General features: G+C 45.5%; 3 protein-coding genes across 3 annotated transcripts in view; 1 reads left to right on the plus strand and 2 right to left on the minus strand.

Annotated features, from left to right (window-relative positions):
• Nucleotides 1-13,713: 13,713 nt before the first annotated feature.
• Nucleotides 13,714-28,745, minus strand: MTG2 (mitochondrial ribosome associated GTPase 2). The gene is made up of 7 exons (XM_040329844.1): nt 28,644-28,745; nt 25,929-26,144; nt 24,966-25,113; nt 23,475-23,590; nt 20,261-20,479; nt 18,581-18,719; nt 13,714-14,416 (listed from the first exon to the last, which is right to left on the minus strand). The coding sequence occupies exons 1-7, from the start codon at nt 28,686-28,688 to the stop codon at nt 14,025-14,027; spliced, it is 1,275 nt and encodes a 424-aa protein (XP_040185778.1). The 5' UTR covers nt 28,689-28,745; the 3' UTR covers nt 13,714-14,024.
• An 83-nt stretch (nt 28,746-28,828) lies between these two features.
• Nucleotides 28,829-29,848, plus strand: LENG1 (leukocyte receptor cluster member 1). Its single transcript, XM_040329845.1, has one exon. It carries the CDS (start codon nt 28,958-28,960, stop codon nt 29,738-29,740), a length of 783 nt encoding a protein of 260 aa, XP_040185779.1. The 5' UTR covers nt 28,829-28,957; the 3' UTR covers nt 29,741-29,848.
• A 15,879-nt stretch (nt 29,849-45,727) lies between these two features.
• SS18L1 (SS18L1 subunit of BAF chromatin remodeling complex) overlaps nt 45,728-72,089 on the minus strand; it is a 34,682-nt gene continuing 8,320 nt past the window's right edge. Inside the window, exons 4-11 of the mRNA XM_040331592.1 lie at nt 69,055-69,199; nt 66,109-66,306; nt 64,221-64,385; nt 61,994-62,095; nt 61,783-61,875; nt 58,397-58,525; nt 55,566-55,693; nt 45,728-46,319 (exon numbers count right to left, since the gene is read on the minus strand). Coding sequence (XP_040187526.1) covers nt 46,293-46,319; nt 55,566-55,693; nt 58,397-58,525; nt 61,783-61,875; nt 61,994-62,095; nt 64,221-64,385; nt 66,109-66,306; nt 69,055-69,199 — 987 coding nt within the window. The 3' untranslated portion in view covers nt 45,728-46,292. The remainder of the gene's footprint in view (nt 46,320-55,565; nt 55,694-58,396; nt 58,526-61,782; nt 61,876-61,993; nt 62,096-64,220; nt 64,386-66,108; nt 66,307-69,054; nt 69,200-72,089) is intronic.

Genomic DNA, 72,089 nt, shown 5'->3' on the forward strand with positions numbered 1-72,089 from the left:
TGAATAAATATTGGGGCAGGTGTTTTCTAACCAAACCACAAACAGCCAGTTAAGTATCTAAAGGCCGTACACACGATCGGATATTCCGACAACAATTGTCCGACGGACGTGTTTTGTCGGATAATCTGACTGTCTGTATGCTCCATCAGACAATTGTTGTTGGAATTTCTGACAACAAATGCTGTCTGTGCATGTTTTCAAAATGTCCGACAACCAATGTGTTACATCGGATCATCTGATCGTGTGTACACAAATCCGTCGGAATAAAATTCAAAGTACAAATACGCATGCTCGGAAGCAATGGTAACCATAAGACAACATTAGCAGAAGTTGCCCAAACGGTGGCGTTTATTACGTCACTAGGTTCGTATTTGTTGACTGAAAATTTTCTGCCGTGTGTATGCATACGAAGTTCACGGACAACCCCCTTCGGACAAAAATCCACAGATTTGTCTGATGGATATCCGATCTTTAGACTACTGATATCCACATATTTGTTCTGTGTTAGGTTAGTTAACTCCACTCCAGGACTGCCCAATCACTCTGAATCTCATGTGCCAAAAGTCCAAATATGGCTTGGGTGGTCTTACTAGCTATACTGCCAGAGTCAACTAAATGTATCAAGAAAGGCCTTCTACGTAGTTGTCTGACAGCAGCCAGGGTCGTTATCCCATGCCATTGGCGGTCGACACAAGTTCCCTCTCCTTGAATGGGTCACAGAGGAGGACCATATTAAGTGCATGGAGTCACTTCTGGCAACAGAGTTAGCCACAAATGAGCAATGCCGTATGAAGAAACGCGTAAGAAGGGACTTACTTGGTACGCAACATGTCACTTCCGGTTTCGTCTAGTGCGGTCCGTGGAACGCACGCCGGGACTACGGAACTGCTAACTTTGTTTGCATGTCAGCTGGAGCATTGGAGCTCCCTCTTTTTTAACTAACTTATTTTATAATATATTTTTTACAATAAACACCCATATGCTTAGCGGATTTACGTTATGAGGGTTCATTCTTTACATTAACTTTAAGTGGAGACCTGACCGTTTGAAAACTGCACCAGGGAGGTGGAAGGAAAACAATGTTTTCATTACATCTTGGCACTCATGGAAGGGGTCAGACTCTCCCTGAGATACCTGAATGTTTGGATTAAATCAAGGAAGAGGAGGATATCCTGGTAAGGGGGACACCGGGATTTGCAGTGTATTTCAACTACAGCGCGCTCTATCCCTGCAGGGGTAAGGCACTCTGGTGGGGAACACAGAAAAAGGTGGGGAGCACAGAAAAGGGTGGGGAGCACAGAAAAGTCACCTAAATTGTGTAGCACGGAATCACCTTGAAGACTGTCACTTTTGGATTAAGCACATGTCACTTTTTGGATTATGGACATTTATTAATTTATATGTTTATCAGTGATGAATTTATGCATACAGTATATTCTAAAGTATATATATATATATATATATGTATGTACACTTTTTCAGTTTTTTGCTTGCATACGTCACTTCAGACGAGTTTAATCATTTGCACTTTATTAGAGCCTTCATACAGCTCAGTGTTTGTTAATTATTTATCACTCACATTTTACACATGGTCATAATTAATTAGAGTGGATCATTGTTTAATTTATTCATTTATCACCACAGTAGGGGTTACCCCATTACTCTTTAACAGCGCCACTTTCCCTTTCTTTGAGTTTTATATTTTTATAAGTCAAACTGCACGCTTCTTTTAGTCCCTCTGTAAAGTCCCAAAAGAACCCATTGACCCTGCCAGTGAAGTCCACTTAAGGCAACTTCCTGTGATGGACTGACAACGATGCTGCATTGCTCCTGAATTCAGAGCAGAGTTTCCATTCTCATGTAGGTGGTGCCTTGTTACACTACGGTGGGATGAGAAGCTTGTTAATCAGTACCTGTCCACTGCTTTGGCATTAGGCATGTGCAAAAGGGAAAAATTTGTTTAGTTTCGTTTTAATTCGTTATTTAATTAATTTCGTTAAGTTAGATTCGTTACATGTGTTAAATGCGTTTTCGAAATTCGTTCGTTTTCGACCAAATTTCGAAAAATCCGGTCGAATTCGAAAATATTTAGAACAGATTCGATAATATTTCAATCGGATTCGAAAACAATTTGATTCGAAAACAAATTTGAATGAAAATTGAAAGCAAATTTGAATCAAAATCTAAAAAGTATAAATCGATTTCTAAAAAAGAATACTATAAAATAGAATACAAAATAATAAAATAATAGAATGAAAATCAAAGAATAGTAAAGAACAGAATGGAATGTAATCAAATACAATAGAATATGACCTGGCTTCTTCTATCTATCTTCTATCTATCTTCCATTTTCTGAAATTCGAAATTCATATAGAATGAACTCAAATTCGAATAGAAAAATATTAGAAGAGTAGAATAATAAAATATATATATATAAATATATTTTATTCTACTCTATTCTAATATTTTTCTATTCGAATTTGAGTTCATTCTATATGAATTTCGAATTTCAGAAGATGGTTATATATATAAATGTAATTATATATATATATATATATATATATATATATATATATATATATATATATATATATATATATTTATATATATAACCATCTTCTGAAATTCGAACCATGCATCCGAATGTCCGAATAATAAAAAATTTGTCCGAATTTCGATTCGGAACGAAACTAAATGCACATGCCTATTTGGTATCACTGGGGTCGATTCAGGTACCGCTGCGCACTTCTTACGGAGGCGCAGCGTACCGTTTTTACCCTGCGCCTACGCAAATTATCTGCGCTACGCTTCATTCATGAAGCAGTAGCTACGTAATTTGCGCGGGCGCTCCTTAAAACTGCCCGGCGTAAGGGCGCGTAATTTAAATGATCCCATAGGGGGCGTGGATCATTTAAATTAGGCGCGTTCTCGCGCCGAACATAGTGCGCATGCTCCGTCGGGAAACTTTCCCGACGTGCATTGCGGCAAATGACGTCGCAAGGACGTCATTTGCTTCAAAGTGAACGTAAATGGCGTCCAGCGCCATTCACGATTCACTTACGCAAACGACGTTAAATTTTAAATTCGCGACGCGGGAACGACGGGTATACGTAGCATTGGCTGCCCCTGCTAATAGCAGGAGCAGCCTTACGCGGAACCCGACGAACGGAAACAACGTAAACTGCGTACGCAGGGCTCGCATAGGGTTGTGAATCGGCGTTAGTATGCAATTTGCATACTATACGCTGACCACTACGGGAACGCCACCTAGCGGCCAGCGTAAGAATGCAGCCTACGATACGACGGCATAAGGAGCCTTATGCCAGTCATATCTTAGGCTGCAGTCGGCGTAACGAGGTTCCTGAATCAGGAGCATTCGAAACGCCGGCGCAAGTAAGCAATTGCGCTGCGTAACTATGGTTACGCAGACGCAATTGCTACCTGAATCTACCCCACTGTTTCTTTTGCCAAAACCCTCCCTATGTGAGCTACAGTGTCTGGGATAGGGAGGTATGCAAGACACAAATGAAGGAAGATTTTTCTTAGGTAATATGAAGTCAGTTTTTGTTTACTATATGAGGTTTGTACATCACATTTGGGACCTGTTTGGTCTAGCATCTAAATTTACTTTTAAAAAGAGCTGTGGCCTAAATTAAAAAAATGTTCTTTTGTTTCTGAAGATTGCTTTAGGTTCTCGTTGCCCATAGAAATGAGCTTATTTGATTCATTTTTAAAAATGGGCTGAAAGAGTGATGGGTAGAATACAGATCAGTTACCGTGGGCAACAAGAAACTGTATCTTTGGAACACTTTTCATAAATTACATCCAAAAGGAGCAAAAATCTCTAGAGACCATTGTTATTACTTTGGCATCCAAAGAGTCAATAGACCTGCATACAATCATATTATCTAGTACGCTAAACGATTCAAGGATTCCAACAATTGCTCAGGATTCCGTCTACAATAACATCCAGCATGAGGATCGGAAAAGTCAATCAGCTTCTCATACATTTTTCCTTCTCTCACCCTATGATCAAAAATGCACCATCGTGAGCAAGTGAATTGCTCACCAGATAAACTTCCTTAAAAGGAGAAATATCATCAAAAAACAATTTCTTTTTAGAGCTACAGCACAAAGAAAATAAATATAATAGAGCAATTCAATTTACTCAAAATAGTGTGGGTTTTATGTTTGGTGGGGACTGCTTTAGGTAGAACAAGTCTATCACGTACCTATATGAGGAGCCCGAGATGACAAGGGTGGCCGCTTCCACAATTTCCGGTCTGAGCGCCCCAGAAAGCGAAGATGGGGCGATGGAAAGGACTGTTGGGATCAGATGTGCAGAAGTACAGCTAGTAATAAAGTGAGGATACACAAAGTAGATACTGGCAGATTCTGAGTCACAAGCCGGAGTCAGTAACAGATGAGCAGCAAAGCATCAAATCATAAGCAGAATTATGGTTGGAAACAGGCCGAGGTCAGCAACATGTGGCCAGGGACATACAAAGTCAGCAAGCAGATTCCTAATCAGAAGTTAGGGCCGAAGTTAGCAACCATTGGCAGAACCCGAGTCAGAGAGTTGAAAGGCTATTTATCACCGAGCCAAGCGGTAGGGCCGTCTTAAAGCGGAGCTCCACCCTAAAGTGGAACTCCTGCTGATCGGAACCCTCCCCCCCTCCGGTGTCACATTTGACACCTTTCAGGGGGGAGGGGGGTGCAGATACCTGTCTAAAGACAGGTATTTGCACCCACTTCCGGCCACAGTCTGCGGGAAGACTGCGGGCAGGACGTCACCTCCCGCCCTCCCCCTGTTGTGCTCTGGGAACACTCGGCTCCCAGAGCACAGCTGGAGCCAATCAGCAGGCGCAGCGCAACTCGCGCATGCACCATAGGGATCCGGGCAGTGAAGCCGGAGCGCTTCACTTCCTGGTTCCCTCACCAAGTATGGCGGGGGGCAGCAGAGTGACACTCTGCTGCGGACGGCGCTGGACTCCAGGACAGGTAAGTGTGTCAATATTAAAAGTCAGCAGTTGCAGTATTTGTAGCTGCGGACATCCTCTTTATTAGCATCATGGGCCCCTGGGCAAAGTAATGCACTGGGGCCCCTACCAGCCTATCCCAATTTACACACCTGCTCTCAAGAATTAAAGCATAAATATCTGATAGAATTAAACATGATAAAATAGATTTTAAACAATAAGAAAACATGCCACAAATCAAAGACTAATCAACACAAAGGGCACAGTACAGGGGGAGTCAGGAGGGCAGAATACTGGGATCAGTTCATGGGACACTGGCTGGGACATGGCCATCTTGGGGCAGCTTAGTTGAAAGCATAACTGTCCCAGCAAATCCGGGACAGTTGGCAAGTATGATATAATGTAAGGTTATCATGGGGCCCCTGGGCAGTGCCCATGCATTAAGACAGCCCTGCCAAGCGGGACTCCACAGGCTTGGCACCAATGTCCATGTGCATTTGCCTATTTGGCTAGGCTTCTATGCACAGAAACCTGCACGCTGACGCACACAAATCTAATGGCTGGTACAATGTTCCTGACAAAATCAAACAGTGAAAAATCTCTTTGAACAGAGAGTGTCTGTGAACAGCAATTATTGCCATAGATTCTCAATTAGATTTAGGTCTGGACTTTGACTGGGCCATTCTAACACATGAATATGTTTTGATCTAAACAATTCCATTGTAGCTCTGGCTATATGTTTAGGGTCGTTGTCCTGCTAGAAGGTGAACCCCCCCCGCCCCAGTCTCAAGTCTTTTGCAGACTCTAACAGGTTTTCTTCTAAGATTGCCCTGTATTTGGCTCCATCCATCTTCCCATCAACTCTGACCAGCTTCCCTGTCCCTGCTAAAGAAAAGCATCCCCACAACATGATGCTGCCACCACCATGTTTCACGGTGGGGATGGTGTGTTCAGGGTGATGTGCAGTGTTAGTTTTCCGCCACACATAGCATTTTGTTCTCATCTGACCAGAGCACCTTCTTCCACATGTTTGCTATGTCCTTTCCCCCACATGGCTGCTCACAAACTGCAAACAGGACTTCTTTTAGCTTTCTTTCAACAATGTCTTTCTCCTTGCCACTCTTCCATAAAAGGCAGATTTGTGGAGTGCACAACTAATAGTTGTCCTGTGGATAGATTCTCCCACCTGAGCTGTGGATCTCTGCAGCTATACTAGAGTTACCATGGGCCTCTTGGCTGCTTCTCTGATGAATGCTCTCCATGCCCAGCCTGTCAGTTTAGGTGGACTGCCATGTCTTGGTAGGTTTGTAGTTGTGCCATTCTCTTTCCATTTTTGGATGATGGATTGAACAGAGCTCCGTGAGATGTTCAAAGCTTGGGATATTTTTTTTATAACCTAACTCGACTTTAAACTTCTCCACAACTTTATCCCTGACCGGTCCGGAGTGTTCCTTGGCCTTCATGATGCTCGTTCTTCACTAGGGTTCTCTAACAAACCTCTGAGGACTTCACAGAACAGCTGCATTTATACTGAGATTAAATGACACACAGGTGGACTCTATTTACTAATTAGGTGACTTCTGAAGGGAATTGGTCCCACTAGATTTTAGTTAGGGGTATCGGAGTAAAGAGGGCTGAATACAAAAGCCCTCCACCATATTCAGATATTTGTAGAACATTTTGAAAACCATTTATCATTTTCCTTCCACTTCACAATTATGTGCCACTGTGTTGATCTATCACATAAAATCCCAATAAAAATACATTTACCTTTCTGGTTGTAACATGACAAAACCTGAAAAATTTCAAGGGGAGTGAATACTTTTTCAAGGCAGTTTATGCAGGCCATACATGGGTCGAATTCCCCATAAAAATGATTGAAAAAATCAGAAATTTGGTGTGTTTTGTGATCCAATGGTGCCGTCAATGTAACCTCATGTTGCTACAGAAAATAATTTTCGTAGCCGGGAATCTTTTCCTTCCGGGAATTTTCTTTCCTTTCCGTGAACTTTCTTTTCTTGTGCTCATGCACATTTCTTTTTCAATTAGTACGATTCTCCCATCATCGATTCGAAAATCAATTGTTTTTCCAAAAAAATGTCATCATGCCCGATGGCCGTACAAAATCGTCCGCGGCTGCGTCCCGCTAATGGTGCAAATTCGAACGGAAATTCCTAGATTTTTGAAAGAATAATTTTTAGGAATTCGGCCCCTTTCACACAAGGGGTCTGATTAGGTCCACCAGTCAGTTTTTCAGATGGACCAGATTGGACGGTCTATTCACCCCTAAGGACCAACGGGTGTAAACAGACTTGTGTCTGTTTACACCCGGCTGTCTTTGACTAAATCCAGTCTGCTAAAAATAAAAGAGAAGGGGATCCGTCCCCCTAGGTGAGAGTGGGCTCTGTCAGTGTCTGCTGTCTGTTCTGAGCGGGCACGGACCTGTCATCCACCAGCTCTGCTCTAAACAGCATGAGATCAGCGGGCAGAACCCTTGCTGATCAAAACGGTGTCCGCCTTGTGTGAAAGGGGCCTTAGGCCTTGTACACGCGGTCGAACATGTCCGCTGAAACTGGTCCGCCGCATTTTCCGCGGACATGTCCGACCGTGTGTACGGCCTAGCGGATAGGTTTCCGGCCTAGCGGACAGGTTTCCAGCAGACAAAAGTTTCTTAGCATGCTAAGAAACTTGTCCGCTGGAAACATGTCCGTCGGTTAGTACACCTAATCGGACATGTCCGCTGGTTATGACGTATAACCAGCGTCCCGAAACCCCGTGCATGCGTCGAATTGATTCGACGCATGCGTGGAAGCATTGCACTTCCGTGTTTTTGAGAACGTTGGTGTCTACTACGTCACCGCGTTCTCTGTCCGCGGGGATTTTGGTCTGATGGTGTGTACACACATCAGACCAACGGACAATTCAGCCTTGTCCGCTGGAAACGGTCCGTCGGACATGTTCGGTCGTGTGTACAAGGCCTTAGAGATGCTTACACATGCATCAAGGGAACCTGTACCAGACCTCCTAAAAAAAAAAAAAAAAGACACCTACCTAACAGAAGGAAACTAGCATTCTTAAAAAGAAAGGCCAACAATGGCAGCCTATATAAGATAAGTAGTGTTGTACACACATCTAGGGATAGCTTAATAATGAACTTTATTGACAACCAGTATATTGACACTGTCAACAGGCGCCAGCACTCAATCAATGCACCTCACAATTTTAATGAGGTCAACTACAGAAGCCATATAGAAAAAAAGCAAAGTCAATAACAAATGCCAACAAAGTTTTAAGGTCCTTTGTGGCCCCCGATACCTCAGTGGTATTTGTTATTGTCTTTGCTTTTTGTACATGGCTTCTGCAGCTGACCTCATTAAAATTGTGAGGTGCATTGACTGCATGCTGGCATCTTTATTGAAGGGTTTAACCCTTCTCTACGCTATCCAAATAAAAAAGAAAATTGGTTGGAGTTGGATTTAAAAACGGTTGTTTTTACTTATGCTACATCGATTTTTTTTAAATCAAAACCAAAGCTGTGCTATAAGGCTCTGTTCACACCATGCAGGTGCGAAGGAGCATTTGTACAATTTTTGCATGTATAGGGAAGCCCAATCATTTCAATGGGCGTGGGAAAGATAGTCCTGCACTGAACCGCATAGTTTGGCACGCGTAGTGTGGGGTGCCATTAACCACTTAAGACCCGGACCTTTAGGCAGCTAAAGGACCTGGCCAGTTTTTGCGATTCGGCACTGCGACGCTTTAACTGACAATTGCGCGGTCGTGCGACGTGGCTCCCAAACAAAATTGGCGTCCTTTTTTTCCCACAAATAGAGCTTTTTTTGGTGGTATTTGATCACCTCTGCGGTTTTTATTTTTTGCGCTATAAACAAAAAATAGAGCGACAATTTTGAAAAAAAAATCATAATTTTTTACTTTTTGCTATAATAAATATCCCCCAAAAATATATAAAAAAAATGCTACGTATTCTTCTACCTATTTTTGGTAAAAAATAATCGCAATAAGCGTTTATCGATTGGTTTGTGCAAAATTTATAGCGTTTACAAAATAGGGGATAGTTTTATTGCATTTTTATTAATTTTTTTTTTTTTTACTACTAATGACTACTCAGCGATTTTTTTCGTGACTGCGACATTACGGTGGACACTTCGGACAATTTTGACACATTTTTGGGACCATTGTCATTTTCACAGCAAAAAAATGCATTAAAAATGCATTGTTTACTGTGAAAATGAGAATTGCAGTTTGGGAGTTAACCACAAGGGGGCGCTGGAGGCGTTAAGTGTGACCTCACCTGTGTTTCTAACTGTAGGGGGTGTGGCTGTAGGTGTGGGTCATTGATTGGGTTTCCCTATATTATCAATGACGGTGCCACAGTGAAGAACGGGGAAGCTGTGTTTACACACAGCTCCTCCTGTTCTTCAGCTCTGGGGACCGATCGCGGGACTCCAGCGGCGATCGGGTCAGCGGGTCCCGCGGTCACGGAGCTTCAGACCGGGTCACGACGCGCGACCCCAGGGCTGGGCTTAAAGGGCCACGTACAGGTACGTGGATGTGCCCAGCCGTGCCATTCTGCCGACGTATATCGGCATGAAGGGGTCCTTAAGTGGTTAACCACTTCAGCCACAGCGACATACAGGTATGTCATGGGGTTGAAGTGGTCATACTGACATCATCCTCGTATAATTTTTCAGCCGGTAATGAATTTTTTTGTAAAAGCGATCCCAGTGGCTAATTAGACGCTGGATCGCTTCGACAGGTGGCGGGAGGGAAGATAGACTAGCCTCCTGTTCCACCAGGGAGCCCAGTACTGAAGCAGGCAGTTCTGCTGGCTGGCCATATTGATGACTGAGGACCAGAACGTCCCCAATCTTTTTGGTCTAAGAAACCAGACGTGACAAGTATTTAATTACTTCTGGCTTCACCGGATGCAAACAAGCCATTACTGGCTTGGGAAAACATTGGATCAAACCAATCTATGTAAAGAGTGTCAGAATGTGTGCTTAAGAATTGATGGCACCGTCACGCATCTGCCAATGGTCACCGAGTTACTGTGAGTGTTGTTGTTCCCAACACGCGCAAAGCCTGAACCTGAAGCCAAGACTGACAATTCTGCTGCATCCATTTGCCGGCAACCTGCTGATATTCTATTCCTCTTGAAGAAACTGGTGCAGGTATACATTCTTGTGACAATCCCCAGTTCTGCACACCAGGCACACTATTACAAAGCCAGGTGCTCACGTCGCGCACCCCAGATGGATTGCTCCTAACAAAGGACAAATAATTGGGCAATCCAGCTGAGTGACACCTTTATTATCACTGTTTTTGGGTGGGTGGACACACAAATTACAAGGGAAATCTTGCTACTGGAGTCTTCCAAAGGATATAAAAACAGGAAGATGCTTTTCTTAGATCTTCCAGTTGTGTGGAGGTTTTAAAAACGTGTGTGGAGGTTTTAAAAAAACGAAAGTATAAATGATTGAGGTCGTCTTGACTCTTGTAGATGTGGAATATCAGGCTGAAGACGTGCGTTGTGGAATATCGCACGCTCGGAGACACCGAGCCGTCTGCCATTTGCTAACAGGCGGCCATTGGGTCAAGTCCCAGGCGAGGTCCCATCATACTGCCGGCTCTCCTTCCACTTGGCCCTCTGCCTCTTAATTATGATGAATGTTTCTCAAAATGAGCTTAATCCAAGTGCTGACAAATACAATTTGTGCCATTTAACTGTTTGGTACAAATTCGAGGGAGGCGAGAGGCGGCTCAGGATTAATTCATCAGTCTCAATTGAGACAACGGGCTGTCCGGGAGAGTTAATTAGCTCTGTATAAGAGAGCGGGGAAACGTTAACCCCGTACATACTACGGCGCCCATAGACCCTGCAAGGAGGACCCCCCAAAGTAAATAGCAACAGATTCCCCTGTCTATGTGCTGACACAATCTCATCTATCAACAAGAAACAGTTGCGTGTAATGTGCGATTCAGCACATGCCCCCCTCCCTTTTTTTTGCACCAGCTTTATTTGAAACATACACTTCATTCACTGCAATGCGCTGTGCTGCCTGACATTGCAGTGCGATTCGGGCCGATGTGCTGCATTAAATTGCAGCATGTCTGCATTTTTGCGCAGCACTAAGCTGCGTTGCAGTTTGAATGGGACACATTGGAAACAATTGTGTGTGCCTGATGTGTTACCATGCAGTAAAATGTCTGTCACCACACATTGTGTGAATTGGCCCTAAGGGTCGGTTCATACTGCTGCGTGGTGCAAAATCGCATTTGATTCGCACCGCACTGCAGTGCAAATCACATGTGATGTCCGTGGGCTGCAATTTCAGCCATACACATAGTATGGCTGAAATTGCATTGCATACGGACCAGTGTTAATTTTGACGACTAAAACATTTTAGTCAACTAAATGAATACTATTTTAGTCGACTAAAATACGACTAAAACTAAAACATTCAAAAGACTAAAATGGCATGAAAGGTGTTGTAAAGGAAAACATTTTGTTTCCTAAATAGCTTCCTTTACCTTAGTGCAGTCCTCCTTCACTTACCTCATCCTTCCATTTTGCTTTTAAATGTCCTTATTTCTTCTGAGAAATCCTCACTTCCTGTTCTTCTGTCTGTAACTCCACACAGTAATGCAAGGCTTTCTCCCTGGTGTGGAGAAAGCCTCTTGAGGGGGTGAGCAGGAGTGTCAGGACGCTCTCTACTTTGTAGATAAAGAAAGGAGCTGTGTGTTAGTGGGCGTCCTGACTCTCCTGCTCGCCCCCTCCCCCCTCAAGAGGCTTTCTCCACACCAGGGAGAAAGCCTCGCATTACTGTGTGGAGTTACAGACAGAAGGACAGGAAGTGAGGATTTCTCAGAAGAAATAAGGACATTTAAAAGCAAAATGGAAGGATGAGGTAAGTGAAGGAGGACTGCACTAAGGTAAAGGAAGCTATTTAGGGAATTTTTCCTTTACAACCCCTTTAAAACTAAAATGCCATTTTAGTCAAAAGACTAATGCCGCGTACAGACGGTCGTTTTTTGTGATGAAAAAAAAAACGTTGTTTTTAAAAACGTCATTTAAAATGACTGTGTGTGGGGAAAATGTTGTTTTATGTCTTCTGAAAAACGACAAAAAAAAAAATTCGAACATGCTTGAATTTTTTGTGTCGTTTTTCAAAACGTCGTTTTTTGTGTCAATTAAAATGATAGTGTGTGGGCAAAACGACGTTTAAAACCCGCACATGCTCAGAAGCAAGTTATGAAGCTAGCTTCAATGGAAAAAGAGTGCTGAACGTAACCGCGCTTGGCTAGAGCATTTTGAAAAAACGATGGTGTGTAGGCAACGTCGTTTTTGAAAATGAAGTTTCAAAAAACGTCGTTTTATTTCATGATTTAAAACATCGTTTTTTTTTCATCACAAAAAAGTGATCGTGTGTACGCGGCATAAGACTAAAACTAAATTGGAATTTGACTTCAAAATGAACACTGGTCTGTAGTGCATGTTCATACCGCATTACCATAAATAATAACAGAATAGATTTTTCACTCCAGCAGTATATAATGAGTTTGGAAATTGTAGAGAAATGTTAAGTAATGCATTACAATTTAATTACACCCATTTGATTTTAGACGACTAAAATGAGTATTCGTCGACTAAAATAATCGCTGAAGACTAAAATGGGACTCAAACTAAAATTCTATTTTAGTCCTAAGACTAAAACGAAATCAAAATTTTTTGCCAAAATTAACACGGATTCAGACTAAACTCGCACAGGACCCTTTTTTTGGTCCGCACCAAAATCGGATTGCATGGGTATTCACACATCAAAAAAAATAAAATAAAATAATAATAATAATTTGGGTTTACATCCACTTTAAGCCATCACATTTAAGAATTGATAAGCTGCAATATAATAAATGATTGCTTTTGGGTTTATTATTGCTTTAAACTTCATTGTTCTTATTTGACAGTAATTTCTAAGTGGAAGAGATATCGAACAAAATGCCATGCAAATAAAAAAAACACAAAACAATTATAATGATTAGCATTCTTTTTGTCATAAATAGATCTATTTCAGTGTCGTCTTTCTTTAAAAAAAAAAAAAACAATGGCCCAGATTCTCGTATCTGGGCGTAAAACTGTGCGGGCGTAACGTATCTGGTTTACGTTACGCCGCCGCAAGTTTTGCAGGCAAATGCTTTATTCACAAAGAACTTGCCTGTAAAGTTGTGGCGGCGTAGCGTAAATCGCCTAATTCAAATTAGCCGGGTAGGGGGCGTGGAGCATTTAAATTAGGCGCGTTCCCGCGCCGAACGTACTGCGCATGCGCCGTCCTGAAAATATCCCAGGGTGCATTGCTCCAAATGACGTCGCAAGGACGTCATTGGTTTCGACGTGAAACGGCGTCCAGCCCCATTCACGGACAACTTACGCAAACGACGTAAATTTTTAAATTTCGACGCGGGAACGACGGCCATACTGAACATTGGTTGCCCCTCGGGGGCAACTTTACGCGTCGCAAATCTAACATAAACGTCGTAACTTCACTGCGTCGACCGCGCGTACGTTCGGGAATTCGCGTATTTTGCTAATTTGCATACTCGACGGGGAAAACGACACCTAGCGGCGAAAAAAATAAATGCATTTAAGATCCGACAGCGTAAGAGCCTTACGTCTGTCGGATCTAATGGATATCTATGCGTAACTGATTCTAAGAATCAGTCGCATAGATGCGACGGCCCAGATTAGGACTTACGACGGCGTACATTGCGTTGCGCCGTCGTAAGCCCTTTGAGGATCTGGGCCAATGTTGGTACTAATGCATATTACAAAGCACACACTGCCAGCTACTGGTACTTTTAGGTATTGCAGAAAATACTCCTAGCCAGTAACAGACAATCGGTATGTATTTGTATGCAGACATTTTTATAAGAAGTATATATTGATAAGATGAAAAATGTGCAATGAATCAGTGTCTAAGTCATTCAAATGCTTTCCTTTCTGGCAGCTGGCACGGTTTGCCATTTGTACTACCAGCCAGAATACTTCTCCGTCTTCCTTGCTCCAGTCCTCTGTCCATCATACAACTCTCGGATACAGAGGATCAGTTCTTCGGCGTTCTCTCCGGTCAGAGCAGACACTGCGATGATTTTGCCGCCCACCTCCTGTCGCAGGTTGGCGAGTGTCTTCCCGGCTTCGGGAAGGTCTATTTTGTTGGCCACGACGATGTGAGGTCGCTGGGTGAGGTTCTCATCAAACTGGCTCAGCTCGTACTGCAGGGAGCGCATCTGGGTCCAGGGCTCAGGGTGTGCCAGGTCCAACACATAGAGGAGAATGCGGCACCTCTCAATGTGCCGAAGGAAAGACAGGCCCAAACCCCGGTTCTGGTGAGCTCCTTCTATGATGCCGGGGACATCCGCCACTGAGAGGCCAACAAGAGAGAAGGGGGTTACCGTTTATCTTATTTTAGTACGTTGGGCACTTCCTCTGTATTGCTTTACAGTGGACATCATTCACATCAGTTCCTGCCCCCCGAAGGAGTTCACAATCTACCCACCCAACCATAGACATACCCACACAGTACAACTAATGTCATTAGAAACCAAGTACAGTAAAACCTTGGGTTGCGAGCATAATTCGTTCCAGAAACATGCTTGTAATCCAAAGCACTTGTATATCAAAGCGAATTTCCCCATAAGAAATAATGGAAATTTAGATGATTCGTTCCACAACCATTTATTTATAAGTCCTTCAGTTTATAGTCCATATAAATAGATTATAGCAATGTGATCGGTTGTGTAACCAAGAAATGTCCATCCACAAATGGAAGCCTCCACAAGGGGATTAGGGTCCTTTCACACGGAGCGGACCGTTTTTGCGTCCGCTCCGTGTGTGTCCGTCGGCTCAGCGGGGATCATCCGTAATCCCCACTGAGCTGTCCATGGACAGGGCGGTCCCCGCACACTGTGCAGAGACCGCCCTGTCTCTCCTCCGCTCTCCCCTATGGGGAATCGGATGAATACGGACCGTCTGTCCGTATTCATCCGATCCGATCCGCCGGACGGAAGAAAAATAGGGTTTTCTTCCGTCCAAAAAAACGGATCTTTACGGACGCAGACATTAGCGGATGCATCATCCGCTAACGTCTGCAATCCCATAGGGATGCATTACAAGTCCGTAAACAAACTTGTAAAAAACAGACGAACGGTCCGCACATGTGAAAGGGGCCTTAGAAGCAAAATCCAGATGGAGCTACAGAGTATAAAAGAGAAGAGATGCGCCTCTAAGTGTAGCAATATGTTGCTAAATGTTGTACCTCCATTAACTGTAACCATATTGCAACACTTAGAAGCGCCTCTCTTCTCTTTTATACTTACCGTATTTATCGGCGTATAACGCGCATTTTTTTCCCCTTAAAATCAGGGGGAAATCGTGGGGGCGCATTATACGCCGATCCGCGCTGTCTCTGAGCGCCACCGCCGACATATACCAAGCGCAGTACACTCGGCTAGGCTCGGCCACGCTCGGCTCCTCTCGCATAAAGGCTAGAAGGCGGCACAGGGCGTGACCGCGAGCGGAGCGTGGCCGAGCCTAGCGCTCAGAGACAGAGCGGGAGAAGCGGGGAGGACACCACCAAGGCCGCAGACGGACGCCGGACCGGACAAGGCCGCCGGCAAGACACCAACGAGGGGCATTCAAACTGTAAGTAATTTATTTTTTTTCCCTGAAATTTCCCTTCTAGACTTGGGGTGCGCGCTATACCCAGATAAATACGATAGTTGTGACATGACGCTACTTGTATATCAAGACATCGCTTGTATATCAAGTCAAAAGTTATTTAAACATTTTGCTTGTCTTGCAAAACGCTCTCAAACCAAGGTTTTACTGTAACCCGATTGCATGCTTCTGATTTGTAGGACACCAATACATTCAAACACAAAACACAACATACAACACTTCAAATACACATTTTCCATAATGAGACTCAAACCAAGGATACAGAATTGTGAAGAAAAAGTTCTAACCATTAAAGCGGAGCTCCACCCTAAAGTGGAACTTCCGCTCATCGGAAACCTCCCCCCTCCGGTGTCTGTACAGAGGTCAATTGGTAGATCGACTTCCGTACAACCTCCTTGCCCATTCATGGATTGAAATTAGACCAGCTCAGGAGGGACTAAGAGGGTTTTTTTTTTTAGATAAGACAGGAAGTCTGCCACCGGACAGCTCTGAATTTGTGACAAGATCAACAATTGCATTTAATATGACAAAATGCTTCCAATGTATGTTAAAGCGGTGTTACACCCAAGAATGGAACTTCCACTTTTTGGAATCCTCCCCCCCTCCGGTGTCACATTTGGCACCTTTCAGGGGGGAGAAGAGAGAAGATACCTGTCTAATACAGTTATTTGCTCCCACTTCTGGGCATAGATCACTGCAGTGACCTAAGCCACGTCTGATGCTTACACCGTCTGCCCCGCTGTCTTCTGGGATACACACAGGTCCCAGAAGACAGCAGGGACCAGTGGGATCGCACATGCGCAGTAGGGAACCAGGAAGTGAAGCCGCAAGGCTTTACTTCCTCATTCCCTTACTGAAGATGGCGGTGGCAGCACCCGAGAGAAAGATCGGTTTCGGGTGTCGGCATCACGGGCGCCCAGAACAGGTAAGTGTCCATATATTGAAAGTCACCAGTATTTGTAGCGGCTGACTCCGCTTTAAGCAGACCAAAAGGGAGAAGCTCACTGTAAGCATCCACATACACTTTAACAAAAATAGTCCTTCAGCACCACCACATGGCTGCAACTAGTAAATGGCTTTTTTTTGTACTGTGAAAGAATAGCACTTGTAAATTATACTTTAAATATATCTTAACAGTAACTATCTATCTACTGTGTATATATATATATATATATATATATATATATATATATATATATATATATATATTTACTTTTATCCTTTACAACCTTTTTTGTATTTTCACATTTATGTCCCTTTTACATTGGGCAGTGGAGGTGCGGTGACAGTATAGCAGCGCTATTTTTAGCGCCGATATACCGTCGTATTTACCGCGATATTCGGGCGCTAGCGGTGCAGTTTTAACCCCCACTAGCAGGCAAAAAAGGGTTAATACCGCCCGCAATGCGCCTCTGCAGAGGCGCATTGCGGGCGGTATCACCGCGGTTTCCCATTGATTTCAATGGGAAGGCGCGGTTAAAGGAGCGGTAAACACTGTGCTCCTATACCGCTCCAAAGATGCGGCTAAGAGGACTTTTGGAGTGGTCCTGCTAGCGCACCGCTTCAGTGTGAAAGCCTTCGAGCTTTCACATTGAAGCCTGCAGGGCATGATTTTTTCATGCGGTATAGCAGCGCTATTTTTAGCGCTGTACCGCATGAAAAACGCCTCAATGAGAAAGGGGCCTAAGAGGGTATGGACTTAATTTTACATATGCTATAACATTAGTTGCATTAGAAAGTATCTAGTCTTAGCATTTCACTATACAGTGGGGGAAATAATGATTTGATCCCCTGCAGATTTTGTAACTTTGCTCACTTACACAGAAATGAAAGGTCTATAATTTTTATCATAGGTGTATTTTAAATAACAGAGACAGAATACCAACTAAAAATCCAGAAAATACACACGATAAAAATGCTATAAATTGAGTTGCGTAAAATAAGTGAGTAAAATAAGTATTTGATCCCCAAGCAAAACATGATTTAGTTCTTGGTGGAGAAACCCTTGTTGGCAAGCACAGAGGTCAGACGTTCATCTAAGCTCATGCTCCTTGCTGATTGGAGAGATGAGGGCATGTTGGACCTCTGCAGCATTGTGGCAGGGGACAGGCTCTACTAATCAGGCTGTAGCTACTTTAATAATAAACAAAACTATAAGAAAGTTCAATCAGGTTTTAAGGCTCCATTCATAGAGACATACCAGCTGATGCTTTATCACTACCATGACAGGGAAAGAGAAAAATAGCTTATATCTTATCAATAGACCAGGACCTCTACTAAACGCATGCCACCGTAATAATTCTGCATTCTCTTAATGCTGAAATAAGCAAGCAGCATGGAGAGGCCAAGATCGTCAAAGCAGAACAAATTATCTTTTCATGGAAGGTACGCTTAAAGTGGTAGTAAACTCTGTACTACCACTTTCACTTACAGGTAAGCCTATAATAAGGCTTACCTGTAAGTATAAAGAATATCTCCTAAACCTGTACGATTAAGGAGATTTTCCCCTCGCAATGTGCCGCTGCAATTGCAGCGGCGCATGCGCAGCGGGGATCTTCGGCTAAAGGCTCGGCAGCCGCCGGACCTTGCCGGACAGAAGTCTCCCGCCAATCACAGTGCTGGAGCGGCGATACCCAGAGGACACCCTGAGGCAAGATGACATCTCCCTCGGCGTGGACCAGGTAAGTTCTCCTAACCTCGTTTCAAGGTAAGTATTTCATAATTATGGCTTTTGCTTTTCAGGTATGAAAAAAAAAAACAGCAGAGGCTTTACTACCGCTTTAAACTCCTACGTGTCATTTTATTCCTGGAAGTCAAACATTTCTTTCGGAGACAAGCCTGGACTTACCTGCAATCTGTTCATAGTCTTGGTAACGGATGACGCCAACATGGGGGTTGAGGGTGGTGAAAGGGTATGCTGCCACAGCTGGTCGGGCATTGGAAAGAACACGTAACAGAGAAGACTTTCCAGCATTAGGAAAACCAACCTAGAAGAGAACAGTGTGCTTGTTTTAGGAGGCCTTTATTAGGATTTTTAAATACAGGAATACATTTATAATAAAGGTGACAGGGGTGCTGCAGTCTGCCCATAAGTGCTGATTTCCAGGCAGGATATCAGGGCTGATATTTCTGCCCCTGCTTCCGAATGCAGCACCAGACTGCAGGTAAACCTATATTAAGGCTTACCTGTAGGTGCTGGAAATATCTCTGAAAACTTACACGGTTTAGGAGATATTTACAATGACCCCGTACCCCGATGTCTTAGGAGCATGCGCACTTTAGAAAGGGCATGCTGTGCCGTTTCTAGAGGGGTCATGCCGTGAGTGACTTCACGCAACTCCGCCCAGTCACAGAGCCGGAGTCCGCGGCCCCGGAAGGAAGAAGGGTGAAGAATGGACGTGTGCTGCACAGGGGACAGCGGTGACATTGCAGGCTTTGGTTTCAGGTAAGTGACACATAATGGGCTACTATGCGATGCATAGTAGCCCATTATGCTTTACCTTTGCAGGGAAATAAAGAGGAAGTAAAACATTGTTTCTTTTTGAAGCTCTGTTTCTTCATCTGCAGTTCAAAGGGATCAAATGTTCCTCTGTTTAACTCCTTAATTTACTCTAATCAGCCTTAATTAAAGCGGAGGTCCACTTTAAAAAAAATAAAAATTAAAAAAAAAAATTAAAAACCAGCAGCTACAAATACAGCAGCTGCTGACTTTTAATAAATGGACACTTACCTGTCCAGAGTGCCCGCGATGTCGGCAGCTGAGGCCGAGCAATCGCTCGTCTCTCGGCTGCCATCCTCTGTGAGGGAATCAGAAAATGAAGCCTTCACTTCGCGGTTCCCTAACGCGCATGCGCAAATCGCGCTGCGCGTCTTCACTGGTCCCCGCTGTGTTCTGGGAGCTGTGTCTCCCAGAAGACCACGGGCGCACAGAGTAGGCGCCGGAAGTGGCGTAGATCACAGAGGTGATCTATGCCAGGAAGTGGGAGAAAATACCTGTATTAGACAGGTATCTGCTTCCCCCTCCCCCTGAAAGGTGCCAAATGTGACACTGGATGGGGGGAGGATTCCAAAAAGTAAAAGTTTAATTTTTGTGTGGAACTCCGCTTTAAGGCCCTATGCTCCTCCATTTAATTATTTCCTACTTTTTTTTTATGGTTCACGTCTATTTTATAAACGATAAACTTTTTTTTGTTTGCTTTGTTAGTGAATATTTTTACACACACATTTTCACATTGAAAAAGCGCAAAATAATAAAAAAATATGTTTTATTTAATCTGTAAATAACTTTTCAATGCTTTGTACCATTGCTGACAGCTGAAGTGAAAACAAAAACCATTGCGGTAGGTATCCATGAGTACATAAAAAAAGTATCAGTACTCGTAAAAAAATAAAAAACATTTGGTATCAGTGCATCCCTAATTTTTATAATACAACGTTTTCAGATTCCTGAGATACAGAGAATGCAGAGAGAAGGGATTTAATTTTTTTTTTTGCAGAAACAGACTTTAAACTAAGAGTACAACAATACCATGCCAGCATGCGCCATGGTCTTCAGTTCCAGCTGGAGTGACTTCTCTTCTCCCAGTTCTCCGGGTATTGTAGTTACTGGGGCTCGGTTCTCATTGCTGAGGAAGAACCGGTTTCCTTTTCCACCCATCCCACCGTGAACAGCTACAAACTCCTCGCCTGAGGTGGAGAGATCTGCAAGGACCACACCATCTTCCTTCACCAGCGTTCCGATTGGAACCTAAAAATGTACAGAAAGTTTCATCTCGTCACAGCTAATCTCTATTTAATTTGTAATAAAAACATCTTTGCTATTCTGAAGCTTCCCTCCAACCAGTTTGCATATTACTCTATATATACTGTGATTCTGTACTTGCCAAATATGCTGCGGAAATCTCCCTCCACTGGAGTCTGGCAGCAGCCATTTTAACTGTGGGCAGCTGAAGCTGCTATCTGTTCACTTCCTAGATTTACACAGACACACCCCCTTCAACTCTCATTAGCCCTCTTATGGCTCATCCCCTCTCCCTTCCTGGCAAACTCTCACAAGAGTGAGAGAGAGAGAGAGCTGTGCACGATGTCATAAGCCTAGGCTAATGACCAGACAAGAAACAGTAAGTGGGCTGTATAAGGTATTTACTGACAGATTTTTTTTTTTTACTATCCAAAGTTAAAACAACAAGGGAAAGTTGAAAAAATGACGGAAGGATCCTCTTTAAAGAAGAACTTCTGTCTAGACAGTTTTCAGTGGCAAGCAGCAAAACTCCTGGTATCAGGAGCCTTGATGGGTGGAATATGCTGACCACCGACTCCTAGACTATGTACTAATTCTGGAGTAAAAATTAATATATGTAAGGAGTGCCCTCTTTTCCAAAAAATACTATGTGATGTAAATACAAAAAAAATAAAAATAGTGACCCCCTAGTGGGACTATTGCATATGACACCAGATATATATGAGATATGACATGAAAGCGGTATGTGCAACCAGTGACCTCTAGTGGTTACAAAACTTATAACACACACACACACACACACACATACGGTATATAGATATATAGCTATATATCAAGCAAAGTCCATTAATCCAGTGGTATCTTCTGTGAACCAATCCAACGGTGAATGATAACAATGGAGAATATTGCCTTGCTGCTTTTGCCAGAAGTCTGCACAAAACTTATAGTGAAATTACAGGCATGCCCTGCTTCATGAATAGACATGTTTGATACTCTAGATCTCTTGTACATCTAAAGAAATTTCAGGGTTGCTTTTAACCCCCCACAGGCGGCCGAAGAAGGAGTTAAAAGCGCCGGTGTTGCGGCGCTTTGGAAGCGTTTTTCAGGCGCTTCGGAGGAGCTGTCCATTCATTCTAATGGGCAGGAGTGGTTTAGAAGCGCTGTATATGGCATTCCCAAACCGCCCCAAAGATGCTGCTTGCAGGACTTTTTTTCCCGTCCTGCAAGTGCACCGCCCCAGTGTGAAAGTACTCAGCCTTTCACACTGGGGTGGCTTGAGAGGCAGTTTTCAGGCGCTATTTTTAGCGATAAAATACCTGAAAACTGCCTTCGGTGTGAAAGGGGTCTTAAAGCGGAGTTCTGGCCACAATTTCACTTTTTATATATAAATACCCCTGTAATACACAAGCTTAATGTATTCTAGTAAAGTTAGTCTGTAAACTAAGGTCAGTTTTGTTAGGTTGTTACAGCATTTAGACACTTTATAAAATAGAAATTGACTGGGGCCATCTTAAGTGTGGGCATCATGAAGCCAGACTGTATGACTTCCTGGATTTCAGCCTTGCAGATCTCGCACATGCTCAGTGCTGCACAAGCAGTGTCAGATCAGGTTTCAGCACCTGTACTGTCCAAGTCACATGATTCTTCGAGACTGGGGAGTGCACAGACTCCTGGAAAGTTACACCCACTACATTCCCAGGAGTCTGTGCGGTGTAGGTTAGGAAGCTTAAGCACCTAGGAAGCATTAAGCACCAGGAAGTGGGAAGATTAACTATTCTGCCTAGCAACAACACTTTGGAGGCATCTAAAAAAAAAAAAAAAAAATTTCGTAAAGGACTAATGACATTTTTTTAAAACTACTGATGTATTGTTATATTTATGGGTGGAACTCCACTTTAAGCTTGCTGAAAACCTTCTAATCTATAGTATAAAGTTCCCAGGAAGCAAATTATTTTGTTATTGCCATAACAGATGTTAAAAGATGCAGCAATATACTTCTCGCAGAAAATGATGCAAAATTCTCCCTCGCCAGGCAGCCACATGACCAAATGCCAACTGGTCATGTTATCTCAGCTGATGGGGAGGGTCAGAGTAAAGATATAGCCACTGATTGGCCATCTCTGCATGAATGTAATTTCCCTAAGACCCCTTTCACACTGGAGCGTATTGCAGGCGCTATAGCGTTAGAAATAGCGCCTGCAATACGCCCTTAAAAATCTGTCCCTATTCACTCCAGTGTGAAAGCCCTAGGGGCTTTCACACTGGAGCGGTGCGCTAGCAGGACGGTAAAAAAAAGTCCTGCTAGTCGCATCTTTGGAGCGGTGTGTTTACCGCTCCTCCTCCGCTGCAGCGCGGCTATACCGCCCGCAATGCGCTGCTTCAAAGCAATAAAGTCTCCCTTTAATCCCAGCATAGTACACTATGAGGGGAATTTATGAAAACTAGAGCGTAAAATGTGGAGCAACCAATCGACTTCTGGCGAGGGAGAATTTTGCATCATTTTCTGCGAGAAGTATATTGGTGCATCTTTTAACCCTTTCTCGGCCACTAGCGGGGGTGTAAATGCACCCCGCTATCGGCCGAAATGCGCCACAAATCCGCCCATAGCGTCGGCGGTAAAAATAGTGGTGTTTTACCGCCGACGCTATGGGCGGCACAGTGTGAAAGGGCTCTTAACCTTTTCTTTTGAGATAGTAGGTCCCGTGATCTCAGCTTAAGTAGCTTAGGGCAGTGGTCATCAACCCTGTCCTCAGGGCCCACTAACATGCCAGGTTTTATGTATTACCTTGGGGAGATGCAGACTAGAATACTGCAATCACTGAGGAGCAAATGATATCACCTGTGATGTATTTCAGTTATCTTGCAAACCTGGCCTGTTAGTGGGCCCTGAGGACAGGGTTGATGACCACTGGCTTAGGGGACTGATGATGTCTATTTCTTCTTGCACCAGTGATATTACCCTGATGAGCTGAACAACTGCACCAGGCTACTGGGCACTTACCTTAATAAAGACATCATCTCCACCTCTTCCGTAGCAGTTCTTGCTGCGCCCTGGTCGTCCGTCAATACCCCGGTATTGAGGAACAATGGAGGCCAAAGACTTCACAGAGGGATCCACTGGAAAGTAAAAATAATCCAGAGACATTATAGAGACAATCCTGAAAACTATTTCACAGGTTAATAAATCACAATGTTTCCCATATATGCCAATATGTAAAACACAGTATACTAAAAATAAAGAAAACACGTCACTTGTCAATCACTCCCCAGGAGGTGAAGACCTAAAATTTTGTAAAACTGGAGCATACAAAATGTGGAGTGGCTGTGCATGACAACCATTCGCTTCTATCTTCAGCTTGTTCAAGTGAAACTAAACCCATAAATTTAACATTTCATAAAACAGTTACATCCCCAGCATGCCGGGAATGCCAACTGTCACATTTGCTTGTGCTCTCAACCAAACTGACAAACCATGAAATAGCTGATGTCAGAACTGATCACATACAGTATGCAGCACCATGACAGTTGCAGATCAAACAGAAGCCAAGATGGCAGCTTCCTTGGCTGAAAAGAAAAGGAGTTTTGCTTTAAGCTTTTTAAAATGAAAGACAGAAGCTGATTGGTTGCCATGTACAACTGCTTCACATTTTACGCTCTAGTTTTCATAAATTCCCCTCATAGTGTACTATGCTGGGATTAAAGGGGGACTTTATTGCTTTTGGGCCAATTATATTATACTTCATTTTTTACCCCTATAAATTCTATTTAGAAAGCAAAAAGCTAAAAATCAATATATATTTTTTTTTTATTCTGATCATAATCAATATAGAAAGAAAGGAGGAATATATGAAACCACTATATATTAGAGCTGCACGATTAATCGCGGAGAGAATCGTGATTTCCCCGCGGGATGACCCGCGATTCTTCTGTTTCACGGCCGGTTCCACGTAACCAGCGTGGAACGCAAATGGCGCAGATATTGGAACCGACGTCAGCAGCCTGCGCCACTGGATGGATGCCTGGGCTTCTCTTGCAGATCTATACAACTGTAGTGTGTATCCATGCGCCACCCAGTGGTTGCCGGCGGTACTGCTTCTGATGTATTAATCTTTCTCACAGTTCTGTACAACTGTGTGTATCCATGCCCCACCCAATGGTTGCTGGCGGTACTGCTTCTGATGTATAAAAAAAGAGACCAGTGATATGTCTATAATGTTAAAGACCATATAACTCCTATGAAAAAAGCAGAATCAAAGTGGCTCTGAACAGGGCTCCTAACCTCGAAACGCGTCAGCCACTGGAAATGTCTTCCCTAAGCTGGGATTGGCGCAGTGGACCAGAGTGTGAGGGTCACTGTGGATATTGATGAGCAATATGCCATGTGCTACTTGTGAGTACATAGTTGTTTTATTTCTTCAATAAAAAGTTTTTTATACGGTAATGCGCAAGGCTGGTGCTTCCCCTTCTGTTCTTCCACCAGAAAGCAAAGTACCTTTAATTATCACGTGTCCTCCATTTCCTCCATCCCCTCCATCTGGTCCTCCAAATTCCTTCCGAGGCTCACTGTGAAAACAGCAGGCTCCGTCTCCACCGGCTCCTCCCGCTACTTTAACTCTACGGTGATCAACAAAGTAACGAGTCTAAAAACAAACAAAAAATAAATACCGACTTCTTTTATTTTTAGGCCAATTGTGTATTTTCAGTAGTATGCTGTCCCTTGGGATCCCGAAATTACTGATACGCTGTCCCTTGGGATCCCGAAATAATGATACGCTGTCCCTTGGGATCCCAAAATAATGGTATGCTGTCCCTTGGGATCCCAAAATAATGATACGCTGTCCCTTGGGATCCCAAAATAATGATACGCTGTACCTTGGGATCCCAAAATAATGATACGCTGTACCTTGGGATCCCAAAATAATGATACGCTGTACCTTGGGATCCCAAAATAATGATACGCTGTCCCTTGGGATCCCAAAATAATGATACGCTCTCCCTTGGGATCCCAAAACCATGGTACGCTCTCCCTTGGGATCCCAAAACCATGGTACGCTCTCCCTTGGGATCCCAAAATAATGGTATGCTGTCCCTTGGGATCCCAAAAAAATGATACGCTGTACCTTGGGATCCCAAAATAATGATAGGCTGTCCCTTGGGATCCCAAAAAAATGATATGCTGTACCTTGGAATCCCAAAATAATGGTATGTTGTCCCTTGCAATGCCAAAATACTGGTATGCAGCTGCCAAGGATTCCATTATACTAGTATGTGGTCCCTTGGAATCCCAGAACAACGATATGCTGTCTATTGGTTTCCTAGAGCAATGACACGCTGATACTTTAGTTTAGAGAACGACGACACCTTTTAGAAAGGACTACCTCTATTTTTATGTCAGTGTTTAGTGAGATTATATAGAGAAATAAGAGAAAGGAGATAATTCTCCGGAGTTCCTTACCAGCTTCTTCTCACTTAGCTCCCTCTTCCTCTTGGTGTAGGGTTCTTTCTTGGCATATAGTGAGATGTCAGTGGACAGGGGGCGGTGATGCGACCCAAGCTGGGCCGGCAGCGAGGACGGAAAATGAATGCCTTGGCAAATGACAGCTTGGCACCATCGAACCTGGTCGGACAAGGCGCGAAGACGAGACAATAGCTGCACCGCCAACATCGCTACCTGTAAAAAGAAGAAATAAACACTGATAGTGGGGTTTCAATAGAATTCAAGTAGTGCTGAAGATTACTAGTTGCTGCTTTCTGTGCCCCCTAAAAGACCCTTCATATCTTATCAAAGATAACCTGTCATAAAGAGCTTATGTCACATGGCGGACGTTTTGCCCCCTATGTGATATAAATTAAGTTTTAGTGAAAAAAAGTGTTAAAATTAGGGTTACACCCAAGCACTTGGAACCCCCCCCCCCAAAAAAAAAATATTAATTTGATATCACATACACAATAGTCAACTTCCCCTAAACTACACATGTAGGAGATTGCTGCACACGTCGGAGTAAAAGCAATAATACTAGGGCCAAGGTTCATAGCGCTGGAAGGTTTACCCCCCATCCCCCCCCCCCCCATGACCAGGCAATTTATTTGCGATACGGCACTGCGTTAATTTAACTGACAAGTGCGACGCTGTACCCAAATAAAATGTATGTCCTTTTTTTTTCCACAAATAGAGCTTTCTTTTGGTGGTATTTGATCACCTCTGCGGTTTTTAGTTTTTGCGCTATAAACAAAAAAAAGACTGACAATTAAAAAAATATATATATATTTTTTTTTTACTTTCTGCTATAAAACACATCCAATGAAAAATTTGAAAAAATCTGCTACAGATTTTTGTTAAAAAAAATCCCAATAAGCGCATTATGATTGGTTTGCGCAAAAGTTATCGCGTCTACAAACTATGGGATAGATTTTGGGAATTTTTATCTATTTTTTACTAGTAATGGCGACCACCAGCGAATTATAGCGGGACTGCGATATTGCGGCAGACAACTTGGACACCTGACAGTTTTTGGGGACCATGGACAGCAATACAGTGACCAGTGCTAAAAATATGCACTGTCACTGTACTAATGACACTGGCAGGAAAGGGGGTTAACATTAGGGGCGGTCAAAGGGTTCGACGTGTTCCTAGGGGATGCTTCCTAACTGTGTAGGGGGTGCTTGTAATATGGGAAGACAGAGATCCGTGTTCCTGCTTAGCAGAAACACCAAGGGCCAAACTCCCCTTTACGGTTGCCTATCCCTGTTGTAGGGGAAACCGGCAGTGAAGGCTTGCGTCTTCACAGACGATTCCCTACTGCGCATGCGCTTTCTGAATGGGGAAGGAGGGGCCGAACTTCTGACGGACCTCGCTGCAGCAAGGTCAGACGGAAGTGGGGACGGGAACCTGCCAAAAACAGGTACTCGCTCCCCCCCCCCCCCCGAAACGTGGAATTGGAGAGAGGAAGGAGACTGATAAGTAAGGATGAGCTCCGGCGTGTTCGCATAGTACACGTGCCAAGCCCGCCAGGAAGTCGGCACCCGCGCCGCGCTAATCACAGCCAGGCTGACATTTCCCGATATCTGCAGCCGAGCATCGGACAATGTCTGCCTGGCTTTGATTAGCGCAGCGCGGGTGTCGACTTCCTGGCGGGCTCTGCACGTGTTCTATGCGAACACGCCGGAGCTCATCCTTACTGATAAATAGACCTTCCACTTTTGGGTGGAACTCCGCTTTAAAGCCCTTGTTTTACCTACAGGTTAGCCTAAAATAAGGCTTACCTGCAGTTAAAATGAATATCTCCTAAACCGTACACCTTGCACGCAGCCACTGACATCACAATGTTTGGCGGATGCGGCCGAAAAAAAAAAAAAAAGGATCCCACACGCATGCATGGGAGTGACTTCATCGCAACTCCAGCCACCCATAGCGTCGGAGCCGCGAACCCGGAAGACACGCCGTCGGGAAAAGGTCAGCTTCCTCAGCAGTGACCAGGATCACCCCGTTGAAGGTAAGTATTTCATCATGAGCTAGTATGCAGTGCATACTAGCTCATTATGCCTTTGCCTTATCGGTTTTCTTTAAAAAAAAAATTGTGTGGGTATTAGTGGTTATTAAGGATGAGCTCCGGCGTGTTCGCATTGCACACGTGAGGAGCCCGCCAGGAAGTCGGCACCCGCGCTGCGCTAATCACAGCCAGGCAGACATTTCCCGATCTCTGCAGCCGAGCATCGGGAAATGTCTGCCTGGCTGTGATTAGCGCAGCGCGGGTGCCGTCTTCCTGGCGGGCTCCTCACGTGTTCAATGCGAACACGCCGGAGCTCATCCTTAGTGGTTATATTGGCTTTTGGAATTTACAAATGCAGCAATTTAGAAACTGGATGAAGAGTTTAGCGCTGGGAATCACTTTTTGATGGATAAATAATGCATTTTATATACAATTATATAGATCAGAGCAAAATGAGGAGGACAGAGGGACTTTGTTGTGAATGAGGGGCAGTCCCTAGGAATCAAAGGCAATTGGGTGCTATGGGCTATGCTGTCCTGTCTATGGTACCTCATAGAGAGGTATCTCAATATTGTTTAGCTGCTGTGGAACTAACAATCCCAGCCAGGCCACGACGAAAGCAAAGCGCCTCAATCTCCAGTATATAAACTACCACACACCAGCCATTCCCCACAGCTCACCTTCCAGCAGTTCTCATGCTCTACGTTTCCTCCTTCACACAGCATGCATGAGTGTCCTCACTGCTGGAGCCATCTTGCCAGAGCCGCCCTCGTGTAAGTCTATGGCGTTTGGTCTCCAGGAAAATGGCCGCCGACGTGCAGCCAAAGCGTTCCCTTTTGGAGACATACACTCCAAGCATTGTAGAGGCGTGTGACGTCCCACGTGGGAGCCTTCTAGGCTGCCGTAGTGCAGATATCGGCTTGGAGGTGAGTGAGGAAGTGCCTCTGAAAACCAACGCTATCCTTTGCTTTGAAAAACAAGCCTCTAAAAAATAATGAATATTCTGCCCAAGAAAAGCTGGCACGTGCGCAATAAGGACAATGTTGCGCGAGTGCGGAAAGACGAAGCGGAGGCCGCAGAGGAGGAGCGCAAGCGCAGGAAGAGGGCAGAGCTCGCGGAACAAGAGGCCAGGACTGACTTCCTGCGTAAGAAGGCCAGGCAGTCGTTGGCGGGTCCCTCGTGTAGCGACGTGGTTGTGGCGAGCGAAGCGTCGGCTCACGTCAACTTCTTCCAGGATGTGGAGGAAGGAGGCAAAGGGACCAACCGAGGAAACAAGGAGTACGAAGAGGAGAAACTGAAAGAAAAGGAGCGACAAGAGAAAGCCCTGGGCATCCTGACTTACCTGGGGCAAAGCGCGTCAGAGGCCCAGACCCGTCCCCCCTGGTACCAGGACGTCCCGACCCGATCTAAAGATGGCGAAGACGATACCAAGGACGAGAAGCTGAAAGGAAAGCTCGACCCGCTGTGTCAAATGGAGAAATACCTCCACAAAAAGACCGGGGAGAAAAGGAAACGCTCCGAGAAAAAACATAAACAACACAAAAAAACGAAAGAGGAGAAGGCGGCAAAACCATCCATGGAGCAACTGCGGCAGGAACGCCTGAAGAGGGAAGCGGCGGAGAAGGCGCGCGCCAAAGCGTTGCTGTCCGGGAAGAAAAACACTCCCGCTCCGGAGGAGGAAATGGACGATCGGAAGAGACGGTACAACTCGCAGTTCAATCCACAGGCCGTCCGGAAACCCAAAGTACGAGAGGAGCCCTGGAGACCTCGGGATTGAAGAGATGGTGGACTGATTGTGATACTCGTGTAGATTTCTTCTTCTGTACATTTCAGACTAAAAAGACTTTGCGTGCATATGGAACAAATAAAGATGTTTTGGCTGGAAGAACTTGTCTGTTGTGAACTAGAAAATGGCGCTGATTGGCTGCTTCCGTAAATGAAGGCGGAACTAAACCCTCCTGTTGTTTTCAGCCAAGAAGGCTGCCATCTTGGCCTCTGTTTGATCTGCAGTCACCATGGTGCCGCACGTGTGATTGTTTACGACTCCAGCCATTGGATGGTTTGACCGTTTGGTTGAGAGCACAACTAATGTGACAGCTACATTCCCGGTGTTTCGTCAGATTTGGCGACCCGTCAGAATGTGTAACAAAAGTGACGTTCCATCGCTGCCATCTTTCTACACCCGTCCACAGTAAGGATACACTGAGAAGGGGGTGTTTCATCAGATTAGGTGACCCATCAGAATGTGTAACAGAAGTGACGTTTCGTTGTGGCCATCTTGCTACACCCACAGTAAGGATACACTGAGAAGGGGGAAAGCGGACATCTTGTTACACCCACCGGAGTTTTGCATTTTACACTTATTTTTAACAGTAAAGTGAGTTTATATCAGGGGTAGAAAAGAGAAACAAGTGCGGGACTTTAAATGAAGCATGTGCGGGAAACTGTTTACAATAAATGGGGGGAATGAATCAAAGATAATAAATCTGGAATAGGTTTAAATATTTTATTACTTTCACATAATGCACCGTCCATGACTATATTGCACTATTGAAGAAATAGATAAACATATATGTTTCACAGATTAGTTGGGGGACAAGGTACGTGGGCAGTGACCCAAATATATAAATGCAATGAGTACAGCGAGCTGTACTATATTAATGAGACATAAAATAAATATCACATATTAAAATGGAAATTACATCGCATGACACTGCAGTGATAATACATTAATGCATGAGGTATAGAGCTCTACGCGTTTCGCGACTGTTGGTCGCTCATCAGGAGCAGGCATGCATTACATTGGTTATCTGGAACGACATAAGCACATAGCTGGTTAAACGGGGCATCCAACATTTGTGGGGGCTGAGGACTCATCAAAAAGCCCCAGATGGTACTCACCAGGTTGCCGATTGCCGCTGGCACTAGAGTGAAGCTCCGGATGGACCCCAGGATTGGGGTGGTCACTGCCGGGGACTAGGGCTGGAGAATGAGGGGTGCAGGGCCCGTCAGGAGAGCGCACCCAGGTGGCACAGGCATGAGGCATGGTGTATTGAATGCACTGTGGTCAGTAAGGAATGATGGCTGTATTGGAAATAAATGAAGAATGTATTATGTTTGAATGGGATATGGAGATATGATGAAAAGGAAAAGGGGGGAAGGGGGGAGGAAAACAAGCAAAGGAGAAGGAAAAAAGAAAAGGAAAGAGAGAAAAAAAGGAGAAAAAACAGGGATGGGGAAGAAAGACAAAGAGAAATGGGAATATAAAGATAGTAAAGTGAGGTGAAGGTACTGGGTGTGGTGAGGTATAGGAGAGAGGAAGAGGATCACCTGTGAGTTCCGAGTGTGCTGCATGGAGTGATGACATGTGAAGAGCCAAATGCCTGTACCTGACATAGGTTACACCCTCTTATAGGGACCAACCCCCCAATGTTACCCGCCCAGAGACACGCATACGAGGGGGAGGAGAAGGGGTCTCAAAGTACCGGCCCGCAGGCCATTTGCGGCCTGTGGACCGGTTATAAATGGCCCGCAGGCAGGACGGGGGGTGCCGCGGAAGTGTAGATCGAGACGCATGCAGAGCATCGCAGGAAGCGTCTGTCATAAGTTCACTTCTCTCTCATGTCACGCTGCTACTCCCCGGCGCCCCCCTCTCTTTTCGTCTATCCCCATTTGCTTGTGACATCATCTGGGATGGACGAGAAGAGAGGGGGGGGGGCGCCGGGGAGTAGCAGCGTGACATGAGAGAGAAGTGAACTTATGACAGACGCTTCCTGCGCTACTCTGCATTTGAAGAAAACAAGTGAACGCTGACCAGTGCCCTGATTGTGCTCTCATGTGCCCTGATTGTGCTCTCATGTGCCCTGATGTGCTCTGATTGTGCCCTGATGTGCTCTGATTGTGCCCCATGTACCCTGATGTGCTGGGCTTTGTACCCTGATGTGCTGTTTCATGTGCCCTGTACCCTGATGTGCCATGTGCCCTGTCCTGATGTTCTGTGCTCTGATGTGCCATGTCCTGTACCCTGATGTGCCATGTCCTGATGTGCCCTGTGCCGTGCCTTGTACCCTGATGTGGCCTGTTGTGCTGTACCGTGATGTGCTGTGCCCTGTACCGTGATGTGCCCTGTACCGTGATGTGCTGTGCCCTGTACAGTGATGTGCTGTGCACCCTGATGTGTGCTGTGCCGTGCACCCTGTTGTGCACCGTGCCCTGTTGCGCACTGTGCCTTGTACCCTGATGCGCACTGTGCCCTGTTGTGCTGTACCCTGATGTGCTGTGCCCTGATGGTGAGTGTTCAGTGTGCAGTGTAGTGGTCAGTGTGCAGTGCTCAGGGTTAATAATGTGTTTGCTGACACCAATACTAGGGGTTAATAATGTGTCCGCTGACACCAGTACTGTTTTCGAAGTTTGAAAGTTTGCATGCGGCCCCCCATGGGATATGAAAAAAAACTTGTCTTGTGGCCCTCAGGCAATTTGAGTTTGAGACCCCTGGTTTATATAGTGAAATACAGAACTTAGAACTCCGTTTGACTGTTTAGATGTTGAATTTTAAAATCTACGGCAAGCGTGCTGATCTTACAGGTTTGATAATCTCACAGAAGTTCGCTGCTTTTATAATTCAACATCTAAACTGTCAGACGGAGTTCTAAGTTCTGTATTTGACTAGATAACCTCAGTTTACAGTTCGAAATAAGTGTAAAATGCAAAACTCCGGAGGGTGTAGCAAGATGTCCGCTTTCCCCCCGTCTCAGTGCATCCTTACTGTGGACGAGTGCAAGGTGTAGCAAAATGGTGGCGACAAAACGTCACTTCCGCTACCAATTCTGACGGGGTCGCCTGATCTGACGAAACACCGGACAAGTGTCCGGACAGATTAGCAAACCTGTGAGATCAGCAGGTTTGCCGCTGCTTTTAAAATTCAACATCTAAACAGCCCGTCGGATTTCTACTCTATTTCACTATATAAACTCAGTTTACTGGTTAAAAATGTGTGGAATGCAAAACTCCGGTGGGTGTAACAAGATGTCCGCTTACCCCCTTCTCAGTGTATCCTTACTATGGAGGAGTGCGGGGTGTAGCAAGATGGCGGCGACGGAACATCACTTCCGTTACACAGTCTGACGGGTCGCTTAATCTGACGAAACACCGGCATACTAGGAATATAACTGTTTTTTTAAACCATGGGTTTAGTTTAGGGTGGATTTGATTTAAATTACTAGTAAATAGGCTTGGTTTAAATCATTATTTCTAAAGAGCAACTGTCATTTCTGTCCCGCTATGGCTCCTCCTCTGACCCGCTGTTGACTCGCCAACAGTCCCATTCACATTAATGGGACGGCTGGTGATGTGGCAGTGACACAACAAGGCGAGTGGATGCCCGCTAACAGGCGCTGCCATAATGGATCGGAAATGACAGGTACTCTTTATCTGTAAGGAGTTTGAATTTTTAATTTTTGCAAACAAAATGAAGGTTTCCTGTTTAGAATAATAAGCCTTTAGGTTAGTAAAACAGCGATATAAGAAGCGATTCAATCATACGGTTTCTAGTGTACATACATTTTTTAAAACAATGGGATAAGGGAGGGTTTGACAAATTTGCTTGGAATCTAGGAGCCAGCTAAAAAAGTTAGGAGCCAGAAAACGCGCCCCGTCCCGACGAGCTTCTGCGCAGAAGCGAACACATACGTGAGTAGCGCCCGCATATGTAAACGGTATTCAAACCACACATGTGAGGTATCGCCGCGATCGTTAGAGCGAGAGCAATAATTCTAGCCCTAGACCTCCTCTGTAACTCAAAACATGCAACCTGTAGATTTTTTTAAATGTCGCCTATGGAGATTTTAAAGGGTAAAAGTTTGTCGGCATTCCACGAGCGGACGAAATTTTGAAGCGTGACATGTTGGGTATCAATTTACTCGGCGTAACATTATCTTTCATAATATTAAAAAAAAAATGGGATAACTTTACTGTTGTCTTATTTTTTTATTAAAAATTGTAAAATACGGCGTGACAGAAAGTATTGCACCGATGGCCATTTTATTCTCTAGGGTGTTAGAATAAAAAATATATATAATGTTTGGGGGTTCTAATTAGAGGGAAGGAGATGGCAGTCAAAATAGTGAAAAATTACATATTAGAATTGCTGTTTAACTTGTAATGCCAACGGCCACCACCAGATGGCGCCATCTGACAGAAGGAAGAGCTTGTGACTTCACAATGCCGCGGCCTCAATTACCGGCCATCACGGGCCCACCGCGCTATCGTGGCGGGCCTGCGGCGGACGGTAATTGAGGCCGCGGCCTTGTAGGCCGCAAAGCCGCGGCCTCAATTACGGGCGGGCGCCAGGTAGCAAATGCGACCCGGCGCCCAGATATTGTCGACCCCTGGGATAAGGGAATATTCCTGAACTTTGTTTTATCCTATGGTTACTGTGAAATTGTGTGAATGTATCAATGCAGTGCATGTTCTCTCAGCTTGCCCACATTCGGGTGATTCACCCTCTCTATTTTTCCCGTTTACCATTATCAAAAGTAAAAGAAAATCCCAAATTTTGGGTTGCCCCCAGAGCAGTAATAGAGGGGAAATTGTCCAAAGAGGCATGGCCATGTCATGCGACTCTGATGTCCAAGTCACACAAGTGTGAAAGGGGTTTTACACACCAGTATATCTCACCCTTCTCACTGTACCCCCTAATTTACCTCACCCCTCTCACTGTACACCCCAATATACCTCACCCATCTCATTGTACACCTCAAATTTACTTCACTCTTCTCATTGTACACACCAGATTACCTCAATGCACACCTCAGATTTACCTTACAGCTCTCTCTGTACACCCCAGATTTACCTAACCCCTCTCACTGTACACCCCACAAACACCTCACCCCTCTCACTGTACATGCCAGAAACACCTCACCCCTCACTGTACATTCCAGATTTACCTCACCCTTCCCACTGTACATCCCAGATTTACCTCACCCTTCCCACTGTACACCCCAGAAACACCTCACCCCTCTGACTGTACATCCCAGATTTACCTCACCCTTCCCGCTGTACACTCCAGAAACACCTCACCCTTCCCGCTGTACACCCCAGAAACACCTCACCCCTCTCACTGTACATCCCAGATTTACCTCACACTTCCCACTGTAAACCCCAGAAACACCTCACTCCTCTCACCGTACACCCCCGATTTACCTCACCCTTCCCGCTGTACACTTCAGAAACGCCTCACCCCTCTCACTGTACATCCCAGATTTACCTCACCCTTCCCGCTGTACACAGCAATTTACCTCACCCTTCCCGCTGTACACAGCAATTCACCTCACCTTTCCCGCTGTACACAGCAATTTACCTCACCTTTCCCGCTGTACACAGCAATTTAACTCACCCTTCCCGCTGCACACCCCAATTTACCTCACCCCTCTCACTATACACCCTGATTTACCTCACCCCTCTCATTATACACTCCAATTTACCCCACCCCTCTCACTGTACACCCTAATTTTCCTTACCCTTCCCACTGTACACCCCTGAAACACCTTACCCCTCTCACTGTACACACCAAATGTACCTCACCCCTCTCAATGTACACCCCAATATGCTTCACCCCTCTCAATGTACGCCCCAATATACCTCACCCCTCTCGCTGTACACAGTAAATGTACCTCACCCTTCCCACTGTACACCTCATATTTACCTCACCCTTCCCAGTGTACACAACAGTTTTCCTCACCCCTTCCACCGTACACACCAAATTTACCTCACCTCTCTCAATGTACAACCCAATATACCTCACCCCTCTCACTGTACATCCCGATTTACCTCACCCCTTCCACTGTACACCACAGAAACACCTCACCCCTCTCATTGTACACCCCAGAAACACCTCACCCCTCACTGTACACCCCAGAAACACCTCACCCCTCTCACTGTACATCCCAGAAACACCTCACCCCTCTCACTGTACACCCCAGAAACACCTCACCCCTCTCACTGTAAACCCCAGAAACACCTCACCCCTCTCACTGTACATCCCAGAAACACCTCACCCCTCTCACTGTACACCCCAGAAACACCTCACCCCTCTCACTGTAAACCCCAGAAACACCTCACCCCTCTCACTGTACATCCCAGAAACACCTCACCCCTCTCACTGTACATCCCAGAAACACCTCACCCCTCTCACTACACCCCAGAAACACCTCACCCCTCTCACTGTACACCCCAGAAACACCTCACCCCTCTCACTGTACACCCCAGAAACACCTCACCCCTCTCACTGTACATCCCAGAAACACCTCACCCCTCTCACTACACCCCAGAAACACCTCACCCCTCTCACTGTACACCCCAGAAACACCTCACCCCTCTCACTGTACACCCCAGAAACACCTCACCCCTCTCACTGTACACCCCAGAAACACCTCACCCCTCTCACTGTACACCCCAGAAACACCTCACCCCTCTCACTGTACATCCCAGAAACACCTCACCCCTCTCACTGTACACCCCAGAAACACCTCACCCCTCTCACTGTACACTCAGATTTTCCCATCTCCTCTAATATTCCAATGGATTTTTTGGTGAAGACGAAAGACTAAAAAAAAACTCTCTGCATACTTGTCTTCATATTGAGAGGTGTTGTACCATGTAATTGGACCATATACAGTACACTGCCAGTTTGCCACCATTGCCTTGTGAATTCAAAGTTGAGATGTAAACATGGACAATGTGCAGACAGTGTCATCAATGCGTGCCATAACATTGTTCATGTTTACATCTCAACCTTCCATTCACAAGACAGCGTACATGATCCAAATACGCGGTCCACATGCAATCGTTTGCACAAACGTCTACATGTATAATGTAAAATATGGTCCAAACCAAAATACGGACGCAGAATTTTCTTTATTTTTTTCTGATAAATGCTGCAGACCAAAACAGAGCGGTGTGCATGGGCCCACAGCATACAATACTGCTGCTTTTGGGTCCTGAAAAAGGCAACGAAATCTGAATGCATCATAATGTATGCCCATGGGCATGAGCCTATAAAATGGCCGGTCCTATGGTAGCCGAGATGGTGGCATTACCCATGAGCATGTTGCAGTGTTTGTATGAGGAAAATGTTATGACTAGAAAATATTTGTAAGCTTCAGCCTGGTCACTGCAGCAACCTAGAGCAGTGGTTTTCAACTCCAGTCCTCAAGACAGCCCAGCAGGCCATGTTTTCAGGCTTTCCATTTTTTGATTTGATCAGTTTCACTGCCTTAGTAATTACCACAGCTGTTTCATCTGAGGGAAATTCTGAAAAACATGACCTGTTGGGGTGTCTTGAGGACTGGAGTTGAGAAACACTGACCTAGAGAAATAAATACCTGGGCCCAGATTCACAAAGGACTTACGACGGCGTAACTCCACGTACGCCGTCGTAAGTCCGAATGTGCGCCGTCGTATCTATGCGCCTGATTCTTAGAATCAGTTACGCATGAATTTTGCCTAGATACGAGCGGCGTAAGTCTCCTACGCCGTCGTATCTTGGGGTGCATAATTACGCTGGCCGCTAGGGGAGCTTCCGTATATTTCCGCGTCGAATATGCAAATGAGCTAGATACGCTGATTCACGAACGTACGTGCGCCAAGCGTATCAAGATACGTCGTTTACGTAAGGCGGCTGACCGGCGTAAAGTTACCCCTCATAAAGCAGGGGTAACTCATGTTAGGTATGGACGTCGGAAACGTCCGAACAGCGTCGTATTTTACGTCGTTTGCGTAAGTCGTCCGTGAATGGGGCTGGGCGTAGGTTACGTTCACGTCGACTAAGCATTGAGCGGGCGTAATTTACTTTGAAAATTCGACGTGATACTGAGCATGCGCCGTTCGTTAAGCGCATCATTTACGTGGGGTCACGAATGATTTACATACGACGCCCCCTACCAGCCTAGTTTGAATTAGGCGGGCTTACGCCAGCCCATTTACACTACGCCGCCGTAACTTAGAGCGCAAGTTCTTTCTGAATACGGGACCTGCCGCTCTAAGTTACGGCGGTGTAGTGTATCTGAGATACGCTACGCCCGCCTATAGATAGGCGCTTCTTTGTGAATCTGGCCCCAAGGGTGCAAGGCCTTCTAGCATGGCAGGTCATTGGTCATTCTTTTATACCCCTTTATTGAAAAGAAGTGAGACAAACAGGCATTTGGTATTTTTATTTTATTTTTTTATATTGTTCATAAAAAGCAAACTTTCCAATGCAAATGTCGCAACAGTTGTTCAAAATGTACAGCAGTACAGAAAATTCTTCAGTATGAAAAAAAAAGAAACAATTCTTCAATGGACTTACAAATGAAGCATCAATTATAGACAATCTTATGAATAATTACATACAATGTGGTCACTTCTGTCTATATATTGTTACTGGAAAATAAAAATAAGTGCTCACATAGGGTTGTCATCATAGTTCAATCTTCGAAGGACGTAAAGAGGGACCTGGCTCTACAGTATATCTGATCTGAAATTGACTTTGTCCAACATACATCGCTGTTCAAAAGAATACTTGCTGCACATTGTGATATGCAAACAACGTAAATTTTTTAAATTTCGACGCAGCAACGACGGCCATACTTTAACATTGGTTGCCCCTCATATAGCAGGGGCAACTTTACGCCGCGCAAACCTAGCGTAAACATCGTAACTTCACTGCGTCAAGCGCGCGTACGTTCGGGAATTCGCGTATTTAGCTAATTTGCATACTCGACTGGGAAAACAACGGAGGCGACACCTAGCGGCAAAAAAAAAAATTGCATTTAAGATCCGACAGCATAAGAGCCTTACGCCTGTCGGATCTAATGGATATCTATGCGTAACTGATTCGAAGAATCAGCCGCATAGATACGACGGCCCAGATTAGGACTTACGACGGCGTACATGGCGTTGCGCCGTCGTAAGCCCTTTGAGAATCTGGGCCATGAACTTTAATGGCGTACCAGTCTTAGTCCGTAGGTTTCCATATTGAGTTGTCCCCCCCTTTGCAGCTATAACAGCTTCACCTCTTCTGGGAAGGCTGTCAGCAAGGTTTAGGAGTGTCTATGGGGATCTTTGACCATTCTTCCAGAAGAACATTTGTGAGGTCAGGCACTGTGGATGAGAAGGCCTGGCTCGCAGTCTTCGCTCTAATTGATCCCACAGGTGTCAATCAAGTTTCAGTACCCCAAACGCGCTCATTCATGTCTTTATGGACCTTGCTCTGGTGCGCCAGTCATGTTGGAACAGGAAGGGACCGTCCCCAAACTGCTCCTACAAAGTTGGGAGCATGAAATTGTCCAAAATGTCTTGGTATGCCGACGCCTTAAGAGTTCCCTACACTGGAACTAAGGGGCCAAGCTTAGCCCCTGAAAAACAACCCCACACTATAATCCCCCCTCCACTAAATTATTTGGACCAGTGCAAAAAAGCAATTGGATCAGTGAGTTTGGGGTGGAGAAACTTGACCAGTCTGCATAGAGTCCTGACCTCAACCCCATAGAACACCTTTGGGACGAATTAGAGTGGAGACTGCGAGCCAGACCTTCTTGTCCATATCAGTGCCTTCTGGAAGAATGGTCAAACATTCCCATAGACGCCCTCCTAAACCTTGTGAACAGCCTTCCCAGAAAAGTTGAAGCTGTTATAGCTGCAAAGGGTGGGCCAACTCAATATCAAACTCTACGAAGTAAAACTGGGATGCCATTAAAGTTCATGTGCGTGTATAAGCCGGTTCACACAGGGGCGACTCAGCCGCCTCACAAGTGGCGCTCCGTTCTGTACTATGGAACCGTTCTAATAGGAGCAACTTAGGTCGCTCCGACTTAGAAAAAGGTTCCTGTACGACTTCAGGACGACTTGCATTGACTTCAATACAGAAGTAATTTTGCAAGTCGCCTCTGAAGTCGTGTGCAGATCGTCGTGCCGAGTCGCTCGGCAAGTCGTGCGGGGAGGACACCACGATGGCCACAGAAGGACACCGGCCCAGACGTGGAAGACACCACTGAAGCCGCAGACGGACGCCGGACCCCGACGAGGCCGCCGCGCAAGACACCAAAACTGTAAGTACTAAAATGTTTTTTTTAACAGGAATGCGGGTCCACATTAGGGGTGCGCGATATACTCCGGAGCACGCAATACCCCGATAAATACGGTAACAAACATGTAATACTTACCTGCTCTGTGCAGTGGTTTTGTGCCCCCCGCAGCAAACAGCTTACTGTGGGGGCACACGAGCAGGCTTGCTCCCAAGCTGCTACTCTGCGTGTCCATTTAGACACAGAGCCGCAGCCTGGACCCACCCCCCTCTTCCCATTGGTTCACTAGCTGTGATTGACAATGGCTGTCTCAGCCAATGAGGAGGGAGAGTCACTGGAGAGCCAATACTCTTGTGCACATTGCTGGATCGAGGTGAGGTTGTGGTATGCATAGAATGCATGAAGGTAAAAAAAAAAAAATTTGGAACCACTTTAATTTTTACCATCACAGGAGGGAGCATCAAAAACACATACAAAAAATCAAGTGTCAAACCAGCCCTTTGTGCTCAAGAAACATAGACTAGGGAAAAAGAAGACTTATTTTATTTGGGTCCCAAGTAAGAACTATAACGACCAATCAGAACATCCCTTTACCAGCGCATTATGAAACAAATAAATTAAGAATAGAACAGCTTGCTACAGGCCATAGTGATATTACTAACACGGAAGATCCCACTACTGAAGTGGGGATATGACCCAATCCATTCCACGTTTTCAGTTTCTTCACTGCAGGTTGGAGAGCCAAGGCCCCATTGGTTCCTACAAGGGGCCCCATTTTCCTTGGGTTCCCCTTTTTCAAAAATCACCCCTGATGCCCCATTTGTCTCACTCCTCCTAGGAAGGAAGATATTTGCGCTTTAATAAGACACAGAGCTTTCTTTTTATTCTACTACATCAGTATTGCAAGGAGAATGAACCAAGTACGCCTAGAAATCCAGTGCCCACCCTGCGGCCCGAGGTTCCTTTGGTTCCCATTGTGCATCAACCAGCGGAAAGAACAAGAATAGAATTCAACAATTATTTCAGATGTACAATGGATGTTTGTACTCAAATATAGTACCAAAGCAACCAGTAATATACACTATATTACCGAAAGTATTGGGACGCCTTCCTTTATACACACATGAACTTCAATGACCTCCCAGTCTTTGGGGCAGATTCACGTACCTCCGCGCATTTCTCCGCCGGGCGCAGCGTATCTAAGATACACTACGCCGCCGTAACTTATTTATTTTTTTTCAAATCCACAAAGAATGCGTGCCGCAAGTTACGGCGGCGTAGTGTATCTTTGGCGGCTTAAGGGCGCGGAATTCAAAACTATGTGATGGGGGCGTGTTTTATGTAAATACGTCGTGACCCGACGTAAACATGCGCCGTCCGTGGGGGTATCCCAGTGCGCATCCTCGAAATTAAACCGGAACAAGCCAATGTTTACGACGGTGACGTCATTCTACGCAAATCCCTATTCGCGAACGACTTACGCAAACGACGTAAAAAATTCAAAATGCGAGGCGGGAACGACGGCCATACTTAACATTGAGTACGCCACCATATAGCAGGGGTAACTATACGCCGGAAAAAGCCGAACGCAAACAACGTAAAAAAATGCGCCGGCCGGACGTACGTTCGTGGATCGCCGTAACTAGCTAATTTGCATACTTGACGCGGAAATCGACGGAAACGCCACCTAGCGGCCGCCGAAAAAAATGCACCTAAGATCCGACGGCGTACTAAGAAGTACGCCTGTCGGATCGATCCAAGATGCAGTCGTATCTTGTTTTGTAGATACAAAACAAAGATACGACGCGGGAACTTTAAAATTACGTGGCGTATCAATAGATACGCCGGCGTAATTCTTTTGTGGATCTGCCCCTTAGTCTGTAGAGTTCAATATTGAGTTGGCCCACCCTTTTCAGCTATAACAGCTTTACCTCTTCTGGGAAGTCTGTCCACAAGGTTTAGGAGTGTGTCTATGGGAATGTTTGACCATTCTTCCAGAAGCGCATTTGTGAGGTCAGGTACGAGAAGGCTTGGCTCGCAGTCTCCACTCCAATTCATCACAATGGTGTCGGGTTGAGGTCAGGACTTTGTGCAGGCCAGTCTTTTTGGGGTTTACATCCACTTTAACACTAGGGGGCGATCAAGGGGTTAAATGTGTTCCCTTGTGTGTGTTTCTAACTGTGAGGGGACTGACTGGGAGAGGAGACATATCGCTGTTCCTACTTAGTAGGAACAGACGATCTGGCTCTCCTGTCAGAACTTATATCCTATAACCCTATGGACTAAGACTGGAATGCCATTAAAGTTCATGTGTGTTAAAGGTAGGTGTCCCAATACTTTTGGTAATATAGTGTAGGTTGTACGATGCAAGGTCTGCATTATTCTGAAGGGCAACAAAAAAAAGCATATCGTTTTGAAAACAGATAAAGCCAGTAGCAGCTAAACACACATAAATACATACTAAGTAGACAATCCCTTTAATTCACGGGGTGGCCCCTTCTCACAGTATGATGCATTTAAATAACTATACAAAAGTGCTTAACCAAAAGTATGGGGTGCAAAACCAGCACCGTCTTTTTGTATGACATGTACTAAAATATACATAAAAAACTAAAATACCGACACCTCTTAATGACAGAGGCATTGAAGGATCAATCAGGCCAGTAAGATCTGCCCTCTACAATCACTTAAAAGCAAAAAAACAATACATCGGCACACATACTGTACATCTGGATCATTAAAGCAATATTACATAAAATACATACAACTGGACAAAAAATAAATAAAAAAAAAGACTTTGCTTTTCCAAAAAAGTGCTTCTTAAATTAGGCATGGAACACCAACTGTACAAACAACCGGGACGCAGCGGCGAATGTTTTTTTCGCGACTTGTTTTATAAACGATTGTGCCGCACCGGGAGACGGGACGGCAAATTAAACTGCAGCGTTACAAAAGATGACGCTCCTTACCAAAATTAGCAACTGGCCAGCATACACCCAGACGGAAATACTTGCTTTGCGCCGAGTTTCCCTTTCCGTTTTTCCAACTTTATGGAGACCTATTGCCATATGTTGAACTTGCCTATCAACATTTTAAAGAGGACCAGTCACATTTCTTTTTTCAACAGCTTGATAACACATAACCGTGATAGTGAAGTCTTGTGGTTCTTTGTGCCCTCCGTTGCGCAGTGCGGGGTTTTCCTTTATCCTGGTGCCCAGTATGTACCGTATTTATCGGCGTATACCGCGCACTTTTTTGCCCTGAAAATCAGGGCAAAATCGTGGGTGCGCGGTATACGCCGATACCCGCTTTCCCGCCACGAGTTTGAATACTGCGCCGACATATACCGGGCGCAGTACACTCGTGTATTGTCGGGCAGTCTCGGGTCCTCTCGCGCTGACGTCCTGGACGTACAGGACGTCAGCGCAACACGAGTAAACGAGTGTACTGCGCTCTGTATATGTCGGCACAGTATTCAAACTCGGCGCGGGAAACGAGCGGGGAGGACGCGAGGACGCCGCAGAAGGACGCCGGACCCGACGAAGAGGACACCCGAAGCCGCAGACGGACGCCAGACCCGACAAGACACCAAAACTGTAAGTACAAAAAAACTTTTTTCCACAGGAATTCGGGGCAACTTTAGGGGTGCGCGCTATACGCGGGAGCGCGGAGGAGAGCCATGTGCTTAAAGCAGGGGTCTCAAACTGGCGGCCCTCCAGCTGTTGCGAAACTACAAGTCCCATCATTCCTCTGCCTGTGGGAGTAACTGTCAGCCTTGCAATGCCTTATGGGACTTGTAGTTTCGCAACAGCTGGAAGGCTGCCGTTTTGAGACCCCTGGCTTAAAAAGTGTTACTAAACCCGGGACTCTGTATTCATTAGATCTAGTCTCCTATAGTGCACAGATTATTATAGTAAATATAAACTGCTAATTCCTTTTCTTATCAGCAGTATAGAGCACCCCTGTGACTTATATCAGTGTCTGGTTAAAGCTTGTAGCAGGAGTTTTCATTTTACTCTGAGGCCTCGTACAGACGAGCGGACATGTCCGCTGGGATCATTTGGTCTGATGGCTGTACACACCATCAGACCAAATTCCCCGCGGACAGATTACGCAGTGATGCCGCGGTGACGTGGCGGCGACGATGACGCGGCGACGTGCGCGAACCCGGAAGTTCAATGCTTCCACGCATGCGTCTAATCACTTCGATGCCATGCGCGGGTTCTCGGGCCAGCGGACATGTCCGATGAGTCGTACTGACAGTCGGACATGTCCGACGGACAGGCTTCCAGCGGACAAGTTTCTTAGCATGCTAAGAAACATTTGTCCGCTGGAAACTTGTCCGCTAGGCCGGAAAACTGTCCGGTCGGCCCTACACACGGTCGGACATGTCTGCGGAAACTGGTCCAACGGACCAGTTTCAGCGGACATGTTCGGTCGTGTGTACGAGGCCTGACTGTCCTATGAGGCTGCAGGACCCTTGACCCTCTGTCTGGACAGTGCTGATTGGCCCTTGGCCGATCACATGCACCTTCCCAAGAAAAAAAAAAAACCTCTCTAACAATACACACCAAACTGAGCATGTGCAGCCTGTCCCCTGTTCTATCAGGAGATGGATTGGGGACAATGAAAGAAGGAGCGGATGAGATAAAACAGGATCAAACTGCCTTTTTACACAATGCAGAGGATGAACCCCTTAGGTTCCACATTGAGTATAACAAGCATGCTGTTATATACAGACTGATTTTACTGTTGTGGGTTTAGTAACACTTTAAAGTGGCGTTCCACCCAAAAATGGAACTTCCGCTTTTCGGACCCCCCTCCGGTGTCAAATTTGGCACCTTTCAGGGGGGTGCAGATACCTGTGTAATACAGGTATTTGCACCCACTTCCAGGAATGACTCCCACGGGAGTCACTCCACTTCCTGTCCCGCTGCCTTCTGGGAAACACACAGGTACCAGGAGACAGCGGGGACCACTGGGAAAGCGCACATGCGCCGTAGGGAACCGGGCAGTGAAGCCGCACTTCCTGAATTCCCCACCGAGGATGGCGGTGGGGGCAGCAGAGAGACGAGCGATTGCTCGCCTTCTGCTGCCCTCATCGCGGGCGCGCTGGACAGGTAAATGTCCATTTGTTAAAAGTCAGCAGCTGCAGTACTTGTAGCTGCTGGCTTTTAATATTTATTTTTTCGCGGGACCTCCGCTTTAAGTATTCAGCAAAACAAAATTCGGAATAATATTGCTGCTTTTACAGTGGAAAAGAACGCAAACAAAATGAATACATATATAAGAATTGTTTTACCCGTCAAAGGATATGTATTCTGTTCAGCCAGTCTTATGATTCCCACACCCCTACCATAGCATAGCAAGTAGGATGATGTCAATATTTACACCTATCTGCTTACCGGACTGTGAATCAATACTGAAGCAATGCTGATTCGTGGTCCAATAGGCACATTACTAACCTTTAGTCCCCATTCACATCTAGGCGTTTTGTCGCCTGTAGTGCGACGCCGCTGCCGCCAGAGGGATGAAAAGACATTGCCCTCTATGGAGATGGTTCACATCTCCACGCCGAACGCCTGCCGCCTGAAAAAAGGTCCCGGACCTTTTTTTCAGGCGGCTTTCGGCGTTCGGGAACCATCTCCATAGAGGGGCACATCTAGGCGGACAATCGCTGCGTTTTGTCGCCGCAAATCGCGGTACAAAACGCCGCTATTTGCCGCCGCAATTCGCGGGACAAAACGCCGCAAATTTGTCTGCCTAGATGTAAATGGAGCCTAAGGCAGGTAAAACAGGTCACTTATTGCAAGGGTAAGCAACCTCCGCACTCTAGTTGTGGTGAAACTACAAGTCCCATAGACTCAGGCATGCCTCCCAGAGGCATGATGGGATTTGTAGTTTCACCACAGCTGCAGTGCCAAGTTTGCCTACCTCTGACCTAACAAGTTCACAAGCTGTTTGCCTAAAATTCCACTTAAATGACATGACAGGTTCTCTTTGTAATACAAAAATATACATTTAAGCCCTGCTACCGACCATCCATATTCCACCTGTATTTGGGGGGTAAAATATGCCTTTGCTGATAGATCGCACACCGTTCTGGATCTAATAAATGGGAATAATCCACCGACACGGGGTGAAGTCGCCGCATTCCACTCTTCTCCATCTTGAAAATGGTATGTGCAGTAAGCGTTGCTAATAGGCATTGTTCGCAGTCCTGTTAACCTCAGACCTTTGACTTGACTGTCCGAGGGCCAAAGTTCTGGATTACTGCTGATAGTTTCCATACTGACCCTGGAAGGAGAGAACATTATTTATTTCATAACATACAACAGAATTCTAGATTTGTTAACAGCCAATCAAAGATTAGCTTTTTTTTTTTCTGCCTAGTCTAGCAAAAAAAAAACAATTTAATACAGATTAGTTGTTGCGACTTAACCACAAAGACCAGAGCACTTTTTGCGATTCGGCACTGCGTCGCTTTAACTGACAATTGCGCGGTCGTGCGACGTGGCTCCCAAACAAAATTGGCGTCCTTCTTTCCCCACAAATAGAGCTTTCTTTTGGTGGTATTTGATCACCTCTGCGGTTTTTAGTTTTTGCGCTATAAACAAAAATAGAGCGACAATTTTGAAAAAAATTAATATTTTTTACTTTTTGCTATAATAAATATCCCCCAAAAATAGATAAAAAAACGTTTTTCTTCCTCAATTTACATATTTTTCATTAAAAAAAAAAATCGCAATAAGCGTTTATTGAGTGGTTTGCGCAAAAGTTATAGCGTTTACAAAATAGGGGGTATTTTTATGTCTTTCAATATTTTTGTCTTTCAATATTTTTATTGAAAATGAACAATGTTGCCTCAGACATAGGTAACAAATATGAAAAGAACAATCGAGCTCTATCAGATTATATTATTCATACAAAGAGTCATAAGCCTAAAATCTATAGGCAGCAAAACAAAAACAAAAAAAAATAGAGAGACTCAACATAAAATGCAGTTAGCAGGAAAGCTCGTTAATATATCTATATGACATAAAGATAACCAAAGAAAAAACAACACAATGTTCCCTTTAAATCGTATCCCTTCCCTCTTCCGCTGTGAAATCATTCACTGAGTGGTAATAAGAATTAAAAAAAAAAAAGGAAAATACGAATAAAGCTAAGGAGCCATATTCTCGACTCCCTAGGGTCCAACCAGTGGTTGTCCCAGGAAGCCAACACTACCCCAAAATCACAAGAATGATTCATACCAGGAGCAAGATGTATATAAAGAACAGAGGAGGAAGAGGAGAAGGAAGAAAAAGGAGGGGAGGGATTGGGAAGGGTAGGGAAAGACAGGGAAGGACAAGGAAAGGTAAAGAAGGGGGAAAAGAGAAAAAAAAAAAGGGAAACCCCTCCATATACTTCTACCTACATCATATTAACCTAGAGACAGAAGGTCCATTAATGGATCCCACAGTTGACAACAATAACAACAATAGCCAATTCAACATTAAACGGTTTTTTTTTTAAGAGGAAAGAGAGAAAGAGAAAAGAAAAAAAAAAAAAAAGCAAGAAAATAAAGAAAGGGAGAAAGTAAGAGGAGAAGAGAAGAGAAGAGGGTCAGCCAGAGATATTTTATGACGGAGATAAGTAACGTATCCACGGATCCCACGTTACATCGAATTTCTTAGTAGAATCGCGAAGGACACAGGTGAGTCTGTCGTTAACCATGATCCAATTAAGTTTATTCTTCACGTAATCAAGAGGAACCACCGACTGCTTCCAATATCTAGCAATAGTTATTCTTGCTGCCAAAAACATATACGTGATTAACGTCATTGATTTTTTGGGAACCTCACTGGGTAATTTATGAAAAAGCGCTGGTTGCGGGGATCGACGTATATTAACACCCGTTACCGAGTAAATTAAGTTAAATATACGAATCCAAAACTTCATTACCACGGGGCACTGCCACCAAACATGAAGCATTGTACCCATCTGTCCACAACGCCTGAAGCAAATGGGCGATGCGGACGGGTGCATCTTAGCAACTCTGGTCGGGACCAAATACCAACGCAGAAGTGTCTTATAATTTGCTTCAATTAATGTAGTATTAATGGAAATTTTAGATAGAGCGAAGGCAATATCTTGCCAATCCGATAATTCCAACGTGGTATTCAAATCCCGTTCCCATTGTTTCATGTAAGGGAGCTTGGCATCCGGGTCAGTGAGGATAGTGTATACTGTAGATATCCTTCCCCGTAGAAGGCCCTTAGTTTGGCAAGATAATTCAAAATTTGTAAGAACCATGGGTCCAGCCAACTGATTAAGTTTGGATCGTATAAAAGAAATAATCTGGTTATATCTAAATAGTTCACTAGAAGGCATCTGGCATGTATCTGTAAGATATTGTAACGAGTGCGGTTGATCTCCGTCAAGATAATCGCCTATCCTAAGAAGCCCCTTATTTAGCCACCACAGAAACAGCATTGGAGTCATTCCAGGAGAAAATTCGGGGTTAAAGAAAATTGGGGCTAATGGAGTATGAGGGGAGGACAAGGGTTTGCGATGTCTTACTCCATCCCAGATTGCCAATGAATGGGACAGGGTAGGGCACAATATCGGAGGGCGAAGGCGACCAGGAAGCCACATTAAAGAGCCTATAGCAAAGGGGTGACATGAAAGAGCCTCAATAGAGACCCAAAGGGGTGTAGATCCTTTAGCCGTTGTGTAGGAAAGCTGAGTTATTTGAGCCGCCTGATAGTAGGCCTGTAAGTTAGGGAGGCCAAGCCCACCAGATTGTTTCGAGACACATAGAGTCAATTTATTCATTCGCGGTTTTTTATTGTTCCAAACAAAACGGGAAACTTCTGATTGCAATCGTTGTAAATCTCTCCTCGGAACCGCAATTGGCAAAGTCCTAAAATAATAAAGTAACTTGGGTAAAAACGTCATCCTAATAGAATTGATTCTACCGAACCAGGACAAGGGATAATCTGCCCATCGCCGAAGATCCTCCCGAAGTCGACTGAAAAGCGGGGGATAGTTAGCTCGATAAAGAGTATCGATCGAGGGTGTCAACTGAACACCTAAGTATGGCAGCGATTTTTGTGTCCATTGAAATTTATATAGAGTCTTTAAGGTTGAGACCGTCGCGGTGGGTAAAGAAATATTGAGGGCCATAGTCTTTTGGGTATTTAAAGAGAGTCCCGAAATCCGAGAGAACCGATGAAGCAGGGTCAAAAGATTGGGTATGGTCAATTGAGGATTTGTGACATACATAAGAATGTCGTCGGCGAACAGGGAACATTTATGTTCCCGCTGCCCACAACAAATGCCATGTATATCAGGATGGGATCGGATCGATACAGCTAGGGGCTCAATCGCCAAGGCAAACAATAAAGGGGAGAGCGGGCAGCCCTGTCTCGTCCCACGTCGGATAGGAAATGATGCCGATTTATAACCCCGAACAGAAACCTGGGCCGACGGATTACTATAGAGTTGTTTAAGTAATAAAATAAAGGTGGAACCGAATCCAAATGCTTCCAGAGTAGTAAATAAATAGTCCCAATTTAAACTATCAAAGGCCTTGTGAAGGTCCAAAGATAGAAGTAATAATTCCCTCGACACAGGGGCATCCCATTTAGAGCGCACTGCAGAGATCAATGCTATGGAGCGACGAATCTGATCCAGCGTCTGACGCCCGGTTATAAATCCAGATTGATCCTTGTGGACATATTGCTCTAAAAAAGAACCAAGCCGTATGGCTAAAAGTTTTGTCAGGATTTTAAGATCGCAATTAATTAAGGAAATGGGCCGATAATTAAGAATATCTGTAGAATCTTTATGTGGTTTGGGGATAACACTAATGTATGCCCTATTGTCATCTAAAGGAACTGTTCCGCCATCCCGCAAAAAATTAAAGTAGAGAACCATATGAGGAGCCAACTGTTCAGAAAATTTTTTATAATAAATATTAGAGAGGCCATCAGGGCCCGGAGATTTATGTAAGGACAGTACTTTAATAGTATTCTGTATTTCCTCACAGGTAATGGGTTGATCCATAAGCTCTCTATGGGATTCAGTGAGGGATGGCAGTGATAAGGTGTGCAAAAAATCTTCAATGGGGACAGGAGTGTGGTCCTGGGTTGAGTTGTATAATTTAGCGTAAAATTTTTGAAATTCCTGAAGAACTTTATTGGGATGTTGGGAAAGATCGCCATTTGAGAGTCTAATTTTTGGAAGAGCTACGTGGGCATGTTTAGGGGAAAGTTTACGCGCCAACAACGAACCCTGTCGATCCCGCCAAGTAAAAAATTTATGATTAGTCCATCGCAACTGTTTTTCTGCTTTAGTGGTGAGACAAATATTAAGTTCCGTACGTGCCTGTTCAAGTCTAACCAATAGGTCAGGGTGTGGGGAGCGTTTGTGTTGAGTCGCTAATTCTTCGTATTCCGCAGTCTTAACCCGGATTACCTCATCACGAGTTTTTTTAAGTCTGGATGATAACTGAATCAAAAAACCCCGTATGGAAACCTTATGGGCCGCCCAATTAATGGCAGGGGTGGTATCTTCCGCCCGATTGATGTCAAAATACATTTTCAAATGAGAGAGGATTTCTAAACAAGAAGACTCGTCACTAAGCATCGATTCATTCAATCTCCAATGGGATTTAGCTAATCTGACAGATAAGTTAGCGAACACCAATACAATCGGATCGTGATCAGACAACGGCGTCGCAATTATTTTAGCTGAAACCAGTTTAGGCAGTAAGCCCGAGGGGAGAAAAACATGATCGATACGCGAATAACGGTTGTGGGCCCTGGAGAAATGGGAGTAGTCTCGAGTGGTAGGATTGGCCTCCCTCCAAGCATCAATAAAATCATAATGGTGCAACAGCTGGGCAAATTTACGGCTCTGATTAGAAGGGGATCGAAGTTGAGGGTGATGAGACCTGTCCAACATGTGGTCCAGCGCCAAATTAGAATCACCAGCTATAATAACATCACCTTCAAATTCAGAGGCCAAAGAACGAAATAAAGAATCAAAAAAGGCGACCTGGTTCGTGTTAGGAGCATAATAAACTAGGATCGTCACTAAATTCTCCCCCAAGTGCCCTTTCACCAGCAAATACCTCCCCTCTTTGTCCCGTAGTATTTTAGATTCAGTAAATGACAGCCTACTAGACAAACAGAGCGCTACCCCTCGTTTTTTCTCTGTAGCATTAGCAAAATAACAAACAGGATAATTTCTATGCATATACCGGGGAGTAAAGGAAGGAAGGAAATGTGTCTCCTGAAGGGCTACAATATCTGCCCCTATAGACCTATAGTAGTTAAACAATTTGATGCGTTTAGACGGTGAACCCAGCCCTTGAACATTATGTGAAAGCAGTCGTATGGTTCCAATGGAGTCAGCGAACTTAGACATGGCTATGGAAGAAAACAGCTGTAACCACCAGACTCACCCACCAATGTACAGACAATACGAAAGTCCTGACGAGATTCCGGCTGACCCTCAGAAGATAAAAGGAAAAAAAGGTTAAAAGTAGAGAAAGTAAAATAAAAAAAGAGAGAAAAATGACACAAGGGCTTAAAGAAGCCTAGTATCAAGAGGTGTAGCATAAAGTGATTTTTAGATAATATACTACACAAACAATGTAACCAAATAGTCCAGAACTCCAGTTCTGGAAATGTAGGAGTCTCCACCAAAGGTAACCAATGGGAAGAGTCCAACAAATCAGGAGAGAGCATAGCCACCCCCCGGCACATGTATAAAACAACAGGTAATATTACCCCCCAACCCCCACACCAAGTTCAATGACACCCCAAATAGGAGCAAAAACATAGGCAGCAGCTAATGTCCCGCGAAGGGACCACTGAGAAGCCGCCGCTCCACCAACAAGAAAAAATAAAAAAAATAAAGATAAAAAATAAAAAAAAGAGTAACTGGTGTCAGTTAGAAAATTCTCAATTGACTCGGCGAGAAGTCGCAGATTTCCTTGATGTCGGGGAGGACCAAAGCGGCGAAAGCGGAGGACCGCCGGATCTTGCTTGGTTCTGAGACGATGGGTCATGGGAGATAAATCCCAGTTTCAGCATGATTTTTTCACCGTCAGCAAACGTGGAAAAAGAATGTGATCTGTTATTATAGGTGAATTGTAAGCGAAAAGGATAGTTCCAGCGGTAGCGAATATTACGTTGCACCAAAGGCGAAAGCAAAGGTTTAAACGCTCTTCGTTTTTGAATGGTAGCTTGGGAAATATCCGCAAAAATCTGAAGCTTGCAACCTTCAAATTCCAGATCCGGGTGCTCTCTGGCGTACCTCATGACCGCTTCTTTGACCCTGAAAAAATGAGGCTTCACAATCACATCCCTGGGAGGACCATCTTGTTTCGGAGGGACAAGAGCTCTATGAATACGATCAATTTCCGTGTGGATTTCGTCAATATCAGGGATAGCAGATTGCATTAAAAAGTAAGCGACAGAGGGTAGATCTTTAATCGTTTCTGGTAGACCGCGGATACGAAAATTATATCGCCTGGCGCGATTTTCAAGGTCGTCGATTTTAGCGTAAGCATCTTCCAAGCGATCATAAAGTTCAGTAATCATATTAGAATTCTGCGCCACTTTGTGAACAGTGTCATCAACTTTGGATTCAATGCTATCTAAACGACAGCCAAGCTCCTGAAAATCTTGCTTTATATCTGCAGCCAGTTTAGTGGTAGCTTTTCCCAACTCCCTCTGTAACATATCTGCAAAACGTGCCAGAAGAATGGTATCTGGAGAATATGGGAGCGGTGTAGGCAAAAGAGCCACGGACCCTCCAGGGCTATCAACATCAGTGTCCTGGCTACTGGGCTGCATCCTGTCATTGTCTATTTCTTCACTGGCCTGGCTAAGAAATATGTCTGCCATGTCTCTATCCAGAGCTGAGGAAGCATTGGAAGCAGGGCTTGGAGAAGACAGGGCCTGCGAATAGGACTTGGCAGGGCTGGTGGAAACACAGGGAGGGTCAGTCAGCTCACCTGTAAGCAGAGGGTTCTTGGCTGGAGGAGGCACACTGTTATTCCCCGAAGCTGGGGGCTTCCCCTCAGTTCCCTGTGTCCTCCGTCCATCTGACTGTATGGCGCTCGTTGCGGTCGCCATCTTGGATTCCTTCCCTGACCCACGAGGCTGGCAGCGTGATTCGCCGGTCCTCCCCGCCGACCGGATGGACATGGAGCGGGTCTCCGTAGTGAGCCCCAGGTGTCGCCGACCACGTCCGAGAGTAGGCTGGGTTGGGGAGCTGCTAATTCTCGCTCAAAGTGCCGGGGATATTTTTTTTTTTTTACTAGTAATGTCGGCGATCAGCGATTTTTTTTCGGTACTGCGACATTATGGCGGACACTTCGGACACATTTTTGGGACCATTGGCATTTTTATAGCGATCAGTGCTATAAAAATGCATGGAGTACTATAAAAATGCCACTGGCAGTGAAGGGGTTAACACTAGGGGACGGGGAAGGGGATAAGTATGTTTCCTGGGTGTGTTCTAACTGTAGGGGGGGTGGATTGACTAGTGGAAATGACTGATCGCTGTTCATACATTGTATGAACAGAATATCAGCATTTCTCTCCCTGACAGGAGCGGGAGCTGTGTGTTTACACACACAGCTCCCGGTCCCTGCTCTGTAACGAGCGATCACCTGTGCCCGGCGGCGAACGCGCCCGCCGGGCACTCGCACGGGAGTCAGGGGCGAGCAGTGGCCTGCGCGAGAGCAGACGTATAGCTACGCGCTCTCGCGCAGGGGAGCCGACCTGCCGCCGTATAACTGCGGCGGCTGGTCGGCAAGCAGTTAAAGAGGAAGTAAACGCTAATGGGTTTTACTTCCTCTTTGTTTCCCTGCAAAGGTAAAGCATAATGGGCTACTATGCATGCAGCGCCCGCAATGTCGCAATTAATAAAGCATCTGCAAGGATTTGCCGGCTCTGTCATTTGTTGATGATGGTGCGTCAACTGAACAATGGAGCAAAAGGGCATTAAATTGAAGAAGAGAATAAGTGGGTTGGGGAGGTAAAATGACACAGTCTCTTTATAGCGAACCCCCTGACCCATTTATACTCACCTTGGCTGCTCAGACCCTAATGCTGTCTCCTGGGAGAAGGTCTCATGCTCCACAACTTATGATGGTGCTTCAGTTGAGCAAAGGAGCAGTGGGTCAGTGCAGAGAAGGAGAGTAAAAGTGGGTTTGGCAAACAGTGTTAGAGTTTCATGATGGCCCACCGCCTGACTCATTTAAACTTATCTTGGCTGTTTTGGTCTGTGTACTGCATTCTCCAGGATGGTCTTCAACCAGGTATGATGAAGCTTCAACTGAGCAATGAAGCAGTAGGAGAAGGGGGCTGGGAAGGCAAAATGATAGTCTCTTGATCACCCACCCCTGACACATTTATACTTATCTTGGCTGCATAAGCCTGGGCACTGCATCCTGGGAGAAGGTCCCAAGCTCCACCATGCCCAGAAGACATCCTTAGAGAAGGTCCCAAGCTCCACCATGCCCAGAAGACATCCTCAGGGAAGGTCCCAAGCTCCACCATACCCAGAAGACATCCTTGGAGAAGGTCCCAAGCTCCACCATGCCCAGAAGACATCCTCAGGGAAGGTCCCAAGCTCCACCATACCCAGAAGACATCCTAGGAGAAGTTCCCAAGCTCCACCATGCCCAGAAAACATCCTGGGAGAAGATCCCAAGCTCCACCATGCCCAGAAGACATCCTAGGAGAAGGTCCCAAGCTCCACCATACCCAGAAGACATCCTAGGAGAAGTTCCCAAGCTCCACCATGCCCAGAAAACATCCTGGGAGAAGATCCCAAGCTCCACCATGCCCAGAAGACATCCTAGGAGAAGGTCCCAAGCTCCACCATACCCAGAAGACATCCTAAGAGAAGGTCCCAAGCTCCACCATGCCCAGAAAACATCCTGGGAGAAGGTCTCAAGCTCCACCATGCCCAGAAGACATCCTGGGAGAAGGCCCCAAGCTCCACCATGCCCAGAAGACATCTTGGGAAAAGGTCCCAAACTCCACCATTCCCAGAAGACATTCTCCACCATGCCGAGAAGAACCAGGTATGATGGTAGTTCAACGGAGAAATGAAGCAGCAGGGTAGTGTGATGGAAAGAATCAGTGGGTTGACCCATTTATACACACCTTGGCTGCTCAAGCCTAAGCACTGCATCCTGGGAGAAGGTCTTTTGCTCCACCATGCACAGAAGAACCAAGTATTATGGTGCTTCAACTGAGCAATGAAGCAATAGGTCAGTGTGATGAAGGAGAAAATCATTGGGTTGGGTAGGCAAAATTACAGCCTCTTGATAGCCCACCCTCTGACCCATTTATACTCAAACTTGGCTGCTCATGCCCAAACACTGTTTCCTAGGAGAAGGTCTCAATCTCCACAACTTATGATGGTGCTTCAGTTGAGCAATGGAGAAGTGGGTCAGTGCAGAGAAGGAGGGTATAAGTGGGTTTGGGAGGCAAAGTGACAATCTCTTTTTATAAGTTCTAGTCTTACCTCGCCGTAACCATATGGCCTCTGTTGCTGGGCTGAGGAAGCTGTCTGGGGTGTCCGGTAGCTAGAGTATGGCTGGCTCTGGCCTTGCTGGTAGGTGGAATACTGTGAAGAAGAGCCTTGTGCTGGAACTGAGAAGAAGAACATATGTTGAATTTTATATAAAATGTGCAGCACAGTGTATACTGTTTACTCCCTTTTCTTCATAATGTACTGTTCGCCACCCCCAGCAAAGTGCACAATGTTTTTTTTACCCCCCCCCCCCCCCCCCTCCCTACCAGGTCCGTACCGCGCGGCAGGAGATTTAGTTTTCTGTTCCCGGCCAGACTGACAGGAAGTAAGCACTCAGGCCCGGATCCACAAAGATCTGCCTATCTTTAAGGCAGGCGTAGCGTATCTCAGATACACTACGCCGCCGTAACTTACAGCGTATTTTCCGTATCCACAAAGAATCGCGCCGTAAGTTACGGTGGCGTAGTGTAACCATGTCGGCGTAAGGGCGCGCAATTCAAATGGATAAGATGTGGGCGTGTTTTATGGTAATTCATCTTGACCCCACGTAAATGACGTTTTACGCAAACGATGGAAAATTTGACGCTGGCCTGACGTCCATACTTAACATTGCGTACGCCTCATAGAGCAGGGGTAACGCTACGCCGGAAAAAAGCCTTACGTAAACGACGTAAAAAAATGTGCCGGGCGGACGTACGTTTGTGGATCGCCGTATCTAGCTCATTTGCATACTCTATGCGGAAATCAGCGGAAGCGCCACCTAGCGGCCAGCCTAAATATGCGCCAGCGTAAATATGCACCGACGCCAGTCGGATCGAGCCCACATTCAGTCTTATCTTGTTTTGTGGATACAAAACAAAGATATACGACGGGGCATCGTAGAAATTACGCGGCGTATCAATAGATACGCCGACGTAATTTCTTTGTGGATCTGGGCCTCGGTGTGCACTTCCTGTCAGTCCGGCCGGGAACAGGAAACTGAATCTCCTGTACCGCGCGGTACCTGGCCGGAGTCTGGACTGACAGGAGGAAGGAAGAGGAGCTTGGCAACGCTACAGAGAAGGGGAAGTCAGTGACGACTCGAGGCAGCAGTGCTGTGCTGCAGGCTCTCTATAGAGCGCTCAATCGGCCGCAGCATATAGGAAGCTTAGCGCGGCAAGGGCCCTGCTTGGGGCCGCAGGCCAGCTCGGGGCCCCAAGCAATTGCTTGGTTTGCTTGCCTTGTTGCCTGAGTGCTTTCACACTGGGGCAGTGCGCTTGCAAAACGGGAAAAAAAGTCCTGCAAGCAGCATCTTTGGGGTGGTGTGGGAGCGCCATATACAGCACTTCTATTCTATTGGAATGAATGGGCAGCGCTTCCGAAGCACCTGAAAAGTGCTTCAACACAGGCGCTATTAACCCCTTTTTCGGGGTTTAAAGCGCCCTGCTAGCGGCTGAAAAGCGCAGCTAAAACTAGCGGCGCTTTACCACTAAAAGACCCACCACCCCAGTGTCTAAGTACCCTTACCGTTATCAGATGCATTTATGCTGATTGCAATACCCTTGCTCACCTTCCATGTTTAAGGCGTCATTCAAACAAGCGGGCAGGGAGCGGTAAAATCAAACAGTTGAGTCAGGGTCTTGCTGCCCCCTGACCGCCCGCCTGAACACTGACATCAAGCCGATTGTGGATGTACATATGCCACGTCCATATTAAATACTAAACAGTGTGTCACATTTGATGGGGGATGCCGCCACCAAACACGACTAATACAAGTCCATGTGGCCGCACCACCACCTTGTGCAATGCATGCGATAGTGCGGCATTCACAGGATTAAAACCTCCCCCGCTCTTCAGAGGGCACCTTAAAAAAGTGCCACATTTTGCATTTCTGCTAGGCCTAAGGGACATTTGAAAAATGTGAAAACCCCAAGCAAACTCTATGCAGACAGTGTCCCTGGTGGGAAACGCACGCATGACCCAAGTGCTGTAAAGAAACATTGTTGATCAATTAGCTACTGTGCCTCCCATTACATAAATATAAAGGCCCAGATTCTTAAACAAGATACGACGGCGTATCTCCATATACGCCGTCGTATCTCTAAGTTGCGCGGTCGTATCTATGCGCCTGATTCTTAGAATCAGTTACGCATAGATTTCCCTTAGATCCGACAGGCGTAACTGTGTTCGAACCGTCGTATCGTAAATGCATATTTACGCTGGGCGCTAGGTGGCGCTTCCGTCGAATTCCGCGTTGAGTATGCAAATTAGGAATATACGCAAATTCCCGAACGTACGCCCGGCCGACGCAGTAAAGTTACGCCGTTTACGTTAGGCTTTTCCCGGCGTATAGTTGCCCCTGCTATATGGTGGCATAAGTGCGGCGTAACAATGTTAAGTATGGCCGTCGTTCCCGCGTCGAAATTTGAAAAAGTTACGTCGTTTGCGTAAGTCGTCCGTGAATGGGGCTGGACGTCATTTACGTTCACGTCAAAACCAATGACGTCCTTGCGGCGTACTTTGGAGCAATGCACACTGGGAAATTCCACGGACGGCGCATGAGTCGTTCGGGAAAAATGTCAATCACGTCGGGTCACAATACATTTACATAAAACACGCCCCCCTGATCCAAATTTGAATTAGACGAGCTTACGCCGGCCGATTTACGCTACGCCGCCGCAACTTACGGAGCAAGTGCTTTGATAATACAGCACTTGCCCGTGTAAGTTGCTGAGGCGTAACGTAAATCAGATACGTTACGCCCGCACAATTTTACGCGGATGTACGAGAATCTGGGCCAAAGCATTTTGTGCCACGGCTTTATACAACAGTGTCCTTCTCACCGTATCCTTGCTGCTGCTGCCCCGCATAGTTCTGCTGATTGGAGTACTGCTGCTGCTGGGAGTACGCCTGTTGCTGCCCCGCTCCCTGCTGATATCCGCTCTGCTGCTGGCTGTACTGGGTGGTTCCTCCTGCACAGAAAAAAAGTTATTACAGTGCGGGACTTTCACAACTCCATTTATTGTATACCATTCTTTGCTTTCATGGTTTACTACTTGAGCTTACTGAAGGGACTATCCCCAGGCAATACTTTGTTTTGGGTATAGAAGAAAAGAGTTAACATTTCAATCTGTGACCGTATTGGGAAGATTTCAACCACTTACGGACCACCCGCCGCCATCATACGGCAGCTGTTTGATGTTGAGTACCGGGATTATGGCAGCAGATAGCTGCCATAACTCCGGTATTTTCTGGCAGGCAGTCCTCTTTCAGATAAAAATGGTCTCTGCGGAGGATTCGCTGCAAGATCCCTTTTATAGGCGGCGGGAGAGGCGCCGCTTCTGGTGGTCTCCACCGCTTACCAGAGCCGTCGGTGGCAACGAAGACGATCGGCTCCTTTCCCCTCTGAGGCATAGAGTCGAGTAAGGGAAAAATGGCCCCACTCGGCTCCATACCATTGGATGATGGAAGCAACGTCAAACATCACTTCCGCCCGATAGCCTAAAAGGGGGAAAAAAAAAAAAAAGGACTTTGTTTTGCTTTTAAGTGTAAATGTGAGATCTGAGGTCTTTTTGACCCCAGATCTCACATTAAAGAGGTACTGTCATGCTTTTTTGTATTACTTGTAATAGGAATAAAAGTGACCCAAATTAATTTTAGTAAAATAAATACGTTTTTTTTTTAAAGCGCCTCGTCCCGCCAAGCTCATGCGCAGAAGCGAACGCATACGTAAGTCGCACCCGCATATGAAAACAGTGTTCAAATCACACATGTGAGGTATCGCCATGATCGGTAGAGGGAGAGCAATAATTCTATCCCAAGGCCTCCTCTGTAATTCAAAACTGGTATTTTTCTAAAGAACAGTAAATACGTTTGGCTGGAATTAGGCTTTAGGATTAGCAAGATTGACTTGCCCACTCTTTTAGCTTACCCCTTACACTCACCGGGGCAGATTCAGATACAATTGTGTATCTTTCTGCGGGCGTAACATATCTCAGATACGTTACGCCGCCGTAAATTTGGGCGCAAGTTCCGTATTCAGAAAGAACTTGCGCCCTTAGTTACGGCGGCGTAACGTATGTTGTCCGGCGTAAGCCCGCCTAATTCAAATGGGGATGATGTGGGCGTGTTTTATTTAAATGAATGGTGACCCCGCGTATTTGACGTATTTTAAGAATGGTGCATGCGCCGTTCGTGAAAAAATCCAAGTGCGCATGCTCGAAATTACGCCGCAAATCGTCATTGCTTTAGACGTGAACATAACTTACGTACAGCCCTATTCGCGAACGACTTACGCAAACGACATAACATTTTCAAAACACAATGCACAACAAAGTGGGTTATGATTGTAATGGTCATGTGCAGACCAAACTAAAATAATTTGTAAACTTGAAAATAAATAACCATCAATATGGGAAATCATGGATTGAAATGTCAGTCCATAAAACAAAATAGATGCATGAAACATTGATAACAATCAATACGGGTAGCTAAAAGTGCTAAACTACAGCCAACTGCTGTTACTATGGAGGTGCTGCATTAAGACCCATTCACACCAGAAACTGCACATTTTTGATTGCATGTTTATATGCGTTTGAAGCACGCTTGACGCATGCTTGAGTGCATTTTGCGCTGCGTTTGCAGTGAGTTTTTCAAAAAAAATTTGGGTTTGGCTTTCGTAGTGCGTTCCCTGCATTTGCAGTGCAGAAAAACTTTTTTGAAAACTGCGCTGCAATGATGTGAACTATGCCCATAGGATTACCTTGATTTTGGGCTGTCTATGCAGTTGTAGTGCAGTTCAAAATGCATCCAACTGCAGCCAAATGCATTCAGTGTGAAAGGGCCCTTAGAGTCTCCGTGGGTGCTCGCTTTACAACTGTATAGAGACAAAAGAAAAAAAGGAAAGGCGCAAACCCCATAGTGTAGCATATAGATTAAAGAAAAATGTATTAAATGATAAAATTGCACTCACAAAATGAATGGCATATACTGAGCTAGACATGAAAAGGGAATCACCGCTCAAGGTGGGTCTACTAAGCAATCAAGAACCTCTCAGGAAACCGAGGGTGCCGGTGATCTGCCGTGCTGTTTTCAGCTATCGTGGAAGTTCCAGCACATGCGCAAGCTGATGTGCTGAGATGGTTCCAGCTATCGGGAAAGTTCCTTCAAGGACTGCGCAGGCGCAAACTTGCTGACGGAAATCTCCGAACCGCGGCCGGCATCCAGGGCGACGTGGATTTCGAGGTAAGTGGCCAGTCTGCCTCACGTCCTCGCTGCCCTCGGACTGCTCGCTCGGCCTCCTGGCTCTTTTTTTAACATCCTCCAATCCACGGGGATGTTAAAGAATGAGCCTGGATGCCGGGCGAGGTTCGGAGATTTCCGTCGGGAAGTTTGGGCCTGCGCAGACTTCCAAGGAACTTCTCCGTTAGGGGAACATAGAGGACAAGTCACTGGCAATGCACTAGGCAAATGATAGAAACTTCAAAAGGATGGACAGCCACACTCCAAAAAAACTTGTCTTTATATGTAAAATCAATAGAAAATGCACCACAGAAAAGCAGCAAAAATTGGGAAAATAATAGCCTACGCGTTTCACACTGTCTCGGTGCTTATTGAGCCATGAATAAGCACTGAGACAATGTGAAACGCGTAGGATATTCTTTTCCCAATTTTTGCTGCTTTTCTGTGGTGCATTTTCTATTGATTTTAAGAATAAAGACAACTCAAGAGTTTTTTTGGAGTGCGGCTGTCCATCCTTTTGAAGTTTCTATCATTTACTGAGCTAGACAAGCCGGGAATCACAGGAGAGTAGCCAGAAACCCCAGCCTGAGGTGGAGGAAGAAGCTAGATCGCTTTAAAACGTGTCCTTGTCCTGCGCACGTGCGAACGAGTGGCATTGGGCGGCTTCCAGGTTTGGGTCCTAGAATCGTCTCTTCCGTAGTTTAGTGAAAGTGGCTCCTTCCCATGTCTGTGTGCTCCATCCCCCACGACAGTGGCCAAGGCTGGGGTTTCTGGCTACTCTCTTGGCATACATGGTCCAGAGGCTTTGTCGGGGTGTCTCGTTCAGTATAATCCATTCATTTTGTGAGTGCAATTTTATCATTTAATACATTTATCTTTTTTCTATATTCTACACTAAGGGGTTTGCTCTTTTCCTCTACCACTATATAAAGAATGATGATTAGAAGCCACAGATATACGGGATTCTTTTTTTTTTTATTCTTCTGACCTCCTTCATAGTAATGTTGCGAGGAGTCATCGAACGTCCTGTCGTAGCTCTGCTCCCCATAGGAAGATTGTTGGTAAGCGTACTCACTGTGTCCTTGAAACAGAGAATAAGCCCATCAAGCATCAAATAAAAGAATATACAAAACAATGTATCAGGTTGAAGTGTCTGGAAACAGAACAATCTGTAATCTTTGTATACCTACTAGACTTACCATCTGTGTAATACTGCTGGCTAATAGGTTCAGAGGAACTTTGGCTGTGTCCATATTGCTCGCTATAATACTCTTCTTGGCCAATGTATTGCTGTGCAGAGCCTGAAAGTAAATATAACACATATTACACATATACAGCTATGCGAGACAAAACAATGAGGACTCCGGGAATGTCCTTCACCCCTGAGGTTACTGTTTACTGGACTGTGCAAAACAAGGCAGAACTAAAAGATGCACAGACAATATATTAATGGTAGAAAATGATTTAAATTGGACCTGAACTCAAAAAGTTTAGATTTGCTATGTTATAGGGAACATCGAAAAGTTTTAACTGTGCCTATGCAGCACCCTAAAAAAAAACTACCTTCTGTCTTGAATTCCTCCTGACTAAGGATGAGCTCCGGCTGTGAGAACATCCAAGGTGCTGCAGCCTGTCACTGCCAGTGTAATATGATTTGGTGATGCCACTTCTGTGCTGCGCACTGTTCTCCTTGCTGAAGGGAAATCTGTACCTGAGGGCCTGCAGTGCAAGGATCTCCTTGCTTGAGCTTCATTCATTCTATAGTTCTGTGCTTCTTCCTCCTCTTCATGAGCTTTAAAGCTGTGAGATCATCCGAGGCACTGCAGCCTCTGACTGCTAGTCTAATGAGATTTGGTGATGTGTCTTCTGTGCTGCACTGTTCTCCTTGCTGAAAGGGAAGCTGTACCTGAGGACCTGCAGTGCAAGAATCTCCTTGCTTGAGCTTCATGCATTCTATAGATCTGTGCTTACCCCTCCTCTCCATGAGCTTCATAGCTTTAAAGTGGTTGCAAACCCTTGCAGACCACTTTAACCTACAGGTAAGCCTAGATTAAGGCTTACCTGTAGGTGCAACAAATATCTCCTAAACCTACACAGTTTAGGAGATATTTGCAAAAGAAAGGCACCGATGTCTACGGCGCACAGGCGCAGTGAGCATGCAGTTACTAATGGCGATCATGCCGTTAGTGGCGGCACCCACGCGCATACGATGGAGTGACGTAATCGCGGCTCCTGCCAGTCACATCGCCGGAGCCGTGATATGCAGAAGTCACTCGTGGAGAGATGGTGCCAACGGAGGAGGTGACCGAGCACTGCTGCGGGGGCTTCGATCTCAGGTAAGTACTTTGCATACAAGCTCATTATGCCTTTGCCTTGCAGTGTGTTTAAAAAAAAAAAAAAGAAGAGGGTTTACTTCCTTTTTAAGATCATCCAATGCACTGCAGCCTATGACTGCTAGTCTAATGAGATCTGGTGATGCCTCTTCTGTGCTGCAAACTGTTCTCCTTGCTGAACGGGAAGCTGTACCTGAGGACCTACAGTGCAAGAATCTCCTTGCTTGAGCTTCATTCATTCTATAGATCTGCGCCTCCTCCTCTCTATGAGCTTCATGGCTGTGAGATCATCCAAGGCACTGCAGCCTATGACTGCAAGTCTAATGAGATCTGGTGATGCCTCTTCTGTGCTGCAAACTGTTCTCCTTGCTGAAGAGGAAGCTGTACCTGAGGACCTGTAATGCAAGGATCTCCTGGCTTGAGCTTCATTTATTATATAAGTCCTCCCTTCATCTCTCCTGCTGTTTCTTGAATATTACCCACTGGCCATTAGGTAACCTGGGGGGTAGCTCTAAAATGAGGCAACAAAGCCCTGCTTCCACCAATACAGCTTCCTTCGAAGAGATAGTAGTAGTTCCAGACCGATTAGTAAAAGTCAAAATCATTTGATTGGTTCACAGATAAAAAAAATAGCCAAAAGTATTTTAGGGCCATAAAACACTCCCTTTTCATCAGAGCAAGACCTTGAATTGGAAGAAAAAGTTTTCTTATACTTTACCACTACTGCTAATAACACTTTTACCACTGGTCACTGATTCCCTTGATTAATTAACTCCTTTCCTAAGCAGATTACCATATAAAAGCTTGAGAGGCAATTCAAGTTTTTGATTATATCTCAAGCCCTGATGAAGAGGGGAGAGTTTTTGGCAGTTTTTTTTTTATCTGTGAACTATAAAGTGATTTGGAATCCTTTACCAATTGGTCTGGCGCCCCTTCTGTGTTCTGGGTGCTGTGCTTTGGTGCACAGCTTCCATGATTCAGGACCTCTTTAAAACACCTGAACCAAGGATTGTGATTGCAAAGTTGGCAAGAAATCATATTTGTCATTGTTACTGCGGTTTACTGACACACCAGATGAATGAGGTCTCCTCACCTTGCTGTGATGGTCTGTATGGTCCCAAAGGCCTCTGACCCATCATGCTGCTTCCTTGGTTACTCTGGCTCATTATGGAGATGGAAGATTGCCCTTGGTAGTGCTGACCTCCACCTTGTGCAGTGGTGTAATGCGAGCTGGCAGCTTGCTGGTGCATCATGGACACTGTGGGTATATAATGGAGCAAAAAGACCATTTGTCAACATGCAGATAGATATCAGAAGCAGAGCTAAGCCATTCTTTACAGTGGGCAACATTGGTTAAATTAAAAGAGCAGTATGGCCAAAGCTGCATTCTCCTTACTTCTCTTATAGGTCATAGGAGTGAACTTACTTGTGCTCTCCTGTGACCAAGAATAACAAAGCCACTCCAGGCTCTGGAAGGATCTCGGCAATAATGTTGGGATCCACCCAAATGCCTGACTGGCAGCTGGCTCAGCCTCTCAGTGCGCTGCAAAGAGCATGAACCAGCTCCTCCCGTCTCCCTTCTAAGCCTGGTGCTCCAGTGAGCAATGGAGGGGAAAAGCAGAGAGCTGTGACTGACAGTCACCACTCTCTACTCAGAGCAGACCGAGAACTGAGCGATCAGAGGTCATGTGATCGCTCAGCTCTCTGGCTTCAAGCCGGCGGGGGACAGTTGCAGCATCACACAGGTGCTGCAAAATAGTGAGACTGAGTCTGTTAGCCGGATTCATAAAGAGTTAAGCCGGCGTATCAGTAGATACGCCGGTGTAACTCTGAATCCAAGCCGTCGTACATTTAAGTGTATTCTCAAAATTGAGTTACACTTAAATGTAGCTAAGATACGACTGCCTGCGCCGTCGTATCTTAGCTGTCTAGTTCCGCCGGCCGATAGGGGCGTGAACGCTTATTTACGCCTAGAAAGCGTAAATCAGCGAGATACGCCAATTCACGAACGTACGCTTGCCTGTCGCAGTAAAGATACGCCGTTTACGTAAGGCGTTTTCAGGCGTAAAGTTAGTTCAACAAAAAGTTGGACTAGCCAATGTTAAGTATGGACGTCGTTCCCGCGTAGATTTTTGAAATTTTTATGTCGTTTGCGTAAGTCGTCCGTGAATGGGGCTGTACGTAATTTACGTTCACGTCGAAAACAAATAAGTCCTTGCGGCGTACTTTGGAGCATGCGCACTGGAATATGTCCATTGGAGCATGCGCCGTTCGTTAAAAACGTCAATCACGTCGGGTCACGAGTTATTAACATAAAACACGCCCCCCCGTTCTTCATTTGAATTAGGCGCCCTTACGCCGGCCCATTTACGCTACGCCGCCTTAACTTAGGAGGCAAGTGCTTTGTGAATACAGCACTTGCCTCTCTAACTTACGGCGGCGTAGCGTATATGCCACACGCTTTGAGAATACAGCACTTGCCCGTGTAAGTTGCGGAGGCGTAGCGTAAACCAGATACGTTATGCCCGCACAATTTTACGCGGATGTACGAGAATCTGGCCCTTTCTGTCCTGGTGGCAAGGGTGTCCAGGACAAAAAGAAGAGAATAAATCGTGTCACCAAAGGCAATAAAAACGGCACGAGAACGAGTAATGAGGAAGAAGTGGCATCATAGTTTGATGATGAGAATAAACCGTGTGATTGGTTAGGAACAAGCAGTGAAATGAATGAAGGGGAGTTTATAGTTGGTCACACGCATTATAATCTGATTGTGCCATCTTTGAAAAATCTTTTAGGTTTGCCAACATCTATGTAGTGCAAAGGACTACCTAAATCCTCCATTCATTTTCAATCTGATCAGAAAAGCCGGCCTACTATACTGTATATGTGCTAGAAATTGTACAATCAGATTGTAACAAGCGTGACCATTTGCATAGCCCAACATAAAACAAATACGATTCGGGTCACAGTATTCATCTTACCTGGGTTGGTCGGCAAGTTTATATTAGCCCTCGACACATAGTTGGCTATGGTGCCCTGGCTTTGCATCGGCAGATTCTGAGAGCTGGGCACAGCATGGCTATATCCAGGAGCTGTGCCATGCGAACTCCCTGCCATACTCATGCTGGTTGTGGGCATCGTGGCTTGACCAGACTGCTGCAGAGACACATGATTGGGCCCTAAAACAATTAGAAGGCAAAAGTACACTAACAATCAGAATTTCATGAAAGTAAACCCTATCTTGTCTGTTTTACCAGGATAATTACTGATATTGTGGAATATGCTTAAGGGCCTATGCACACGGGCATCATAAAATAATGATATCTATGCAGGATCTGATGCCGCGTACACACGGTCGTTTTTCGGCATGAAAAAAACGAAATTTTTTAAAATGTCATTTAAAATGACCGTGTGTGGGCTTCACATCATTTTTCGGCTTCTGAAAAACGACAAAAAAATAATTCGAACACGCTGCATTTTTAATGTTCGTTTTAAACTATGTTGTTTTTCGGGTTGTAAAAAATGATCGTGTGTGGGCTAAAACGACGTAAAAAACCTGCGCATGTTCAGAAGCAAGTTATGAGATGGGAGCGCTCGTTCTGGTAAAACTACCGTTCATAATGGAGTAAGCACATTCATCACGCTGTAACAGACAAAAAAGCGCAAATCGTCTTTTACTAACACAAAATCAGCTAAAGCAGCCCAAAGGCGAATGGAACTTCCCCTTTATAGTGCCGTTGTACGTCACTGCGCTTTGCTAGATAATTTTTTAAAAACGATGGTGTGTGGGCAACGTAGTTTTTAACGATGAAGTTGGAAAAACGTCGGTTTTTGTCATGATGAAAAATTTCATTTTTTTTCATGCCGAAAAACGACCGTGTGTACGCGGCATTACTGGCAGAAAGATCCTGCATAAAAATAAAAGATAAAACACATGTAATGGTCAATAAGGTTCCTCCATTTACATGTGTTTAGGTGCGTAAACATCCGCAAAACACTCAGGCCTTGTACACACGACCGAACATGTCCGCTGAAACTGGTCCGTCGGACCAGTTTCCGCGGACATGTTCGGTCGTGTGTAGGGCCGGCCGGACAGTTTTCCGGCCTAGCGGACAGGTTTCCAGCGGACAAAAGTTTCTTAGCATGCTGGAAGCCTGTCCGTCGGACATGTCCGATGGTCAGTACGACTCATCGGACATGTCCGCTGGCCCGAAATCCCACGCATGCGTCAAAGTGATTCGACGCATGCGTGGAAGCATTGAACTTCCTGGTGCGCGCACGTCGAGGCGTCATCGTCGCCGCCACGTCACCGCGTATTCTGTCTGCGGGGAATTTGGTCTGATGGTGTGTACACACATCAGACCAAATGATCCCAGCGGACATGTCCGATGAAAACGGTCCGCGGACCGTTTTCATCGGACATGTTGAGTGGTGTGTACGAGGCCTTACATCAAAAAATTCTTCCACTGTTCGAGCCTGGGCACTGCATCCTGGGAGAAGGTGCCAAGCTCCACCATGCCCTGAAGAACCAGGTATAATTATTACTTCAACTGAGCAATAGAGCAGCAGGGCAGTGCCCACCCGGTGACCCCTGACTGGATGCTATGCCTGTGCCTCCTGGGCACCCATAAATGCTGGGATTTGATGCACGTGGGCTAAATGCTCCTTGTGCATGACGCCTAATCCTGGTGTGGCCCTACAGTCTCAGATTACATTAAATTACAGACCAAGGATACTGCCAGCCCAGAAACCAGATACTACTACAACTCCTATGGCAGGGATATACAATTAGCGGACTTCCAGCTGTTGCAGAACTACTAGTCCCATGAGGCATAGCAAGACTCTTAGCTAGATTCACAAAGAGTTACGTCGGCGTATCAGTATATACGCCATCGTAACTCTGAATCGACGCCGTCGTAAATTTAAGCGTATTCTGGAAACCAGATACGCTTAAATTAGGCTAAGATACGAGCGGCGTAAGTCTCCTACAACGTCGTATCTTAGGGTGCATATTTAAGCTGGCCATTAGGTGGCGCTTCTGTCGATTTCAGCGTAGAATATGCAAATGAGCAAGATACGCCGATTCACGCACGTACGTGCGCCCTTCGCAATTAGTTACGCTGTTTACGTAAGAGATCTGCCGGCGTAAAGATAAAGCTGCTCCCTAGGTGGCTCAGCCCATGCAAGGTATGGACGTCGTAACAGGCCTATCTTTTTACGTCGTTTGCGTAAGTCGTACGCAAATAGGGCTGTGCGTAAGTTACGTCACATCGTAGGCAGTGTTTGACGTATCTTAGGCATTCTATCCGACGCATGCGCCGTTCGTAAAAAGCGTCAATCATGTCGGGTCACCAGTCATTAACATAAAACACGCCCCCTGTTCCACATTTGAATTAGGCGCGCTTAGGCCGGCCCATTTACGATACGCCGCCGTAACTTAGGAGGCAAGTGCTTTGTGAATACAGCACTTGCCTCTCTGACTTACGGCGGCGTATCGTGTATGCGATACGCTACGCCGCCTCAACATTAAGCCGCCCTACCTGAATCTGGCTCTCTGACAGCCACAAGCATGATACCCAGAGGCAGAGGCATGATGGGACTTGTAGTTTTGCAACAGCTGGAGGTCCGCTAATTGCATATTAAGATAACCCAGGGGTCCCATTGCCATCCTTCCAAGGTTCTCTCAGAACGCGCTTCCTGACATCTGACAGAAGTGGGAACCGAGGCCTCTTCTGCCATCTTGTAGGTTACAATCTTTTTCTAGGTCAAGGTAGTACACAAGCTTGAGAATTGGGGGACGATCCTGCATTTCCTTTCTCACAAAGGGACTTATTGACAAGGCCCCACACAGACAAGGTTTTTCACAAACACATAGCATTTGCACCTCGGTTGCTAGGCAACTGTAACACCTCAGAGACAGGCCTCACCGTTGCTGATCTGGTTCTGCATGAGGGAGGAGGGCGGAAGGCTGGCACCCAGTGCGTCGCTCAGGTTGCCCTGTGAGTGGAGGGTCTGGCTGGGGCCGGTTTGGCTCATCCCTCCAGGGCCCAGGTTTATGTTCTGCGCTGGCGGCTGCAAATAAAGCTATGTCATTTCACAGGCAAAAAAAAAAAAACAGCACCGGGCCAGAGACAAAGGATGCAAACACAAAAGACAACTCGGCTTCTCTATTCTCCACCTACTGCGCTATCGCTTCCAACTACACACAGAAAGAAGGCTTAGAAAACAATAGCGAGCATTGATGTGATGAGGAGATATACACATATAGGTAGATTCAGTAAGAGTTAGGCCGGCTTATCAGTAGATAAGCCGACCTAACTCAGAATCTACGCCGACTTATGTTTAAGCGTATGCTCAAACAGAGATACGCTTAAACATATCTAAGATACGACGGCTTGCGCCGTCCTATCTTAGGTTGCAATATTTTGGATGGCCGCTAGGTGGCGCTTCCATTGCGGTCGGCGTAGAATATGTAAATGAGGAGATGCGCCGATTCAACGAACGTACGCCCGGCCGACGCAGTACTTTTACGCCGTTTACGTAAGAGATAGGCCGCGTAAAGTTAGAGGTAGGCCCTAGTGGAATAGTAATGTCAAGTATGGCCGCCGTTCCCGCGTCGAAATTCAAATTTTTTATGTCGTTTGCGCAAGTCGTCTGTGAATCGGGATTTACGTCGTTTACGTCCACGTCTAAATCAATAGGCCCGTACAGCGTACTTAGCCGCAATGCACACTGGGAAATGTAGGCGCCCGGCGCATGCGCAGTTGAAAAAAACGTAAAACGTAAAAAACGTAAGGTCAAGCACTAATAGCATACAACACGCCCCCCTAACACGCATTTGAATTCGGCGCCCTTACGCCCGCCCGCTTTAGGCTACGCCGCCGTAACATAGCAGGCAAGTACGTTGAGAATCATGTACTTGCCTAGCTAACTTACGGCGGCGTAGCCTAAACACGTTAAGCTACGCCGCCGCAAGTTTAGGCAATTGTCTGTGAATCTACCTAATATTCATTTCCCTTTAGGCTTCGTTCACACGGGGCGAATGCATCTGTGCCCCACGTGGCGGCCATGTTTACCCACATGGAGATGTACAGGTGTTCCATGCATCCCCGTGCAGTCCTATTCAAGTCATGGGAGCAGTGACTGTGTCCGTGCAGCCGCTGCATCCCAATGGACAGCAATGGAACTGCCTGCATGGGGATGCATAGAACACCTATAAATGCTTGGTGGGGAAATTTTACTGCGAATTTGCAGCGAATTCACCACAAATTTGCTGCGATTTTGGCCCGATTTTACTATGATGTGCTTATGGGGTTTTTCACAGGTCATGTGACTCAAACACCGCATCAAAAACATAACACAGGTGCGTTAATGGATGCGTTCTTGCTGCGTTTTCAATGCATTTGAACTGGAAGGTGTTTTTTTTGTGCTTTTTTTTTTTTTACTGACCAAAAATGCAACAAGCAGGATTTTTAACACCACAATGGAATCGCAACAGAACAGTGTGAAGACATACATAGAATTTAAAGGGATAGATTTTTCTGGAGCTTTTCTTGCGCTAAAAGGTGCCAATAATGGGCGACGATCAATTTACAGTGGAACCTTGGTTTACGAGTAACGCAGTTAACAAATATTTTGAAAGACGAGTAACTTTTTTTTTTTACAATTCTGACTCGGTTTGCGAGTCTTGTCTCGCAAAAAACGAGCAGAATTCATGCTAATGGGGTGTGCAGTACTGCATTTGGCCAGAGGTGCGGGGGCGAAAATACTCGGAAATACTCTTAGGTAGATTCAGGTAGAGTTGCCTAAACTTGCGGCGGCGTAGCTTAGCGTGTTTAGGCTACGCCGCCGTAAGTTAGCTAGGCAAGTACATGATTCACAATGTACTTGCCTGCTAAGTTACGGCGGCGTAGCCTAAAGCGGGCGGGCGTAAGGGCGCCCAATTCAAATGTGTGTAAGGGGGCGTGTTTTATGTTAATGGGGCTTGAGCTTACGTTTTTGACGGTCTTTTTTAACTGCGCATGCGCCGGGCGCCTACATTTCCCAGTGTGCATTGCGGCTAAGTACGCCGCACGGGCCTATTGATTTAGACGTGGACGTAAACGACGTAAATCGTTATTCGCGGACTTACGCAAACGACGTAAAAATTTCGAATCTCGAAGCGGGAACGGCGGCCATACTTTAACATTACTATTCCACCTAATAGATGGAATAACTTTAGGCCTGATAATGGCTTACGGAAACGGTGTAAATGTACTGCGGCGGCCGGGCGTACATTCGTGAATCGGCGTATCTACTAATTTACATATTCTACGTCGACCGCAATGGAAGCGCCACCTAGCGGCCAGCCTCAATATTGCAACCTAAGATAGGACGGCGCAAGCCGTCGTATCTTAGATATGTTTAAGCGTATCTCTGATTGAGAATACACTTAAACATAAGTCGGCGTAGATTCCGAGTTAGGTTGGCTTATCTACTGATAAGCCGGCCTAACTCTTTGTGAATCTACCTATCTGTTCCCGGGTGTTTCCGAGGCTTTCCAAGGTCAGCCGAGCTGTCCCCAAGCATTTATGAGGCTCTCCGGCGCCCCCCCCCCCCCACCTCTGGCCACATGTGGTATTGCATGCCATTGAAGTCAATGCGGAACAAATTATTTTTGTTTTCATTGACTTCTATGGGGAAACTCGCTTTGATATGCGAGTGCTTTGGATTACAAGCATTCCCCTGGGATGGATTATGCTCGTAATCCAAGGTTCCACTGTATATTCAGTTAAATTGATGATATCAATTAAAAAGTCGAATATAATACAATTTTATACAAAAATATAATTTTTATTTTTTAAAAACTCATTTTTGGTTACGGTTTTTAACCAAGTGCATCCTGCATTTTTGGTTGCGGTAGCAAAATTTCCAATTCGGTGCACCTATTTATAGCTTATTAATTATACAGGCAATATAGCAT

Source organism: Rana temporaria, chromosome 12 (genome assembly GCF_905171775.1).
Source record: "Rana temporaria chromosome 12, aRanTem1.1, whole genome shotgun sequence".
Classification (NCBI taxonomy): domain Eukaryota; kingdom Metazoa; phylum Chordata; class Amphibia; order Anura; family Ranidae; genus Rana; species Rana temporaria.

What these genes read in the sequence shown, in the direction of transcription:
- MTG2 (XM_040329844.1), bottom strand. Translation starts at nt 28,688, where the DNA reads ATGCTGTGTGAAGGAGGAAACGTAGAGCATGAGAACTGCTGGAAG. An exon ending in AGCTAAGTGAGAAGAAGCTG is followed by an intron (nt 25,114 to 25,928) that starts GTAAGGAACTCC and finishes GTTTGTTTTTAG; the next exon opens with ACTCGTTACTTTGTTGATCA. An exon ending in GAGATGATGTCTTTATTAAG is followed by an intron (nt 20,480 to 23,474) that starts GTAAGTGCCCAG and finishes GTACATTTTTAG; the next exon opens with GTTCCAATCGGAACGCTGGT.
- LENG1 (XM_040329845.1), top strand. Translation starts at nt 28,958, where the DNA reads ATGAATATTCTGCCCAAGAAAAGCTGGCACGTGCGCAATAAGGACAAT.